Source organism: Glycine max, chromosome 19 (genome assembly GCF_000004515.6).
Source record: "Glycine max cultivar Williams 82 chromosome 19, Glycine_max_v4.0, whole genome shotgun sequence".
In the NCBI taxonomy this organism is placed as follows: domain Eukaryota; kingdom Viridiplantae; phylum Streptophyta; class Magnoliopsida; order Fabales; family Fabaceae; genus Glycine; species Glycine max.
In genome coordinates, this window is record NC_038255.2 from 28,648,328 (window position 1) to 28,720,416 (window position 72,089).

The 72,089-nt window shown below is 32.7% G+C and overlaps 2 protein-coding genes across 6 annotated transcripts; both read right to left on the reverse strand.

Annotated features, from left to right (window-relative positions):
- Positions 1-1,431: 1,431 nt before the first annotated feature.
- Positions 1,432-12,222, reverse strand: LOC100810741 (probable pectinesterase/pectinesterase inhibitor 36). Of its 2 annotated transcripts, XM_006604036.4 has the most exons (4): positions 11,793-12,222; positions 2,305-2,634; positions 2,085-2,213; positions 1,432-1,988 (listed from the first exon to the last, which is right to left on the reverse strand). In XM_006604036.4, the coding sequence occupies exons 1-4, from the start codon at positions 12,214-12,216 to the stop codon at positions 1,522-1,524; spliced, it is 1,350 nt and encodes a 449-aa protein (XP_006604099.2). In that variant the 5' UTR covers positions 12,217-12,222; the 3' UTR covers positions 1,432-1,521. The 2 variants fall into 2 exon arrangements, with proteins under 2 accessions (XP_006604099.2, XP_003553884.2); XM_003553836.5 differs by having other exon boundaries at positions 1,432-2,213.
- A 10,151-nt stretch (positions 12,223-22,373) lies between these two features.
- On the reverse strand, positions 22,374-28,804 carry LOC100787033 (E3 ubiquitin-protein ligase RGLG2). 4 transcript variants are annotated; one of them, XM_006604041.4, is made up of 12 exons: positions 28,440-28,804; positions 27,485-27,735; positions 26,554-26,638; positions 26,320-26,460; positions 26,120-26,233; positions 25,927-26,024; positions 24,936-25,015; positions 24,742-24,847; positions 24,527-24,654; positions 24,037-24,193; positions 22,756-22,812; positions 22,374-22,632 (listed from the first exon to the last, which is right to left on the reverse strand). In XM_006604041.4, the coding sequence occupies exons 2-12, from the start codon at positions 27,722-27,724 to the stop codon at positions 22,552-22,554; spliced, it is 1,287 nt and encodes a 428-aa protein (XP_006604104.1). In that variant the 5' UTR covers positions 27,725-27,735; positions 28,440-28,804; the 3' UTR covers positions 22,374-22,551. The 4 variants fall into 4 exon arrangements, with proteins under 4 accessions (XP_006604104.1, XP_003555130.1, XP_006604101.1 ...); XM_003555082.5 differs by having other exon boundaries at positions 28,122-28,804; XM_006604038.4 differs by having other exon boundaries at positions 27,485-27,871; positions 28,122-28,804.
- Between the last annotated feature and the right edge of the window lie 43,285 nt (positions 28,805-72,089).

A 72,089-nucleotide genomic window follows, 5' to 3' on the forward strand; every position in this document is an offset into this window, starting at 1 on the left:
CCCTTAATTATATTTATTCATGTAAAAAAATACAAAGGTTAAAAGATGTCTTAGGCGATATTAGAACATGCTTCGCAAGTCTGGATCTACTGTTTCAAACGATAGAAAGCTAAAGTCATTATATGATACAACATTAAAGGATGACATTTAAAGACTTTATTTAATTCTCTGTTTTTGAGTTTTTTTGTAAATACATTCTCCTAGGATCTTTTGAATCCTATAAAGATTAAATGAAGATCAAGTTCTAAAAATTGCTAATCATCATCAAAAGGAGCGCTCTACTGTGCAAACCTACTCTAACGCAAAAGGAAGTGGTTCCTGATGGAGTATTCAACACGATAGTTAAAGATAATGGTTTTCCAACATGAAGAAGTATGTGCATTAATGCAAGCATTAAATGCTTCAATGGCCATAATCTTCAAACACGAGATTAAGTTAAGAGAATTGCCTGTTTAGAGACAACCAACACTTATTGAAGAAGGCTTATATATGGCAGAAGCTTTGAAGACATCAATCAAGAACCTATGTGCTCATATTCAAATTCTTTATGTAAAAAGCTCTCTATATATTCCTGTAAAATCTTGTAAATCTCTGAGAACACCTTGAGAGAAAAGACTAAGTATTGAGATTGTATATTCATCTTCAAGATGATGGAGTGCTAGTTAGTGTGCAAGAAAAAAAAATATTTTGATTTGTATTAGAGCTAGTTGTGGGTTGGTAAGACAAAGAACATTGGTTGTAGAGTCAAAGGTGACAGTGATTAATACTTGTAACCTTTTAAAAGTTAGTGAAACTTGGTAGTTTGTCAAAAACTAAACGTAGTCTCAATGGTAGAGAGGAACAATAATAACTTTTTGTGCCTTGTCTGTATTTGTTTTCTCTTATGTTCTTTAAATTGACTCAATGTTCAAATTTGATTTTATCTTTTGAGAAACTCTGTTTGTTTTTACAAAATTTGGGTCTATCGTCTGAGCCCATTTGCGGAAAACTAATATTTGTGTTTATGCGCTTTATCATCATATAATAATGTTGTTCAAAGAAAAAAGATTTAAACTTCTAAAATCACAATTCATCCCTCCTTCGTATGATGTTTTTTTTACAAAAAAAACCTATATATCATTTTAAAGGTCTAAATGTTTATTTTTCAATATATCAACCTTTATCCCAAATAAAAATCTGGAAAAGGAAATATGATAATTACTGTTCAATTTGGTGAAGGATTGAGATCATAAAAGGTTGTAAAATTTTAGAATGAATTTTTATACAAACTAAATTTTAGAACTAATTTTCAATAGTGAGTGGGATTAAGTTGCTACTTATTTATCCCAGTTTATGTTAACTTAACATTTTATATATTTTTTATATTATCATGTATTTATGAAAGATGCACGCGGTGCATTGACCTAGCTAGCTAGTAAAGATACTCAAACATACAATACATAGTAGCACCATCTCAGGCCATTTATAATGTTTAAAACCCATTATTCTGATACTTTCATATGTTGGAAGAAACTTCCCTTCTTAAATTCCAGACCAGAATGGCACACCTGTAGCTGGAATCCATTGTTCTCCTTGCAAGAATTGACTCACACTGAAGGGTGTGGCCTCATCATCATTATTCAGCACACGGAAACCAGGCCATGTCACCCTGTTTTGGGTAGAGGCACCACTCCCGGTGTTCATGTACTCTCCATAGTACAAAGTTGAAAGTGCAAAGTCTCCATTCCATTCACCCCATCCTTTTGGGTCAATCAATCCATCTAAATCTGTCTTTAGAAATAGAGTCCTTGAGTATTGTTTCCAAGGCCTGCCTAAGTAGCTCCTGATTGAGTCCTTATAAGAGTCAAAATCATAAGCAGGCTTAACCTGACAACTTTGGATTGAAATCCCAGTGGGTTTGTTAGGATCATCTCTTCCTTGTGCTGTGATGAAGTTGGTTTGGTGGTCCATTGGTCTTCTTAAAAAGATGTCACAATTTTGGAACACCACTGAAGCATCACCAAATATAAAATCAATGGTGCCATATATGTGGCAATCACGATAAAATTGTCTATTTGAATGCACAAGAAGAGTGTCTTGGTAACCTTTGAAGCTACATTTATAGAAGACTGATAGATCTGAACTGACTCTTAATGCCACTGCTTGGTGCCCACTTGGCCCTGCTGTGTTCTCAAATGTCATATCTCTCGCCCAAAACCCATCCCCTGATACATCTATTTTAAACAAATATGAATTAGAAAATAAAAGATTTCAATGACATTTGGGACTTAGTTTACGAATTGGAAAGAAATAAATGAGTCCTACCAAATGTGGCTGAGCTAATAGTTGAATAACCCTGAATGACATTTTTGTTGCCAGTGACAATAGTTTGATCTATGCCATCTCCTACAAACATCACATTCTTCAAATTGATTCCAATATCCACTTTCTCATTGTAGACCCCTGATTTTACGTATATAACTGGTCTTGAAGGACGACTACTATCCATTGCAGCTAGTGCATCTATTGCTTCAATGATTGTTTTGTGGGTGCCTGAACCATCTTGTGCCACTGTGAAGTCTGCATTAGAAGTTCCACTACTCCATGATGCTAAAAGACCACCATTAGATTCTAACAATGTTTCCTGAAGTGGTTCTACACACGGGAAAAAAAAAATCAAATCTTGTCAAAAATTGTAAACATCTTGTGCTCCTATCTTCAACCGATATATGTATACCAAAAGCTAGTCACCACCATGAGTGAGAAAGACAGAATAGGGAGAAATGATAATGTAATAGGTAATATGATGTAACAAAAAAATGAAGATGGAGAAAAATGAAAAGTGTCAAATGAGTTTTTATAGTTATATTGTTGAGGTGTCCATATATCATTGATGTTAAGATTTTGTTAAGTTACACACAGATAAGCAATCCTGGTGTATCATATTTTAACCCTGGCTTTCTACATATCTAGTTTTCTTCCAAATTTATATACATACATTGAAGATCATTCATTTTATTCTTTGATAAATAAAGTTTCAAATTGGCCTTCTACAAGTTGTGCTTAATCTATGACTTGTAAAATTACAAAACCAAAAGAAAACTTCAGTATAAATTTTTCTAAAGGTACCTTCTTAGACGTGTAAAATCAAAAAACCGAAAGAAAGTTGTTCAACAAGTTTGTTTTGAAATGAGATCTTTGTTATCTTTTATTAGTAAATTCTACCTAGTGTGTGTAAACTTTTTTTTCCTATATATACATATTTGTTTGAGTTTCTCTTAAAAAGTGAATAATTTCCAACTTTCTACCTCTTATCCTCTCAAACATGTAGATCCAAAGGTTTTGAAATATGGATGAGACAATTAACCGTTATTGATCCTATGTGACTTAGGTCCCAATTTAATTATTGTATTTAAGAAATACTGGACAATGATATGAGATGTCTCTATTCTCTATCCATTCGGTTATTATTTTCGATTCAAACATAATTTCTTCAGCCATAAGAAATCTAGCTATATAATATACATTGTATATCTATTTACAAAGAATCATGATTATTTTTTACCAATCAATGGATCATCTATAAGCTTCATGTAAAAAATGAACTGTTTGAACTCATGAAATTCTTAAAATTCTTTAATAAACCTCACAGCCAGAGTTATTAAAATCGGCTCAAACTAGCCAATAAGGCCAGTCAGACCAGAACCCATACATAGGGCCAATTCAAGCAACGTGTTAGATCGGAGATGTATCAAGGAGAGAGTGCGTCACTTGGTTTTCATGATCAAGCTTCTTCCTGTGTGACGGCTGCATAATTTTTTTACCTTTTCAATTGTAACCTTTTCTATTGAGGTTTTCATATGTTAAATGGGTTGATGTATCACCAAGCCCAAGAAATTTATTTTGTATTTTTGTTTAGAGTTATTGTCACAAGTTATTTTATATTGGCCCAAATCTTTATAATTTATTTATCATTTATTTATAATATATTGGACTACTTAAATAAATATTAGGATAAATTATCTTTTTAATACTTAAACTTAGTGTTCTAAAAATCGAACGAGTGATTGATACGACCAAGGCACTGGATCATTAGTCGAACCAGTGGGTCACTAATAGAACTTGCAAAATGAACCTAGCTAGCCATGCCGACCCATTGGCATGCCCAGTCAAGCTGAGTTGGATTGAGAAAATGTTGACTAAAATATAGTAGGTCTACTTGGGCAAGCCCGATGCACCCAACGGGCTAGGATGGACTCAAGAAATATAAGCTCATATTCAACTGGCCTTTTTTGGCCCAATATTTTCTCTCCTTTTGAATTTGTATAAATTTAAACAAAAAAGAGTAAAATGAGCTAATATAGGTCACCCAAATGGACCACGGTTGGAATTCAAAAAAAGAGGTCCATATAGAATATGAGTTACCTGACTAACCTATTTTTCTTTTTTGGCCCAATGGACTGGATTGGTCCGTCCACTTTGCCACCCCTAATCACTAATTGACTTGTATGACTCAGTCTATATATAAATAAAATTATACCCTACCTTAATAAAAGCAAAAAGCACATCACAAATTAATATAATTCCACAAGTCCATTTTTTAAGTTCAAATTCATTAACATTCATCCAAGAAGTTCTAAAAAAAATAGATAAAATTACTCATTAGCATGTAGTGCTAACAAGTATTAAACAATAAAATTATAATAAGAATGTAATAAATTTTTATATTTATATTTATTGATATATATATATATATATATATATATATATATACATATTTTATATTTATATATATAATCTTCTTGTAGTTACTAATAGAACCTTGTAGATTAGTGGTTAGTGCTCAACTACTAGAGTTTGAGGGCATAGGTTTGAATCTTATGGGTTGTGTTGCCAGTTTTTTTTTTTAGATAAGACAACATGCAGCACAACACATCTCTGAAGGGAGATGTTAGGTGCACCCAACACTTTTTGAAAATGTCAGAAATGCCCATTCCTATATCTTCTTCTTTAAAAAGTTGGGTGCACAGTGATTTTCGCTGCAGAGCTTTTTTTTCTTGCATTTCTCTCTTCCGTGAGATATTTTCTTGCGCTAGGTGAGCTTTCGGTGAAGGTGAAGGTGTCGGTGTTCATTGTTGCGGTGGTTTGTTCGACGTCAATGGCAAACGAGGTACGAGGTACGCATTTTTGCATCTCTGCTGGGTGTTTATAAGTGGGCTGATCCGTAGAGCATACGAATCAAGTTGATCCGTAAGGCTGGTATGGATCAAGTTGATCTGTATGTTGATATTAAGCATACGGATCAAGTTGATCCGTATAAGCCTTACGGATCAACTTGATCTGCAAGGCTTATACGGATCAACTTGATTCCTATAAGCATTATGCTAACTCTGAAGGAACACAATATCAATAGTTGTACGACCATCAAACAAATATACAATGCAAGAAGTACATATCGTTCTTCCATAAGAGGAAGTGATACTGAAATGCAACATCTAATGAAGCTTCTTGAACGGGATCAATATATTCATTGGCACAGATTAAAGGATGAATACGTGGTTTGTGATATCTTTTGGTGTCACCCTGATGCAGTGAAGTTAGTCAATGCATGTAATTTGGTGTTTTTGATTTATACAAGAGGCTTCTTATACATGTTGTTGGACATGTCTTCAAAAAAACCTTATACATGTCTTCAAGTTTCTGATGTTTAAGTGTGATTGGTTTGAGGGTGAAGAAGATTAATTTGGGTTGACCATGTGTCGCAAACCACAAACACTGGCCATGTACAACATCATTAAAACGATAAATAAGTCCAAAAACTCGTGGCTAGGGACCAATGAATCAACAAAAAACTTCTACAGACAACCATGTATGTCCTTATAAAAAGCAGAAGAGAACACAATCCACTCATAATTAAGGTATTTGATTGAACGTGTAAAATGCAAGGAGAATGAATGAAAAACATGGTGGGGTTATGATATAGTTCTTAAGTGACTAAAAAATGTGGTCATGATTGCACTCCATCTGCCTTTCAATGATGTCGCAAACATTTACGGTAGCAAAACATTGAGTATGTTACTTAAGCAACTATGAGTATGAAATCACACATACAATTACATCTTATCTAAATAGAGTTTTGAAATTGGTTGTTACTTAAACTCACCTAGATAAGACTTTTGTTGTTATCTACTAACACCAGTAACTAATTTTTTATATCAAACCTCATCCAAATGAGTGTTTGGGAAGTGATCTGGATGGAGATATCTAAGCTTTTGAAAATAAAACAGTTGAATGATTACAGCATAAAGGCAACATGCTCTAACTGCATAACTCATGAGAGTTTATAAGGTTCTAATCTTTTTTAGCATGCTTTTGGGATTCTAATGAGTGACTAAATTTAAGGGCTTCAAACACAGAATAGTTTGTGTTCAAAGTAGTGCTACAAATTAATAGTTTGTGTTTCTATTTTCAATTTGTTATTCACTAGCATACAAGATATAAATAAAGTAATAAACCACAGAAACCTTCAAAATATAAATTCACACCAATCAAAATATATTAAGCAAGCATTATACAATATCATACATTATACAATACAAACCAAAAAGCCTCAAAACCAAATTTCAAACCAATATCTTAAACAAGCATTATATAATATCATACTTCAGCCTAAAAGCCTGAAAAGTAACCCTAAACCCTAATTAAAATCATTTTTCATACATTAAAACCTAATTCCCACTTTTTAAAATTAAAATTGATTCTTGCGGATCAACTATTTCTTACAGTGAATCATCTTAGTCCTAACCTATACCAACTACAGAAGACCTAAATCCCTATGCGGATCAATACTATCCTACGAAGTACACTACAAAACCAGAAATGGAAGCACGAACGCAAAAGGGAGAAGGCGCTTACCTCGACATCGATGGAGCAACATAACCAGAAGAAGAACGCGCAAGATGAAGAGCACCACCACCACGCCACCAACAATGGTGAAGAAGCAACAACCACGCCGTCAGAAGCAAGAACGTGCAAAGCCCAGTCGAGGTCGCAGAAGCAAGAACCACGCGCAGAAGGAAGAAGAAGAAGAACTGAGGTCACGGAAGGAAGAAGAAGACTAACAGGAATGGAAGAAATTTGTACTGCTGGGTGTATAAATTTTTTTAAAAATTGCCAGAGGTATTTAGGTATTTTCTGCTTAAGTGCTGGGTGTACCAGTAATAATGTTGAGTGCCCCTAGTATCACCCATCTCTAAACTTCCAAGCCCACAAAATTTGCCTGAACTTTTTTGAATTTTTGTTTTAAGTTCATGAAATGTTTTTTTTTGTTTTTAACTGCTTAACTTTTTTTTTCCATCCTTACATTTAATCTTTTAATTTTTTTTCCTTCTTTTCTTTTAATCCTTCTAAGAGACTAAAAGGAAGGATGAAAAAAGTTTCAGGGCATAAAAATTAAAATTTTAAAAAGTTCAAGGAATAAAAAAATAATAAACTCTAAATATTATTTACAAAACAAACTTAATTAAATATCAGATAGTTTTTTATTAAAATAAAATATTTTACTAATTTCATACGTGATAATTATTCTAAAATAAAATGTTCTAAGCATACCATTATATATATATATATATATATATATATATATATATATATATATATATATATATTGATTTTTTTATAATTTTTATAGTATAAATTTGTAAGTTATATATTTTTATAATTTTTTTATATATATCAATGATCGTAAGTTAACTAGTAATCTACTGATTTAACTAATGATCCAATATTCCATCTAAATCAATGATTGTTTTGAATTTGATAACATTACTTACATCTTTTGTCTCATCACTAAATATTAATGTATTAAATTCCCTTCTAACACATCATTAGTGTCCACTAAATCCTCTCTAAGACAACATTAGATCCTTCGACAATTTTCAGTTTCCAACAATAAAGAAGATGAATGAATATACATTTACGATAAAACAGGGTAATGGGATATGCTCTCAACTCAAACATGCATCGAGAAATTCATCACTAAAGAATGAGAAATATATCTTACTCTTAACATTCCAAGAAAGAATTAGACATTCAAAAGAACCATCAATAGGCTTAAAGACCGAAGAGCAAGGCTGATGTCCCCATAATAAATCATTTAGTTTCTGATCAAAGTGGGTTGTCTTAGTTTCTTATAACAGTCATGAATCCTCCTTTTCATAGACAATTATAGAACAAATTTTATCTTTCTTTGGCATTCTACCATGACCCCTCGCATTAAAAAAAAAAAAAACAAAACTTGCATTATTTAACTTCTTTGGTTATCTTATAATGTCATGGTAACTTGATCTATTTCTTCCATTTTTTAAAGCTTGTTGACTATTAATTTTTATTATCCCTTCACGATACCAAACTCTTTACGCAACTCCCATATTTTTTAACTCACTTTTTCTCTCATCTTGGTCAATATCTTCTAATTGCATATATATATATATATATATATATATATATATATATATATATATATATATATATATATGAATTTGAAATAGAAATAAAAGGATATAAAATGGCAATAGGATTGTGAGAAGATGGAGATTTATTATCATCACAATAAACCCTTTATTCTCATTTCTTTATTAGTACATGTTATCCTCTTAGCTTTGAGACAACTTTTGTATTTGCAAGAAATTGAATGCTTTTATTTTTATTTTTAATAAAGCACCGTTCCGCAATGCTTCGAGAAAAGCACATTTGGGAAATCTAGAGATTTGTTAACACATTTACAAATTGAGTCCTTAAAACCTAGTATATTATTCTTTTCCATAACGCATTTACTGCTTAGAAGATATATTGATAATGCAACACCTAGCTATCACGGAAAAGATAAAGAAAAATGGTTATAAAGCTTTGAAAATGTGCAAAGAAAGACATTGGAGACACAAGTAAAAAAAAAAAAAAATAGATTGCCTAACTTTTAGTTATTCAAGGAGTAAAGAAAGATATTGGAGAAAACTATTAAAAATATCTCATAGTGAATATAATTTTGAAACTTAATTTTCAACTAAACCTAATAATATCATACGATATATATATATAGCTTACATCACCTAGTAAATTATAAGACTGTCGTTGTTATTAATATGTCATCATATTTTTTGTTTAACAATTTATCATTCTTTGTTTTCAAATAATTTTTCAAAACATAAAGTTTCAATTGGGTGTGCTATTGTTAGAGATTAGTTAAAATGGAAGGGAATATATCAATAATTTTGAAGGACATAACACATTCGCAAAGATACAAATTTTGAACAATACAAAGAGAAATAATCATAATTAGATTGACAATGGATGAGGTATTGTATCCATAATTGTACAGTCATAAAACATATTAGATCTAATCTTAATGGGATAACAAATTGTTCTCACTCACTTGAATGAGTACTTGTATATTTATATCTAAATATATTACTTATATGTTTTAGTTACATAAAATATCATTTTATGGAATGTAATTTTATTTGAACTGTAAATATTTCAAAGATTTTCGGATTATTTTTTCATACACAAAATTTAAATGATATTTTTCCTTTAAAAAAATCAAGCTTGTATGTACTATTTGAAACAGGATTGATAGTTAAATAAACATTTAAATGTTAATATATTTTCTTGTTAAGAAACTATAAAAAAAAGATTGTTTTATATTGTAATTAATTTATTTTGAAAAATTAATAAAATCAAAAGTACGGTTTACATTTTTTTTCTTAGTTTTTTTTTTATTAATTTAGATTTCTCTCATCTTTTCAATGGTATTTTTTGTGTGTACTCTTTTCAATTGTTAACACCTATCTTTTGAAAATCAACTTTTAGTTTTTCATTGTGTAGTTAATAATTAACAATCATATTCATCTTAATATATTATTTGTGCTTCATTAATCATATTTATATGTTCATTATTTGATTCAATAATGTATGCATTATAGTTCTAGATATAGATTATTCTAACAATCTCATTAATCCAACTATCACTAGCAATTGAGGTTGTCAAATGTCTAATTATGTATTCATCAAAAGTAAAAAGGGATTTTTTTTCATTCCATCTCAAAATCTTAGTATCAATGATTCGTTAGTTGACAACAAGAATAATTAAAAAATTTCTCTTTAGGTAAAGTTAAATGCACAAATTAATAAACATTTTTAAAACTGAACTGGTCATTAAACCTGATAAAAAATACTAGTTCAAGATTTAATTATTCAATAATGATTGAATTGGTATAATAATAATAATAATAATAATAATAATAATAATAATAATAATAATAATAATAATAATAATAATAATAAATAAATAAATAAACAAATAAATATAATATTATTCAATAAATATAATATCATAATTTTCCACTGCTAAACACTAAAATAGAACATTATTTTATAGGTTCTTAACATTTAAAATACGTATAAAAAACCGATTTGACTGATTCCAAGAAGGGGTTATTTTTGTGTTACTATGTCATCGGGTTGATTTCTGATTTGACGGGTTGAATTGATCATCATCGGTCTTTAAAACCAATTATTATTATAAATTACATCAGACATAATTATCCTCTAAATCCTTTCTAATTTTTTTATGTAGTTTATTCGACCTTTGTTAAATCATGTCTATAAAAATATCATTATTCTCCAGTAGATCTTTCCTAATAGTTTTGTATGTTTTTGTCCTTTCTAAATCCTTACTTATCTTGAATACATAAAATAATTAATATATATATATATATATATATATATATATATATATATATATATATATATATATTCTAATTAAATTATTATTTTAACAATCATCTTTTGTTAAGTCAAATGTCAAGCAAGATTGTCAAATGTATAACGTATATATTGACTAAATGACAAGTAAATATGACAAAATTACACTTTCTTTCCCCAAAATCAAGATGTCAATCATTGACTCGTTAGTACAACAATAATAATTAAAATAGTTTCTCAACCTCCCTTAACATCTAGTAAAAAGATTGTCCTCCATTGGATTTATTCTCCTTAATGGTACTTCTACCTGGCATCTTCAGACATGTCATCAAAATTCCAAAACTTGAAAATCTTTCATCTTTTTAAATGTAAGGGCTATTTTAAGTTCTTTTACTAATGCATTTCCTTTTAATAATGCCCGTCGAATGTAACTTTCTCATCTCTACTATAAATCCTGAGTTTATTTTCTTGTTGACTTTTTACCTCACATCATTCAGTTTTATACGTGATTATCTTTATAATCTTGAAGTAAATGTCTCCCTAGAAAACTTTAGGGTGCTCTTTCATTAGTTATAGCATTCATAGTATTCCTTTATTTCTTCCACCCTATGGGAATCCATTGTTTATGTATAATTTATTTCTTCCACCCTATATATAGAATTTCTAACTTTTTTATGAGTACATAATTTCTACCTAAAAATACTTCATAGTTTCTTTCATAGTAGTTAATAGAATTCATACACATAACTATCACGTAAGATTTCAAATACAGATTGATAATGTTGAAAGGAGTTAAATTGTCAATTTTCCTTTCTATTTTCATTTAATACACTATCAACCGAGATGCAGCTTATAAATTTGTAATAAATTCCAAATGTTATATTATTTAAAATGTTAAGCTACGTTGCTGATACCATTACCCAATGATTTTCACCACATTCATGAAGATTCAATGCACTGGTCTTGCAGAATGCACACATAATTAATTTCCTATTTATGAAAGTGAAAATCAAAACTAAGAACAATTGAACTATGTTTTTCGCTCAACTTACCTTTGGTTTTGCCTCTGTTCTTTGCATACGAAACAAGTGCTTCCCTAAGCATCATGGTCATGTTTTTATCCAATTCCTGAGGTGGTTCTGGAAACCCTTTTGCCTTCAACTCATCTAAACAAGTTTTGTGGCTTGTCATCACAGAACTAATCCATGTAAGTGCATCATGTGTGGTATAAACGTTCATGTCAGTCAACATGTGAGAAAGCCTAGACTCACTCTCCCCATAGAGCTTGACACAGTCTTCTAGGGCCACATATTTTTTATCCAAAAGGCCATGCAATCTCACGTAGCCATCAACCCAACTCCTAGCTTGTGAGACCTGGATTTGGACCATCTTTAAAGCCTTCATTTCTTTGGAGCTACAGTAGGCGGTAGTGGCCATGGCTAGGAGGAGAAGCAAAGCGGTGGCGCATGAGAACATTTTGGCTATAGGGATATTGTAAATTACACGACTTATTATTGTGGTTTTAATTTATAGATAGTTGGACACTCCACGTGTACACTGTATGATCCCAACACCATGTACATTGTCTCGGTGATGTGATAATATTTTTAACTAGAATCATAATTATATGAAATTAATTAAAATATAGAAGTTTGATTTTTATGAATTTATTTAAGTAGTTTTGTAGAAGGAAATAAACTTATTATAGATAATGATTATTATATATTGTAATTTTTACATTTTTTACATTATTATTTTATTCATGAATTATTATGTATTGTAATTTTTAAATTTCTTTAATAATTGCTTTAAATGTTATATTTAAGGTATTTTTAAATTAGTGAATTTTACACTAACAAAGTATTAAAATAAAACTCTATTTATATTTTTACGCATTATTTTTAGAGTAATAATAAATATACACCTGACATTTTGGGGAGCATTGGTAAAAAGAAAAGAGAGATAGAGAAAAATAAAAGGAGAAAATTATAAATATGACAAAATAATGTTATAGAGAATGAAGAGAGAGATTGGATGAAAAATGGGGGTGAAAGTAGGATAAAAGAAAAAGTGAGTATATATTAAATATTTTCTTATTTCCATCTTGATTTCTTTTACGTTTCATTTTATTCACTAAAAAAATATGGTATTGGATATGATAGATGTAATTGTTTCATGTTTGATTTAGAAAAATACCACTTCAAAACACAAATGAGAAAAGAATGAAAACACAAAAGATCATTTTTCTGTTACTCAACAAATTATGAGACTACTTTTTATCTTACGTAAAATTTATTAAAAGACAAAAATGTATATTTAAATTTGTTACAACTTTTTCTCTCTTCCCATGTTTCCCCATTCTATTGGCTCTTTTTTTTTCGGAAAAAAGTTTTGAGGAGTTGAATCCCAACTCAAGGCTACTAACTACTTATAAAGGTACTTACAGATGGTTCACCAATAAATTTTTTAGATCGATAATGGAATTTGAACCTGCTTCCTTAGATACGAATCGAGTCCTTACCATTAGAGGTGCCTATCGGCTCCTTATATCTCACTCAATTTGTTTGTAACCGCTACTCTCATTTATAATGACAGTGGTTTTCATAATTTTATTTGTGTTGATCGTATAGCCTCCAGTTTAATGTAATAATAATACATAATATTACAATATGATAATAATATTATATATATTATAAAATATGTTATTACATATATAATGTTTATAATATATAATAATATGAATTATATTAAGAAAATTAATAATAAAAAGGTAACTACAATAAATTTAATATTATTTTACTTATAATATCTATTGTGGTTCAAATAATGTACAAGTCAAACACTTGTTTTATAACTTATGTATTTATCCTACATTGTTCTTGTTGTCTTGTATTATATTGTATTATGCATCAAAAACATAATTTTTATTTACGTTTCATTAGAGAATTGATAATTGTATATCTTTTTTATGTAAAAGCGGAAAAAACAGTGATAAGGAGAAAAATAATAAAGAGAGAAAATGATACACATAACAATTAATGTGTTTTAAAAAAATACAGTTAAATATTTTCTCATTTCATCATCTATTATATTCTTTTAGTTTTCTATATTTTGTTTACAAGTACATAAAATTAAGTCACAAACATCTATAAATTCACCTAATCTTAACCTACCGTTTGTCCCTGAACCCTTACGTACACTTTGTGTGTCTACGTCAGTTTTTCTCATCAATACGCGGACGCGGTGCGGTGCTTATATCCTTTATACATACTAAAGATAAAGAAAGCGTAATGATCGTATGCATCAAACAGAGGTTGAGGTCATTCAAATTGGCATTTTCTAATACGGGTTTTACACGTATGCATCAAACAGAGGTTGAGGTCATTCAAATTGGCATTTTCTAATACGGGTTTTACACACACACACACTCTTATATATATAAAAACTTCACGGAACCGTTGAAAGTCTTCTATCCAAACTTAAACTTCACAATCGTTAATCTTTAAGAGTTAGATAGCCATTGATTGAATTTTTAACTTAATAATAACCAATTATTTTATTCTATAAGATTTAACATTAATGGTGGACAAGGCAACGGGCTGAGGCATAGGGACGGATCCAAAAATACATGAAAGTGGGGGTTCAATTTTTTTTATACAATTATTTAATTATCTAACTTTTAATAAATAATTTTTTTCATAAATGAAAAGTTACACAAAAATATTTTTTAATAAACATGTGTAAAACTAAAGGTAAAATATACTAGAAGAAAATTAAACAAATATTAACTGAATATTTTATCAATATTTTTTTTTTCTTCTTCTCATGTATACAAAAATTTCTATGGAATTTACATTCCTTATAACTTATGTTTACCTTTAAAGTTTTAATTTTAGTTTTCAAAATAATAGAAAGTATAAACAAGGAATAGTAATTATAAAAGTCTAATAAAAGTAATCGAGTAATATACATGACATAAATAATCGTATAGGTACGGGGCGGTTGGGTACGTTTCCGTTCTGTTTGCATGTCATGTCTAATTAATGGAGAATTAAATAACTCACATTAATAATCCTTATTATACAATTTATGCACATAATTAAGATATATTTTAAAATGAGATTCATGCATAGATTTAATGAAAAAATAAATTGCTCAAGTTCATATTTATCATACAAATTTTGCACAGATTTAAAATAATTTTTAAAATCAAATTCATTCATAGATTTAATGAAAAAATAACATTTCTCATTATTTTCTCATTATTTTATGTTAGTTAATTATCTTTCTTATTTTAATGTTTATTTGAAATTGATCATTCTAATACTCAATCAATTGCACAGTAGTGATCATTTGCATATAATTGACAGATCTAGGTAGAAAATATTTTGCACCAAAGTGCATGATTAAATTGTTTGGGTAATTTCTGATAGATTAGTTAATATTTAATTAATCATCCCTAGAATTGATTTTATCCTTTGACTTAAATTGATAGATCCATGATCATTAGAATATTGATTTATGGCAAAGAATATCTTTTGACCTTGATCATAAACTTTAGTTGATTTTTGGAATAGGAATTAACTAGGAAAGAAATTCCATTAGGACTAGGGTTGAGGGACAATATATACTAGTGAATCATAACCCCTGGTCACTCTTGTTACAACTCAAAACCTCTCTCTATATTCATTTATTTGATTCCTTATAAAAATCAACATCCTAAAAACATTTAAATCCTTTTCTTAATCATCTCTACTATTATTTTAATAAATTTGACTAATTGGAAATACAACTGGTCCTTTGAGTTTGATCTGAACTTTTGAGTTCACTATTACTATTGTGTAGGGTACACTTGTCCTTGTGCAAGCCTAACATATTTTACGCATCACCCATTCTTCACCTTTGCTATCTGCGTTGACAATATTTTTTTCCCTGATAGCATTTTTCATGCTAGTCAAGTCCACAATTTGAGAAGACATTGCAACTCCTTTCCCCTTGATCTTCTTTTCTGTTGCCTTTTGTCCCATTGGGTGGGCGATTCATGATGGCATGTCAGTTTATGATTCTTCAATCGATGTCTCTGAATTAGATGATGATGTGTATGCCCTAGAACCAAAAAGCTTTGTTCTTTATGAATAATTTTATGTGTATTATTCTAATAATTTAGGTTTGTTGTTTAGCAGGCATCATGCATGCTCTACAGCAAAATTACTTTCTTCGTCTTCCTTGCAAATTGCATATAGATGAAGCATAACAACGAACAACCATTTTTCTTCAATTCAACTACTTGCTTGTAATGACCCTTGAACTTTTGCATGCCAAGATTGATTTTTGGCCATTGAGATTTAAGTTGATTCAAACTTCTTTCTCCTAGATTGCCTCAGAAGGTAATTTTATATGATTCTCAACCAAAATATATCTCTTGATTGACTGAAAATTGGATCAGTTGAGACATTGAGCCATGAAACAATGAGATATGTATCCTCTTCAATTGTACACATCACTCATGTTTTCTTTTTTCTTGTTTATTTTTGTAGAATTCTCTCCTTCCTTGAATGTGATATTTAATATCCCAACTTGGATAGAAAATTGTGGAAATTGCATTTCAACTTCATCATTGGAAGATTGTGCACCACTAAAATTATTGGGAGGCCTACGAAACATGGCAGAGTTGTTTGGTGGAATTGAAGGAAAAGTTTGAGAATTTTGAGAATTTTTTATATAAGTAGATTGATTATTTGACATTAGAGTCATTGGTGGTGGCAAAAAGGAAAAAAAAATAGCAGGAGGATTTTGGGAATTTTCTTTCGAAGGAGGCATTTAGTAATTGTGCAACAAATTCTAATAAGCTTGTCGATTAAATTGATTTGGATCCATTTGGCAAAAAAGAAATAAAACTACAATTAAAATTGACAAGAAGAGATGGAGAAATTAAGATTGAGAATGAGAATGAGGAATTGTGTGGGAATTGTGAAGATCAATGATACAATTTATAGGATTCTTTATGGCCAATATTTAGAATTTTTTAGTATGAAAAATAGTGAACATAACATTTATGAGTTGCAACTAGTAGCAAACAGTCAATTTTTTTATTTGTAAATCGTAAAATTTTGTAGATAACGTTCAATTATTCAACTACTCTGATCACCTATTACAAACAACGACAACATTTCCAATTGTCACAATGGTAATAACTTTGTTTCTTTTGACATGCACTACACGAGGCATCCCAGGTCTCTTAAATCTCCCACACAAGCATTCCTTTAAATATCCCCCCCCCCCTAAATCTCCCACTCAAACCCTTTCTTGCCTTTATCTTCCTCCCATACAAACCTTCCCCTGCCTCTTCCTCCCACACGACCGCCCACACCATCTGGTCCTCTACTGCCCCTTTAATCTGCCACCCCACCCTTCTCCATTTTCAACCTTCTTTCTACTTTATAGATTTGAGATTTGCTTCACCATGCAAGTTTCCCTCTACACCCTTTTTTCTGTCTCGACCCTTCTCTCCACTTGCAATCTTCTATGATATGTTGAAGGGCTTATGTTATCAGTGCCTCTTCGTTGGTGTTGGCTTCTTGCAACGACAGTGCCTTTTTAGATTTTCTTTGTCCCAACAAGCAAAATGCCTTATTCATGGTAGTGTCACACTCTTAGAGAGGAGAGAAAACAACAGTGGAGAAAACAAGGCAACAGTGTGTCTAGTGTTTGAAGATTGTTGACAATGTTCGCCATGACTACCTTGAAGCCACCAGAAACCTAAGGATTGACGTTTTGAGGGAACTATTTGGATTTTTTCATGTATTTTTTTAAAATTTTTCATTTATCATTTTGATTCTTTTATTGGATGAATTGTTGTTGTTTTTGAACTAGATTTGGTTTTCATTTGTTCTTCCTTTGTTTCTTCAGCTCGTTGCCTTCCTTCTCAAAGTCATTACACGATGGCCATTAAAAATTATTTTTTTTGCAAGTAACAAGATTCTTTTGTGAGACCCATTCTTATACCGTGGAGATCCTAGCTACATCTCTAGTGTTGGATCTTGGCAAGAATCAATCTTGAGTGCAAGATCCATCTCCAAGATCCTCCACTAAAGATGCTCTTAGACTCTTATAATACAATCGTTGTTTCAAGGTTAGGTAAACATTTATTACATTTGGTCACTCTTGAAAAATTAGTATTGACTTAAGTATTAGAGTTAGAGGTTTCAATTACATAGCCCTCTACAATGGTCATAAGGCTTTTTAACCTACCTAATGTGAGGGCCTAAAAGCCCTTGACCCATACAACTTCACTTAGTCGGGGCCATGGCCTAAAGAGGGTAAGCCAACAAGTCATGACTATTTCAAAACTATTTTTTTTTCAATTGTCTGCAAAATATTTTAAATTTAACCTTGTCTAGAATAACTTTAACTTGGCCTCGACTAGAGTAAATTTGCCTATGCCTTAGCCAAAGCATCTTCAACTTAGCCTTGGCTAGGGTATCTTTAACTTGACCTTGACCAACATATTTGTACTCTGGCCTTAGCTAAAGTATTTTCACTTTGGCCTTTACTAGGGCATCTTAGCTCAACCTCAACAAATGCATCATCGGCTTAGTCTTGGCCATGACATTTTTAGCTCAACTTTGACCATTTCATCTTTTAGTCGGGGAATCTTTGCCATGTCCTAAATTAGGCAACTTTGGCTTGACCTAAGCTAGAGTACCTTCGGCTTGACTTCGATTAGGGTATCTTTCGACTAACCTCGCTAGGGCATCTTAAACTTGGTTTTAGCCATAGTATCTTTAACTTGACCTTGACTATAGTATCTTCAAATCAATATTTGCCAAAGTATCTTCAACATGATTTTAGTCAAATTATTTTCAACTTTGTCTTAGTCATTGTATTTTGAACTCAATCTCATTTAGAGTATTTTCAACTCAATCTTGGTTAGAGTACTAAAGAAGTAGATCAAATTATTAGAATTTAAGGCTTAGGCATCAACTCTAGCCCACAAGGTCTTATGAAATTTTCAAGCCTTAGGGCTTTTGGGCCTACACTGACTTCGGTAAGTGAATAGTTTTGATGTTTGTGTCAACTAAGTGTGATTAATTGCAGTAATCACACTTAGATTTAAGAGAATATCTGGTACAAGTTTGGTACTTTTGGATAAAATAATAGTGTTTTATTCAATCTTGAATGCACGTTTTACATGAAGTAAGACTTAGATAAAACCTGAATTTATACCAAGACAAAACATAATAGAAAAGACCAAAATACCATTCAATATAAGACATGCAAAAAATGACAATTTTATTCTTTCACATGCTTAAAAGAAAACTTTCACCAATTTAGCAACTATTTGGTGCCTTCTTCAATGCAACTACATTTAGCTAATTATTTTTGAAGAGGATCATAACCCTTCTCCAAGAATATGATGACACACTCAACATGACAAAAAGGATGCCAAAATGCATTTTTTAAATATTACACAATTGCATAATTAATTTTTAAGTGTTATTAAAAATCATTTTAACCCAAGGTATAAAATTGACAATAAGGCCTTTATTCATCATTTTGCCTCACTTTTTTTCTCTCCTCACAAATCATCCTTTTTCTCTTTAACTTGATGGTTGAATGTTCTAAGCTACAATTCATCCATTCCAAGAGATAAAGAGTTATAGGCTAGAGTTCCTTCATTATTTAGGGATTTGGACTTCTCCTACTTGTTCCCATAATTTTCTCTCAAGGCCTAAAGTTGAAGGCAAGATTTTTGCTCTACTTTTGGGTGTGTTTGGTTCCATTTAAAGTCTTGGTGTTAGCAAAAGTGCCTCTTTGTAATACTTCATTTTTTCTTCTCAAAACCAAGCTTATAAAAGGACGAGGAAGAGAAATCCATCATTCTAAATTGTATTTATCTTCTTCTCTTACTCTATTAGTATGAAGCATGGTTAGAATTTGTATTAGGTAATGATTTCGGGTATGAGTGAACTCATGCATCAAAAATGCGATGACGAGAGGGATGTGAAAGCAAAGTCTGCTTGCATGATGGAGCTGGATTGTGATGTATCCATGGGAAATAGAAGGGACTAACAATGTGCATCAATATTAGGGTGTAAGTCTAGGCTTATTAAGCCACTTTTGAGTCGGGAATTACTTCCTGCATCCCCCCCCCCCCCCCCCAAAAAAAAACCCATACATACCTAAATACCCCTCACTAGGCTAAATACCCAAGAAAATCCTAACCATCACTTCCACATAACCACCATCACCATGCCCCCCTCCATTGACCCACTGAAATCAATCCATCATTTCAAGAAAATGTCGTCACCATCGATGACTGGTGAAAAACCCTCAATAGAGTCATCCTTATCATCGTCGTTCTCTGTACCACTGCCACTTGATCCTTGACACCAAGTCTGCCATCACCAACTACGTTATTAGCTTTATCATCAAAAAGTGCCATGTCATCATTCTCACCAAGGTCTACTTCATCGTTGATGATTTCTCTATTTTGAATGAGTAGGTTTGGTGGTTTCAAAAGCCATGTTTTTGAACTGCAAAAGGGTTTTGGTGCATCAGACTTACAAATATTTGGTGAGTTGATGATGCTAGATCTACTGGAACTCCCCTTCGAGGTGTGTGTTTCATGTTGTGCACTTCTTCCAATAACACACACAAAGGAATCAATGTGGTGTTTCGGTTATGTCGATGTTGGGGGGGGGGGGGGGGGGGTCTGATGGGGGTCCAACATTCTCCAACCTTATTCCCGAAAGGTCATTTTTTAAGAGTATCCTATTCTGTAATATGATTTTCATATTCTAAAATAGGTATTTTGGAATAGGTTTTCAAATTACTTATCTTATTATGGAATAAGCATTTTGGAATATGAAAATCATATTCCAAAAATAGTTATTCCGAAATAGGACACTCTTTCGAAATGACCATTCTAGAATATGGGTGCTTGGTGACGGATATTTTTATCCATTGAAGTCTTTTAGGCAGTACAAGAAGCAAAAAGGTGGTACTGGAAGTAAAAGTCTTTTGAGTGTAACGAATTTTGGACTAGGATAACCACCCTGGGCTTGCATTTAGCTAGGACGCCACTATCACCCACCATTGCTACTACCACCCTTTCACTACTATCACCATCACCATTGGCATAGTAACTATCACCACTTTATTGCTAACGCAACCATTATCACTATCGTCGTCATCGCCACCACTATCACCATCTATGATTATCTAGTTTATATCAAATACAAGATTGAATAACATGATAATGTTCTTGTGTGCATTGATCAATTATCCTTTTTTTTAATATCATGTTCTTATCTTTTTTCTTATATTCTATCCTATTATGACTTAACTACCAAACAAACTAGGTCAAGACATTATCTCTCTTGTAAGTACACCATAAGCTTTAGATCAAAACAAAATTCCAAGGTCAAACTCATAAGATACCAATAATTGTTGTTTTGTCAACAATGATTCATGTTATATGGGTTATTTGGCTTTGTAGGAATAAGTTGAGCTTTCGGAGTGCTAATAGACATTTGCATCAAGCTATTTCTATTGTCCTATTTTGCGTTTCTTTTACTGGTTTTTGTTCCAAAGGTACCACATCGAACTATATCACAAAATTCTTCATTTTGCAGGGATTTATGGTTCCAGCTAAGCCTCCAAAGCCATTTGTAGTCAAACAAGAGGATTGGAGTCAGTGGCGGATCTAAAACCCTAAGTCAGTGGGTGTAAATTATAAAAAATAAAATCAGTGGGTTCAATTATATAAATATAAATAAAATAAAATATAAAAATATAAGATTTTATTTATAAATTTAATGAATTTTAAAAAATGAGGGGGTGCAAGTGAATACCCTCGCTGGCTGTAGGTCCGCCACTGATTGGAGTTCGCCAACTTTGGGATATATTAAGTGCAATACAGATGGAGCCTGTAGAAGCTTTCCTGGTCATGCAACTAGTGGGGGGCATTTTCAGGGATAGCTGCGGTGCTTTTCATGGTTGTTTCTCAATTTACATTGGGATGACAACTGCTTTACATTCGGAATTGTATGCAGTCAATAGTCATGGTTGTTGTAGAACAGCACATTCGGTAGGGTGGAATAGGATGTGGTTGGAATGTGGCTCGAAGCTTCTTGTTTTAGCTTTTGAGAATATGAACTTGGTTCCTTAGGTGTATCGAAGCAAGTAGAAACATTGTCTTCAGTTATGCTCTTTTACTGTTCCCACATCTACAGAGTGGGTAACCAATGTGCCGATAAGCTAGCTAATTATGAGATTGACCATCAATTGGATGTTACTTGGTGAGAGCCTATCCCTCAATTTATTTGTAATTGCCTTTCTCGCAATCGTTGTGGATTGCTGTCATTTTTTGTTAATTGTTTATCATGGATCTCTGGTATAGTCTCCCCATGCTTTCTTGTTGGTTTCCTTTTTTCTTTTCTTTAATAATATCATGCTATGTTTGCTAATGATAATTAGGCAGGGGGTGCCAATATAGTAGTGATGTCCCTATCCTAGTTTTGAAGCTTGTCATACTGCAACTTTTACATTAAATAAAAAAGAAAAAAATCAATGATAGGAAGAAAAAAAAAGAAAAAATATAATTCATCAAATGAATATATCTACAATAATTGATGGAGAATTCCCCGTTTCATATCTGGAAACATACATCTGATCAAGTGTTGCACCCAACCACACCTACTTCTAACCTTTGATGAATTTAACGAATCAAGAAAAAACCAAAGAATTGTGACTGGCACAACACAAAAATAAGAAAAAAAATAATACCAATTCCCAAGCCACATACGATTAGTAAAGCTTAATTCTTGTATTTATGGGGCTCCTGCACATGGGGCATGACTGAAGATCTTGTCCACATTCACAGCATGTCTTCAACATAAAATGAAACAAAATATGTTAAATAAACTTACTTTATTTATTTATTTTTTTGATAAGCAAACTTACTTTGTTTAATGTTTTCTGAACAAATATAGGAAGAAAATTAGTATTTACCTGATGCCCGCATCCGAAGGCCATATCTTTCGCATTGCTTAGACAAATGGGACAAAGCTGCATAAGGCCAATTTTAATTTGTCAAATTGTTGTAGATTACAAATTTACAATAACCCTTGAAAACATAAATCCAACAATAACCATTTCATATTCAGTCATTATAGATAAAATGAACGGTACAATAAGGGGAACCAAACAATGAAATTATGCAACTAAACTACATTTTGGATTCTTGATAATCACCATTTTAGATTCTGACGTTACCTTATGACGCACGGAAGAGACACCAAAATTATGCAACAAATGACACTAGATTAACACATTCTGTTTTATCACTCACATCAACAAGCATGCTTACTTCATTTGATAGTAGATTTTTCAGGCAACTGGTGCCATGAATATCTCTCTCCAGTATACTAAACCAAAATTCAAAAAGCTCCGCAAAATGATCCAATACATTTAAACAACTTTATATTTCTTTTCCATAAAGGAAGGAAGAAAAACAGTCATTTTAACTTAGGCCCTGTACATACACTAGCTTTCAAAAGTGCATCGGACCAATGTTTGCAACCATGTGAGTTCACAATTAAAACGAATTCATTTGAAATAAAAGTAACCACAAATCCTATCAAAAAATAGAATTTACAAATCATGAAATAGTATACAAAAATTTATTTACAAATGCCTTTACAGGTGGTGTTGGATTAACTTATCCTTTTTACCATTTTAATAGACAAAAAAGAGAACCAGAATGCAGCATACCAAATATTTTAAATTTTACAGCTACTTTACAATACCTATTAATGATGGTACACCTACTGCTACCATAATCAACATATGATATATATTTTTGGCTAAAAAATATGTTTGTAATTTTTAATAAATATCTAAACTTTTTTTGTATTGAGTAAAAATGAACAAAAAATTTATTACGACAACACAAGATTCAGATATTTAGTAGAAATCACTGACATATTTTAGCCTATATTTTTTGGCAAGATCAACATATGATATTATTAAATGCTAACCTATTGGTTAACCTAGCCTTGGATCTTGTCCTTTCTTTTATTATAAATAAATCAATAAAAGGAACTTAGAGTAAAAAAATGTAGGAATGATACATGAGTAATCTAATTTCTAAAATCTCAATAAATGAAATAAGAAACAAATATATATCCACACAATTTCTTGCAATTCCTAAGTAAATTCCTCAAGAATATTTTGCTCCCAAAAAGATATACTTATGAAAATAACATATCATTCTATTAGAAAAGTTCGTACTTGATTGTCAGAAGTGGAACTTGGGGCAGAAGGAGCTGTGGCAAATGGGTGGCTGTTGCCATGTTGAGGAGGGATACTTGGCTCAAACCTTGCAGCATGAGAACTATATCTGGGAGGTGGAAGAGCATGTCTTTGAGGAGCATTGGCTTGCCGACTACTGCTCAAGAGTAATATAAGCATAAATGATCACAAAGCCTTACCCAGAAAAATGAACACAGAACTTAAAACAGGGTTAAATTAATCTGCAGGTCTATGAATTATTAGACCAATTTTTAATTAGGTTACTAAACTTTTTTTGTTCAATTAGGTTCCTGAACTTGCATTTGCATTTGTTTTTTTTAATTTGATCCCTAATGAATACAAGTTCAGAGACTTAATTAAAAGATAAATACAAGTTCTTTGACCCAATTGAAACAAAAAAAAGTTCAGGGACTCACAAAGTAATTGAATCTTAAAACAAATACAAACAGTAACGAACCAAAATATTTACCCCAGTAGCTTAAGCTCTATTGCTGCCTTGTACTGAGAAGGAATTTCCATCAATGCAGCAAGTGCAAATGCTGCCTCTTTTCGTGAAGGAGGGATGCTTTTTGACATAATCTCTGTGAAATTCACAAACTACGGAAGAAGAAGGAGAAATCCACTGTGATTCACTGGATCAACTTCTACTGGTAAATATAATGAAAGTTTTATGTCATCAGTTACCTGAAAATTATCAAAGGCCCGAGCTGGGATATTGTCATCAAATTCCTTCATCATGTCCCACGGTCCATCTCCAACGCCAACCAATATGATTGAAAGAGGAAATTTACTGCGACAACTCAGGCATATAATTAAGGAACAAGAAGTTTCAAGTAAAGGAAACATTATCAAATAAAGACTACATCAGAATCACCTACCTAGCTGCAACTATGGCATCCACAGTCTTCTGTTCTTGTGGACTTGGTCTCCCATGTTTAGTGTCAACATTTTTTGTTACCTGTGTAAAAAATTAGTGCATGAGTTCATTGTCTGTTCTTCATACCTGAACATAATAGCAACCGCAAGAAGACCAATTCTTTCGCATGGAAATTGTGACCATATATGAAATTACACCTGAGAAGAGTTTTACTTGTTCCCAAACAAGTCATGTAACATATCTATATTCTCAGCCTATGTCAAAACCCATGAACGGAGCACAAATAAGTCACCCATGAATGTAAATAAGACATACACACGCCCCCCAAATTCCAAAATAATCCTATTCTTCAATGTGTTGCACACAATTTTATTGAAAAGATCTCCAGTTAAAGATATATTTATCTGTATGCCTATCCTATGTTGGATAAAATGCTGGATATGAAAAACACACAAGTTGTCAAAGTAGCAAACGACGGATATTAGAACCCTGAGCTCACCAAATAAAAGGTTCTGACATGGTTATAGAAAAAAATATATTTATTTACATAACACTAGTAAGTGAAATGGACCCAACGAAGAAGCCTTGGGTTGAGCCATGCATATGCAACCAAAAATAGAAAATTGCACAAAAACAACCCTATTGTGAGGCAAATTGATACCCTTTAGAGTTCAGTACTCCAGAAGCAGTGCTAGTTTTTTTCAAACCTTATGCAGTTTAATAACAAATCATGCATTAAGGGGAAAATGCAGCAACACAAATTAAGAAGATGGATTCTTGTCCAAAGTTTTATGCCTAAAGAAAGAAGAGAAAAAACTATGAACCAAAAGCACAAACTGAGTTTTGCACACCATGTTATTTCCCGATCTAAATCCAGCAAATAAAAACAATAAAACTGATATTTGATAAGCCCGGTGGAAAATGGAAAATCAATCACATTGATAAAGTAGCCAATTCTTTACTCAAAGAGAGCCTCATATGAAAGCGAATACCTGGCCATCTGCGATTATCACCAACACATGGTACTGGCCTCCACTCTGTTCAACAATGCTCATGGCCATTTCAATTATTGGCGCAAATGAAGTAGGACCTGAAATTAAAATGTGTCATTAACTCAACATTGGAATATTATAACTGGAGTAAATAGAGTATCCCTAGTAGCAAGAAAAATAGTTAAATCATAACCTGCAAGTCGAAGATGAGGAACAATTTCCCTATACCGACTCAACACATCTTCAAATCCATCGCAAAATCTTTCACTCGGATAGAAACTGAAGACATCTTGATCGTGTGTTGATGCTGCCATGATATCATAGAAATCCTTTTAGCCATATCTTAACTTTCAAAATAACGCATTCCTTAAGTTAAATTGTTTAAAGAGATACCATCTCCAAATCCAAAGCAGGGGATCAAGTTATCCTCATCGAATGCTGCCAAGCTTTTCCCAATAATTGATATTGCTTGCTCATAAGGGTTCAGACCTCTCCCAATGTGATGCAAGCTTCGCCTATTGAATGAATTCTTGCCTAAAATATGAACACCAAGTTCAACATATTAATTACGCTAGAGCACTCTTCATAAATTACAGCATTAGTAAAGATATATAAATAAAGCCTTACCTGTCCACTCATTACTCTTGGTGAAATCAACACCAACAATAAGATTAGAAGACTCAAGGCCTGCAAGTGCAAGAGCCTCACTAACCTGTAATCAACCAAAAGTTTAGAAATAAAACAATTCCAAAGTGTTGATTTTTTTCCAGTAACACAAAGATAGGCAAGAGCACCGTCAATGAGAAAGGAATTTGAAAATGCATTCTGATATTGAATCATAATGGCTATATGCATATTGTATAGTTCTAAACTCATTGCAACTAACTAAAGACACGGAGGTCTAATCTTTGTCTTCATTGAATTGAATTTAGCATAGTTCAGCAAGCACATATCAAAGCAAGATGAACACGCTGCCATCTACACTCTGAAACCTAGTTCATAATGCATCTATATCTGAGAAAGAAGTAATCACACATACACATCCTTCTACAAATTCAATATGACAAACATTGCACAAGTATAGTAATTTTTGCTTTTTATTTTGAAAATACAACCTTCCTAAACGTCAAGATAGTCAAATAAGAAAAATCATCTTAGGGTACATTTGACTAAGCATTTATTCAATAATTTTTTATCACACGAAATCTTATTCCATAAATTTGCCCAGAAAACTTAAATAAAAAGAGCTTAAGTTTCAACAAGAAACTTGTTAAAATAAGCTAAATAGAAGAGTTATAAGTTTCTTTTCTCATGTTCCAATAAGCTCTCTATACCCATTGAAAATATTATATCGGTCTAATCATATTTATGGTTTCGATCAATCTCCACATGACATTTAGTAAGTTTCATTAATGCTTTCTCGTAGTTGAAATTGAAAATCTCAGTTACATGAAAATTAGTCAGGACCATGGACACACGTGTTTCGGACCATACAATAATTTCTCAAACCAAACACCACCTAAATGCTATATAAAACACTAAAAAATTAAGCTGTTACCTGATCTATGGAACTGTAATGATCAGAAATTCTTGAGTACCTCCTCTCTAGCTTTGTACTATCATAGCGTACCATTCCATCGCCACCATAAGCTTCATAGCCATAAGAAGAATATGATGGTTGCGGTTCATTGAAACCATAACTCGATAGTGGATCCAAGTAAGCACTCCAAGAAGAAGAAGAAGACCTGACAGATGAACTCTGCCTCCAACTTTCCTCCTTAGAATTTTGACCCCCCATCAACACACGCACTTCTCAGAAAACCCAAAAATACGAAGACGATTAAAAATGAAGCAATGAACACAACCAATAATTCTTCCAAATGCTATATAAAATGATATGAGTGTATCGTCCTTGAGGTTGCAGTTTCCATTTTCCAAGCAACTTCTGAAAACTTGTTCAATGCGACAAGTAATTAATGAACAAAATGGAAGCTTCACGATAACCAAAACGACTCGTTAATTATAACTAAATCCACCAACGCAAGTAACACAAAAGTCGTGAAGTAATAACCCCGAAGCCAAAAATATACCAGTTATTATTGCTTGTGGCTTCAAGCACAAGGAACCAAGTTTCTTTTGACAAATCGCCACGAGAGTGAAAGATTAAAATAAAGAGAAGAGTCTTAGAAAACTACCTAGAAAAAAGAACACACGATCGTGATGAGACTAACGTAGATTCCTCAAGTACTTCATAGTCAACAGAATAACCAACAAAAGGAATTAAAACTGAACGGCGTTTACTGTTTCACGCGCGGAAAGGTGGAAACGGCTCGCGTTTTGCAGAAAATTAAAGTGGAAACGACTGTGGGAGTTCTAACCTTTTTGTTGGTGGACGACATCTAAGTATTTTTGTAAGCTCTCTTATAACCTTGAGGAATGTTCTCCTCTTTCCCTAGACCGAACTCACCTAAACTTTATGTAACAAAAAAAATGTATCTGAATCTTGAAGATACCTTATGATGATTGAGATGAAGAGTAAATAAAACGTGATATGATATGATATGATGTTGGAGTGTTCAGGGATGGTGCGTGGAGTAACACTGGCTGAGAATCTTGAATGGTGTATACGCAAAATGAGAGCAATAATTGAGATTTGAATATGGAATTTTTTTGAAAACTATGAAAAGGTGTGCAGGGTAGGGGAGCAACAGAGAAGGGTCTTTTTTGTTCTTCCTTTTTGAAGGCTTTTGTGGGAGTGTTGGAGAAGCAATAGCATGGAAGTTTCGCGTTTTGTATTGGAACTCAAACTTAAAACGGTCATGTTCGGCGATGACTGTTACTTGCGGTGGCTTGGCACCGAATTTACATGAAAATTTTTCTCTGTCTTCACGAAAATGGATGTTTTGTTATGTTTTTATTTACGTGTACGTTAACACAACTTTTGATGAATTAAGAATACAATAGTACGATTTAATTAATCATTAATGATTTGCTTACACAAGGAGAAGGCATGAGTATTTTGGAATTGGATTGGATCGGGTTTGAATAGAGAAATTATGCATGCACTCATTTTGATTTCATTAATTATCATCTAATATGTTTACTTAAATTTTTAATCAGATCAAATTCAATTTAAAAAGTTAGATTGGATTGATTTTACTTTTAATTTTTTTAGAAAATATTAAATAAATATAAAATATATAATAAAAATAATAAAACGTAATTTTAAATTTTAAATTTTATTTATGTGTCATTATATAACTAATAATATAATATTTACACATCTTAATTCAAATAATTATAAATACTAAAAATATCTTTAATTAAATATATTTTTCGTAAATAGATATAAATTATATGATAATTTCTTAAAGAGTTAATTGCATTGACCCCTTAAGTTTCAAGTAATTATACTTGATATCTCTCTCTTTTACACCTATCCTAATTTTTGACACTGCATTATTACACTTGGCCCCCTTAGACGTTAAAGATGTTAGTAACGTCAATGTTAATAGGTCATGTGATTTGCACATGCTCTTTAATGAATTTTTATTGGACAAAAATACCATCAACTTCTTCTTTTAAACTTTGCATCAAGTAACTTTAAGAAAAGATGGACACACGAACGGACAGAGCAAAGGAAAGCACAAATTCTTACAGAAGACTTCATTTGTGAAGAAAATCAGTTTCGTTTTAGTTTTTAATTCAAATTAATTTACATAATGAAATGTTATAAGCATGGTTTTGTGCATATAATTGTGTTCTCTTTCTCCCCATTCTCTGTTTTTTGCATTTTGAGTTATTGGTGGAGGTGGATGTTGGGTTTGGTGTTCAAATGCAATTATTAGTGTTTGTGTAGCCTTATCTCATTGTGTTTGGTGTTGGATTTGCATTTGTTGCCTCAAATTTTGTATTGAAAAAATTCATTTTATTTTTTTGCGGTTGCTTTTAGGATGTTTGTTGAAATGTCTCAATCAAGGAATGGTTCTTCTTCAAGTGTAAGATGTTGAGGATGATTATGAAAATATGAAGATGTCAAAGCTTCTTGTGTAATTTGTGAACCGATGAATTATTTAATTGCTAATGAATCAGTGAGACATTTTTTATATGAATAAAATTTGGTATTAAATTGTAACACCCCATTTGATGCAAGCTCCATTGGAGCTTGTAGGCCTAGGATCTTCTTCATCAATGGATTCCTTTGCTTCTTGGAAGATAAATGGCAGCGGAATGGAGAAGGAAGAGAGAGAGAGGAGACGCCACTTCAAGGAGAAGATGAGTCTAGAAGAAGCTCACCACCACAGGAGGCCATGGATAAGAGCTTGGAGGAAGAAGGAGATGAATGAAGGGAGAGGGAGAGAAGAGCACGGAATTTTGTGCTAAAAAAGAGCTCTGAAATCTGAAGTTAATATTCAAATGATCAAAGTTGAAAAAAATGCACACACATGACCTCTATTTATAGCCTAAGTGTCACACAAAATTGGAGGGAAATTCAAATTTCACTTGAATTTGAAATTGAATTTGTGGAGCCAAACTTTGGAGCCAAAATTTCACTAATTATGATTAGTGAATTTTAGTTATGGTTCAGCCCACTAATCCAAGATCAATTCCAAGATTCTCCACTAAGTGTGCTTAGGTGTCATGAGGCATGAAAAGCATGAAGGACATGCACAAAGTGTGACTATATGATGTGGCAATGGGGTGTAGTAAGCAAATGCTCACCTCCCCCTCTAAAATTTAATTGGATTGGGCTTCTACCAATTCAATTAAATTTATTTCCAACCACACACATCAAATAACCACTTAGTGCATGTGAAATTACAAAACTACCCCTAATACAAAAACTAGTCTAGGTGCCCTAAAATACAAGGGCTGAAAAATCCTATATTTCTAGGGTACCCTACCTACATTATGGAGCCCTAAATACAAGGCCCAAAAATAATGAAACCTTAATCTAATATTTACAAAGATATGTGGGCTCGTACTTAGCCCATGGGCCTGAAATCTACCCTAAGGCTCATAAGAACCCTAGGACCTTCTCTTGCATCTCTGGCCCAATCTACTTGGAGTTTTCTATCCAATGCCCTTGCGGGGTAGGATTGCATCATTCCCTCCCCCTTGAAAAGGATTTGACCTCAAATCCCGAGGTTCTTGAAACTCTGGGCTTTTTTCCTCAACACCTGTAAAAAGAACAAAAACATATGTATTAGTGGTGTTTAGTATGTTGAAGTAAGGTAAGGTCTGAAAACTCATTTCCTGGGCATCTTCCCATGAAGGAACATGGTTCCTCACCAACTCAATGAGTGGTGCTACAAGTATAGAAAAATATAGGGTAAACCTTTTGTAAAAGTTTGTTAAGTCTTGGAAGCCCCAAATTTTTCTTACACTTGGTGGAGCGGGCCACTCAGGAATGACCTTTATTCTCTTAGGATTCATGGGAACCCCTTGATCACAATTTAAAAAATTAAGAAAAGTAAAGCAATAGAACATACCTTTTTCTGTATTTTCATGTTGATAATTCCTACCAAAAAGTATGACAAACCTAAGGTGTCCCATATGAGTGCCTAAGTTTGTATTGAAACTAAAAATAAGAACAAACCTACCTAATGAGTCCCTATGTACACAAATCATGAAGATGTTGGGTGGACGAGTGATTTTACAAAAGAGTGTTGCACCACCCAAAACATTCATCACACCACCTATTTTAGGGATTTGGTGCCTAATAATACCTATTTTGGGCACCAACAAAGCACAAGGATTTAATCTCTTGCGAACTAAACTCTCATCCAACAACTCCTTTACTTGAGGAATAAACTCAAGCCTAAGAGATGTGGCAATGCTAACAAGTGTATTTTTACAAAGGAGAAAATGTGGAGGTTGTCTAAGAAGGGAAATTTCTTTAATATTTGTCTTTATTTCAAAATGTCTTTCCTTCTTAGCTAACCTCTTGGAGGAGACACTTACCTCCTTACATTCCTCCTTAACCATTAAAGGTTGTCCTTCTTCTTGGATATAGATTTCTTCACTAGATTCTCCCCCCTTTTGCTTCTTCACTTTCACTAGAGGAAGGTGAAGTAGTAGCCTCATCTTGGCTACTATAAATGGCTTGGCCCCTCATAATCATGGTTTTCTTGGTGGGGCATTGAGAAGTAATGTGTCCTCTTCCAAGACATTTAAAGCACTTCATGGAGCTAGTCTTCTCTTGCATACTAGCCTTAAGCGTTGCTTTTCTATTGTCTTCCCCTTATCATCTTTGGGCTTAGAAGGTCTCACCCCTAAGATTCCTTGACCTTGGTCTTTCTTTGGATAAGAGTGAGAGCCATGAGATTTTGAAGTAGACTTCCTTTTAAGTTGTTGCTCTACCCTTACTTCCCAATCTAAATTAGCCTCTACATTGTCCTTCCTATGGAAGTATGGGAGTTTAATGTTAACCTCTTGAGACTTTCTTTCATTTTCTCTCCTATGGGAGTGAGGTCTAAGATGTGACCTATGCCTTCCTTCATAATAGTCACGAAGTTCTTCACTTAGGCTCTTGCAAGAGTTATGACTACTATAGGAGGCATGTTTTTCTCTTTTCATTTCTTTCATTATTTTTCTTCTTTCTTCCTCTCTTATTTTCTCTCTTTCATCTTGACTTATTTCTTCCACTCTTTTTTTACCTTTTTCTTTTCTCTCTTGTTTTTCTTTCCACAACTTAAGGGATCTCAACTCATCTAATATCTTATACAACGGGTCCTTAGGAGTGGAACCCTCACCATTAACACTAGATGAAGAATGAAGACTCATGTTGGTTCCTAAGTTATGGTTCTTTCTTGTTGGGGGTTTGAAAACAAAAGGAAAAAGAAACTATGGTTGAAACTAGCAAAAATAAACACTAAAAGAGGTGTGAAAGATAAGGTAAAAACTAATTGGTAAAAGGCAAGCTATCTAGGCGGTTTGACAATGGAGGGTAAAAGAAATAAGCTATGAAAGTAAGCAAGAAAAGCAAACTAGGCGGATCCTAAGAGTGTTTGGATGACCTCATTTAAGTTTCCCAACAAAGCACTCACTATCCTAAGGGAAAATTGCCTAAAATTATTACACATAAATGGAAGTAGGGTGACCTAGCGAAGGCTCCCAACTTACTTCCAATGAAAGGCCTTTTTGTTACAAAATTTGAAAGCAAAGCAAATTGCCAATTACAAAATTACAAAGAAAAAAGTCCTCAATTGTGGTGGCTATTCTCTCTTTAGTGTTTCACTCAATTTGGAGTGCTTCTTAGTCCAATAGCTCTTAAGGTGGTTGGCCCCTTGCTTCTTGACTCAAATTCTTCAAGATATGGCACCAATCCTCCTTTCCAAATCCCTATATGGCAACTCACAAGCAAGGAAACAAAGAGACAAGCAATAACCAAAGACCAAAAAAAATGAAATGAAAGCTAAACCAATAGAGTTTTAGCAAGACAAATTTCCAAGGATTATTCAACAATTAAAGCAATGAAAAGCACAAAAAGCAAGCTAGGACTCAAAGAGAAACCTAGAATGGCTCTAGAGTATAGTAGAAAAACTCTAAAAAAAAGACTCAAGAAACCTCTAGTTTTGGCACTTGTTTTCACAATAATTTTCAATTGAAATTTCAGAACTAGGATTGGTATAAAATAGGCACCAATTATAGAACAAATTTTGAGCCAAAACAACAAGCACACTTTCCTTTCACTTTTCTTTTTTTTCCTGGACACTGATTTTTCTGCCAACTTGTGAGATTTTTCTTATTTTTTTCCTTTAATCCAAATCGCTTGGTTCTTTTTTTATAATTTTGGTCCAAATGTCTAGAAAATTCAGTAAAAGTTTCAGCTCAAAAAACGTAGTGACCAATTCCCAGTAATTTATACAAGTTCGTATATTCAAGCTGCCAGCACCAGCGATTTCAACCTAGAAATCAAGAGTAGTGTTTATGTTGCTTAAGGCTTGGATAGTTACAATTTGTGTTTGCTTATGCTCAATTATATTGAATAAAACAATTCAAGAGAGCTTAAGACTTATTTTGATTCACAAATCCAGCCACAACTCAGCACCACAACTCAACTTCATCATAGGCATCATGTAGGAAACTTAGAAAACAAAAAAAAAAGTTCAACAACAAGACTACTTCTAGGAATTGATTTAGAACATGTTATGAACTAAATAACATGCATGAATTAGACTCAAAATTCAAAAGATAGGCTAAGAATGACAAGAATACATGAACAAATGTATCTAGAATTCAATCAACAAAATAAAAATTCAACACAAACTTAGAACATAATGTGACAATTACTATGACTAAACATGACTCTAAGACAACATGGATTAAGTGATTTACACTTATATTTTTGTGTTTTTTTTTTCTAATCAATATTTTGGAAGAAAATTTAGATCTAAGGTTCAGCACAAGAATATTATGAATGAAAAATGATAGAACCTAAAATCAACACAAAAACAAGATTCAAGAGTAGATCTACAAAATTTGAACCATAGAAATGCAAGAACAAGTGTAGATCTAAGATTTAATCGGTTTATTTTTTTTAATCTACTCTAAACAGCACCAAACCACAAGACAATGGAGGATATACATGGAGAATAAGATGAAAAATAAGGAATTAAAGAGAATTCACCGAACAAAAAGATAGAGGAAGCAAAAGAACATCACCTAGATGAAGATGCTCTTGATACCACATGATGCAAGCTCCATTGGAGCTTGTAGGCCTAGGATCTTCTTCATCAATGGATTCCTTTGCTTCTTGGAAGATAAATGGCAGCGGAATGGAGAAGGAAGAGAGAGAGAGGAGACGCCACTTCAAGGAGAAGATGAGTCTAGAAGAAGCTCACCACCACAGGAGGCCATGGATAAGAGCTTGGAGGAAGAAGGAGATGAATGAAGGGAGAGGGAGAGAAGAGCACGGAATTTTGTGCTAAAAAAGAGCTCTGAAATCTGAAGTTAATATTCAAATGATCAAAGTTGAAAAAAATGCACACACATGACCTCTATTTATAGCCTAAGTGTCACACAAAATTGGAGGGAAATTCAAATTTCACTTGAATTTGAAATTGAATTTGTGGAGCCAAACTTTGGAGCCAAAATTTCACTAATTATGATTAGTGAATTTTAGTTATGGTTCAGCCCACTAATCCAAGATCAATTCCAAGATTCTCCACTAAGTGTGTTTAGGTGTCATGAGGCATGAAAAGCATGAAGGACATGCACAAAGTGTGACTATATGATGTGGCAATGGGGTGTAGTAAGCAAATGCTCACCTCCCCCTCTAAAATTTAATTGGATTGGGCTTCTACAAATTCAATTAAATTTATTTCCAACCACACACATCAAATAACCACTTAGTGCATGTGAAATTACAAAACTACCCCTAATACAAAAACTAGTCTAGGTGCCCTAAAATACAAGGGCTGAAAAATCCTATATTTCTAGGGTACCCTACCTACATTATGGAGCCCTAAATACAAGGCCCAAAAATAATGAAACCTTAATCTAATATTTACAAAGATAAGTGGGCTCGTACTTAGCCCATGGGCCCGAAATCTACCCTAAGGCTCATAAGAACCCTAGGGCCTTCTCTTGCATCTCTGGCCCAATCTACTTGGAGTTTTCTATCCAATGCCCTTGCGGGGTAGGATTGCATCACCATTTTTGTAAAATAAATTAAAAAGGATTTTATTTAAAAATAAATAGAGTTTTAGAAAAATAATGAGGTTTTTATAATTAAATAAATAAGGAGAAATAATTTTATTAATTAAAATAATAGTTTGAAGGTAAATAAAATAAATATATGTCCTTAAAAAATGTTTTATTTATTCATTTGATAAGGAATAAAATAGAATTTCTTTTTATAAAATGATAAAATAAAGAAAAATAGAGTAAATAATAGGCCCTGACCCTAGTTATAAATAGAGACATATTAGGTCAGTTTTCACATTGACGATATGTCTCTACGCTTTATCTTCCTCTCAGTTTCATTTTTTCTTCTTCCTCTCCCAAAATCCTCTCTTTTTCCCGCATACACCCAAACCTGTCTCAGTAAAACTATGGTCCCGGACTCGTTAACCGTTGGATCATTGTGAAATTGGAACACCAGGTTCAAAACTTATTTTCGAACAATGTTGGGATTTTTGAAATAATGTCTATGGTGAGGGGAATGTTCATCACACATAGCTTTTTGTTTTTCCTAAATACACCCAAATCTATCCTAGTAAAACTACAATTCTGAACTCGTTAACCGTTGGATCATCATGAAATTTTGACACCAGGTTTGAAACACATTTTCTCACATCCTCACCATTGGAATTTGCAAAATAATGTTTGTGGTGAGAGAAATTCCCCTCGCATGGGACAGTCCCCTCGTAAGGGACAATGGAATGGAGTTTCAATCCCTTCTTTCTAACGCTTGAAAATCCTTCCCGAACAACCAGAGGCAAAACTTGGGGAATCTTAGGAAACCGCTAGAGATGTTGCTATCACTGTCAGACTACACACGCTAGCCCACTTAGAGGTAAGGGATGAGTTTATCGCAATTGGGGTTAGAATGAACATGTGTAGGGATCCTTAAATGATCAAATTGGGGTTTATTTTGGGATGTTTATTGTATTGTAATTCTTCCTATATGATTATGTGAAATTTTTTGAGGGGTTTTACTCCCCATGTTGTGAGAAGCATTTTCGTATAATTTGTTTGTATTTTGGACAAGATTTACTAGATTAGCGTTATAAATTATTATATTGGGATCATAAAATTGTGATTGATATAGTGTGTAATGGATAAATTGAACATGTAATTGTGTGTAGAAACCATATTTTCTAATAGTGTGATGATTTATGAGATACGCGTAAACATGTAATGGTGAATTGTAATGTTGTGATATGTTAAAATTATGGACATGGAATTTGGTTGTGAATAAGTGTGTGGTTAATACTTGAAGTGATATTACTTGTGTTGTGAGTTATGAATTATACAATAATCGGACTAGTGTTTACCTTGTGAAAAAATGTTTACGGGCGAGGTGTTAAAAGGAAAGTGTAGGGTTTCAAGTTAGGAACCTGAGGTGTTAAATTGTAGCACAATGTGCAAGGTGTTAAAAGGAAAGTGTAGGGTTCTAAGTTAGGAACCTGAGGTGTTAAATTGTAGCGCATTATGTTAAATGTGTTTGAAAATAAGTTTGAGGTCATGAGTATTGTATAATTCATTAGCAGTGTTTGTGTGCAAAAGTTGTTTTAGGGATTGAACCTGAATCAGGAAGGTGAGGCCTTAATGGATTCTTCGGAGTCTAGGCCTTGGGGGTAAATGCACTCGGTTTGAGTGCTTTTTTAAGCCTATGTTGATCCCATATGGTTGGAGCATTCTCATAAAATAGAGTAACCCTGATTGGTCACCTTATGATTTTACTTAGTGAGAGTGACCTGACATACCTATTGTGTGGTGTGTCTTGTTATGTACTCCTAAGCGCTCTAGTGTTATTTTTCACTGACATGGTACCACATTGTATATAGGCTTGAGTCTTAGTACAATTGTTGCATAACGCTTGTGAATTGTTTATTATGAGATTGATGAGTGTTGTTACGTCTTGACTTGAGTGTGTGATTCATGTGTAACATGATTGGTGACTGAAAAATGAATTTTAAATGATAAAGTGGTGAAGTAATGTTGATTGTATTAAGTTGAGATATGTTATAAATACTTTTGTAATTTATATTGATTATGTCTTTGTTTATCTGTATTTTATTTAGAAATATGATAACTCACTTCCTGTGTGTTGTTTGTGTTTGGATCTTGTGATAATCTCGAACTTTGTGTTCGTGGGAGTAGATGACTAGGTGTATGACTTTAAAGAATCTCGTGCTAGAGAACATTTTAGTTTGTACGGACTTGGTTCGCGGTGCAAAGGACAAGCGGCTCAAGGTTAAGAGACCTGTCAGGATGCCCACTAAGGTTTTTCACATCACTACTAGGAAGTCCCTTTGTGGTGAAGGTATTTTCACTCTTTCCTCACTTTTTATTATTATGGTTGTAGTTTGGTTCACTTGTTCCTTTTATTCTTTGCTTCTTATATTGCTCTTTTGATTGATGTTTGTTTTGCAATTGGGTTTGTCTCAATGTTCTTCTATGTTGCTATGTTATGTGTTGTAGTTTTGAACATGCATGCCCTTTGTATAAGGAGTAGTTTTGCAATATATCTCTTAGTTTGCAAGGTCTGGAATGCACTAAGTGGAAAATTTGGAAGGAGACTTTTGAAGGAAAAAGGAAGATTAAGTTAGTTATATCATGTTTATAAATACGAATAAGGGATGATCGAGAGGTTTCATTGGTAATCTATTTCTTTGGAGGCTTGGGACTCTGACTGTGTGTCAGTTGAATAGTTGAACAATGAGACTGAAAGTCATAGGTAGTGGCTTGGTTAAGGGAAACCACCGAAGTCGTAGTGAAAGCGAGTCTTCATAGGGCAATTGTTTATGGACCCAAACTTGGGTGATCTATCATTCTCAAAAAGTACCAATTCTAGGATAAAAAAGTGTTTTTGATTCAGTTTTCATTCTTTTAGTGGCAGTGCGAGGAGTTTTGTCTATAATTTTCTTAATTCATTTTTATTGAATGATATTTGGTACTAAAGTCCGAATGTTCTTCAACAAATTGTGATGTAAATCACTGTCCTATGCACGTGGTTTTCTGGATTGGCTCCTCTATCATTTGTTATCATGTGATTGATTTTATGTTACTTGTGAGCATTATCATTCTTATAGCCTCAAACATCATAAGACTATTGTTGGGGCTAAAAGCTTGAAAAATGTTGTGCTTTCTTGTCTTACCCGAGTGTCTTAATTGTGTATTTGTGTGTTGTTCATACATTTTCTACTGAACACCAATAGTTGTGTTACTTGGCTTGTTGATTTGATTTTTGAAGTATTTTATTCAATGAATGATATTAAGCCTTTGTGTTCATGAAACTACTTGTTTTCAGGTACCAACACATGGGACAAATTTGAACTTTGTGAGCACAAGAGAGTGATTGACCTCTACAGTTAAGTTTTACCATACCCCCCTACAACTCCTCCTCCCCCCCCCCCCCCAAGCTAAACCACTTTTTCAACTTATTGTGGTTGCAAAGTTTAATGTGTTTATCAACAATATACATAATCATTTATAGATTAACATGTTTGCATATTGTGTATGTGTTTCCCAAGTTCCTAGTACAGTGAATGTCAATGTAATTTCATTATCTTGTGTAGTTGAACCACCATGTCTTAAGATTTATTTCTAAACATGGCAGGACTGATTATGGTCAGTAGGATGCTACCCTTTCTCCATTACATGACAAGGTTGACACCTTTCACAATTCCAATCTAATTCAATTGCTTGGAGTTATGTCATCACTACCCTTGAAGAATGAATACAACTAATCAATTCTACCATTCTTCTTCTGTTAATGGAACATACTAGTATCATTGTTGTGTAGCATTGCAACCACTTAATGTTAAAGAAACTACCGCGTTTTAAAGGCATCAATTAGATCATTTATAGATTTTAACATTTTATTTAATGAGTTTATGCATAATTTACAATATTTAATAAATTTTAATAAATAATAATAAGTTAGATAATGTGGTAATAACACTTTATTATACTTAAATGTTATTGAAATTTGGCCATCTATCTTCTTTCTCTCGTCAACACTGTCAATTCATTGACCATATGTTACTACTGAGTATGAAAAATTTGGATAAGTTTAGTTGTCTAAACATTTATGCATCTAAGTGTTAATATCATATAACTAAGTTTTTTTGGTAGGATACTATCCCTTTCATTTCAAATGTTCTTTTAATAATAAGTTATGTCGATGTTCAATAAGAAAAACACCATTTCTAGTGTTATAAATTTTAGTATCTTCTGTAAAAAAAAAATAAAAATTAGTATCTACCCACTAGGAACTCCATTGTTAAACAAATGCATTAACTCCACTTCAAATTCTAACTACAAAGGCAGAGCTTTGATTAGTCTTCTCATTTATGTGCTCTGCTTCTCCACCCATCAAAATGAATTTCATTGTCATATTATTACTTCTTTATCTCATATATTATTTACTATATATCTCTTCAAGTTATATATATTTTTGAAGAAAATATCAATTAATTAGTTGTATTGATTCTACAAAGGTAGTGATGATATAACTCCGAACAATTGAATTAGATTGAAACTCTGAAACATGCCAACCTTGTGATGTAATGGAGAAAGGGTTGCAATATACAAGATTATATGATTGGTAACAAAACACTGAATTGATCAAATAGATATTTATAGAGACGAGCTAATATTAAAACAGAAATGGCCATCATATGCAATAGTAAATTAATGACAATATTACAACATTTAACACATCAAACATGTCAAGTGAAGAAGGTTAATATAGTAATCATAATATTATCACTTGTTCCACTTACTACATGATGGAAGGATTGCTGATTAGATGAGTCACCATAGGTCTGAAACGTTACTTGTGGATCTACTCCTAGGGCTCCTCCAAGTCGGGCTTTGTGGGCTTCATTGCAACATATGTCGCCATTGTTCATGCCAATATATAAAAATGGAAGAAGAAGCTGCTACTGCGCGTCTGGAAGTAAGGGATGACTTTGGTGTACAATGGAATAAAAAATCTAGATAGAGGACCCTTCTTTCGTCCTCTGTTTTTAATCGTGCTAAATTGGAGAATCCTTTGCTTCAATCGTTTAGTCGCGACCTTTACTAGGACAACATTACACCAAAGGGAAGAACAACCCTATTTTTAAGGGGAGACCTCTTTCGTGTTACATGTTAAACCGGTCGCCATCAACAAATCTGATCCATTTAATTTTTTATTATTAAATCAGACAAATCCAAGTGGTTATCACTTCTTTTTTTTACTTTAGTTGGGTGAAAACCCTAGTCTTCATCCTTTTATTATACATTGGGAATCCGATTTAGCCTATGATATTCTCTTCTCTCTCTTCAAATGCGTGTAACGTTCATTGGGAATCAATTTGATGCTCATTATATTTTTCTTTTCTATTCCTACATCTTCACGAGTGAATTTGACAAGAAGAAAATGGAAGCAACTCTTTCAGAACTGGTATCTAGGTACAACCCAATAATAACACATCTGGCGTAACACCATGGGGATGAAGGAGATTCTAATGCCACTCATCTCCGTTGAAAAGCAACACTGGAGCGAATAGCAGAGGCCATCAGAAGGAACCCACTACCAATCATGGAACAAGGTTGGTTCTTGGATTCTCAGCTAAGAAATTGTAGAAGGTAAATTGGTTGGTATAGGACCTCAGGTACGTCTTTAATCGCGACCCTTCAACTCCTAAATTTCCAGCCTCTTCATCGTCTAACGTTTCAGATTCTTCTACTTTTCTTTTAAAACGTTAATTGTTCTATTTTGAAATATTCTTGACGATCATTCTGTAATATCCCTCATTGTTTCAATGTCCATTATTTAGAGAGAGAGAGAGAGAGCTGCTGTAAGTATATTTCAAGGTTATTTTTAAAAATTTCTTAATTGTTATTCTAAATGTTTAACTGTTTTTAGTTATATATAGCTATCAGTGACGAAATTCCATATCAGCAAGTCTCCAGTGTTGGAAAAATCTATTAACTGATGGCATAATTAGATACATTATTCTGCCTATTAAAATTTGCAGGTTTTGGTTCATTGTCTGCTTATTGAGGTTGGGTAGAACTTGGTTGATTGGTCAATGTCGAAATGTGAATTTTGATAGCGTAAGTCCATCCTTCAATTTCAATTTCTCTTTTAGAATCTCCATCTATAATACATTGATACCCAGAATCAGTTGTTATGCAGTGAATTGGATAATTTTGGGAAACCACAATCAATTTTAAAGATAATCAACGATCCCAGGTGAGCCACTACATCTTTGGACTCTTATTGACAGAATTGCTTAATTCTATTATAAAAGTTTATTTAATGTTCGTGTATTTCTTTTCTTTTGTTTGGTTCCTAACTCCTTATAATTTTGGTCATTAGGGATAATATTTCAAACAAGTATGATCTCTTTGTAGGCATTTTTATGCTTCCTTGTGATTTGTGATCATACAATATAATGCACACTAAACGTCTCTATTGTCTGTTAATATTTGATTTCTATCTTCTAACTGAACTTTTTTTTAAAGCAAATTCTGGTTATTATTAGATCAAAGCAGCAGAGTCAGTTAAATCTTTAGCTATAAGCCTATAAGAAGGTTCAATTTGTATGAGACTTCTTCTAACCAGTATCTATTATATATACAAATTTAAAGACAAGGAAGCCAAGACATGAGCAGCTCTGTTACCCTAAATTTTTGTGAAAAAGAAGACCACGACACTGCACATTTGTAGTCAGCATTATGTAATCTTTCAACCATTTTAACTGAACTTCTCTTATGTTATTCTAGGCAATAAATTCTAAAAAAATTAAAGTTATTCTAGGCAACAAAAGCGAATTATGAAACATATTAAGATAGCACAAATGATATGTTGCTTTTGGTATTATCAGTTTAGTTTCTGTTAACGTATAACTTAAGGAGAATTTATATCACGTTATATTTTTTTTCTCTTAAATAATATATATTATTTTACTGTAGAAAATAAATATTGTATTTAGAAAATTACTATTGACATACATGCGTTAATTTTAATTTTCTTTTTGATATATTGCTTTTGGTTATAGCAGTTTCTGTTAACGTATAACACCATGTATATCTAAAGACATTTTATTATTGGACACAACTTATATACAACTATAAAAGGTAAAATAATTTATAAAATTAGATGGCTCCCTATTATAATTTAAATAATCATTTATTGGATATAACTTCTTAAATCATTTGGGTTTGTATAAAAATAAAACATTTAAAAAATACTTATGTGTTACTCTCTTCAAAGATTTTATCCAAAGAAACTTATTTATTTGTACTTAATTAAAGATTCTCTTCAAAAAAGATTTAGTGACGTATCTTCATGCAAAATGAATGTCTAAAATTAGTTTCTTGGCCATAATTTTATCCAAAGAAATTTATTTACTTATACTTATTCTATTCAAAAAAAGATTTAGTAACGTATCTTGCAAAATGAATGTCTAAAATTAGTTTGTTGACCATAAATAATTATTTTTATTAACTATTTTTTTACCTTACCTGGTAAATTTACATGTTTTTACAGCGATATCAAAATATAAATTTATTAATATAGATTTTATATATAAAATAAAATATATTGGGTAAAAATAATTTAAAGGAGTTTCTTTAAAATTTGGAGTTAATTTATATTGTCCGATTTTGTAGAATGCAACAAAGCAAATGATCCTCCAATTTGAAATATATGTTATACTTGAGTATCCCCAAGTCCATTAGTATGGAAAACAATTTGTAGGGCATTTTTTTTTATTTTTTTACATAAAAAATAAAAAGATATATATTTACCCAAATAATATAATCCAAAAAATATTTATCCCAATGATTCAAAACACTATAGCAAGTAAAAAATTGGTTCCCCTCAAATGATTTCTCTCTTGTTTTTTTATTTTATTTTACAGTACTTAAGAAATTAGTTCCTTTTTGTATATAGACTTAGGGAACTGATACAATCCTACCCCTCAAAGGTATTGGATAGAAGATTTTAAGAGGATTGGGCTAGAGCGGCTAAAGAAGGTCCTAGGGTTCTCATGAATCTCAGGGTAGATTTTTGAGTCCATGAGTTAAGGTTGGATTCACTCTTCTTTATAAATATTAGAATATATTTTTCTTCTTTTTGGCCTTTGTATTTTGGTCATTCTAGTAGTACAAGGTTTTAGCCTTGTATTTCAGGGCATTATGAGTAGTCTTTGTAGTAGGAACTTTTTTGTATTTTCATGTATTTTGTCATGGGGTGAGCTTAGCTATTAGAGGGGTGTGTGTAGTTAAACTCTAGCTTCTCAATGAAGCTTGTCAAGGAGGTGAACTTAGCTATTAGAAGGGAGTGTAGCTAAACTCTAGCTTCTCAACAAAGTTTTCATTTAGTTAGTGATTTAGGCTAAATAGAAGCATGTGTAACACTTGCCATAACTTTGATGAATGAGAAACTTGTGACACACTTCAAAGTTTAACTTCTCTTCCTAATCTCCTTCAATTCCCACGCCCTCCCCCCCCCCCCTCTCTCTCATTCTCTTCCTCCATTGACGTTTTCTCTCTAAGTTTCTTATCCAAGACACTCTCTTGGTGGTGAAACTTGTCCTTCCATGACTTATTCTCTAGTGGATAGCACCTCCTCTCACCTCTTCTCATTTATCTTCCGTTGTAACTCCATGGCTGAAAATCACTATTGAAGGACCTTATTGAAGCTCAAAGATCCAACCTCCATAGAAGCTTCTCAAGCAAGCTTCCATCAAGTGGTATCAGAGCACAAGAGCTTCAAGTAGGTGCTCCTTAAACCTCTATTAATTTTTAGCTTTACCTTATCCTTCATTGTTGCTTCTTCATTTTTCTCCATGTTCTCCTCACATTTCTTGTGCTAAATTTTGTTAACATAATTCTTTAGAATTTTCACCGATTAAACTTGCTATAGAAGCTAGATTTGATTTTCTATGGTTCAAATTTCTTATTCTTGTTTTTGAACCATGAATCATGTTGAGTTTAAGTTCCTTTGAGTTTTGTTTTGCTATTTTTTATAGCTAAAACCTAAACCATAAAATTCTTACAAAAACATTAAAGTAGAAGAAAAACTCAAAAATCTAGAGTGACTTGTTCACCTATTGTAGTTTTGTCATAGAAATCATGTTTAATCATGAAACTTGTCACATAAGATTTCCTATATTGTGCTGAATTTTATTTTTCTTGTTTCTTTGTCTAACTCATTTGTTCATGAGTGTATGAAATTCTTTTAGCCTATTAGTTGATTTGAGTCAAATCTTGCATGTTAATTAGTCCTTAACATTTTTGTGCAAAATTCTTAGAGAGTCTTTGATTGTGAACTTTTAGGTTTCCTTATGATTGTGTCTATTGTGAATTTGAGTTTTGGTGATTGAATTGCTGGCTGAAATTTTGATCCTAAGTGAATATTGAACTCCTAAAACTGTGGTAAATAAGCCTACTGAGTTCAACACACATAGGAAGGTTAAAACTAAGCCTAAGGCAATCAATATATCATGCTTAAAAAATTTGAAGTCTAAAATTGCTGGTAGTGACAGCTTGAACATACGAACTTGTAAAAATTACTGAGAATTGGTCACTGTGAATTTTGAACTGAAATTTTTACTGAATTTTCTAGACATCTGGAAAAAATTAGAAAAAAAGAACCAAGTGATTTAGATAAAAGGAAAAAATAAAAAAATTACACAAGTTGACAAGAAAATCAGTGTCCAAGAAAAAAAAAGGTGAAATGGAAGTGTGCTTGTTGTTCTGGCTCAAAATTTGTTCTATAATTGGTACCTATTTTATACCAATCTTAGTTCTGAAATTTCAATTGATAAATAGTGTGAAAACAAGTGCCAAAACTAGAGGTTTCTTGAGTCATTTTTATTTTTTTTAACTCTACAACCATTCTAGGTTTTTCTTTGAGTCCAAACTTGTTTTTATGTGCTTTTCATTGTTTTAATTGTTGAATAATCCTTGAAAATTTGTCTTGTTAAAACTCTATTGGTTTAACTTTCATTTCATTTTTTGGTCTTTGGTTATTGTTTGCGTGTTTGTTTCCTTGTTTGTGAGTTGCCATATAGGGAATTGGAAAGGAGGATTGATGCCATCCCTTGAAGAATTTGAATTAAGAAGCAAGGGGTCAACCACCTTAAGAGCTATTGGACCAAGAAACACTACAAATTGAGTGAAACACCAAAGAAAGAACAACCACCAAAATTGAGGACTTTTTTGTAACTTTGTAATTGACAATTTACTTACCTTCATTGCTTTCAAATTTTGTAACAAAAAGGTCTTTCATTGGAAGTGTATTAGGAGCCTCCAATACGTTACCAAACTTCCATTTGTGTGTAATAATTTTAGGCAATTTTCCTTTAGGATAGTGAGTGTTTTGTTGACAACCTTAAATGTGGTCATCCAAACACTCTTAGGATCCACCTAGTTTACATTTCTTGCACTTTAATTTCTTGTTTACTTTCATAGCTTATTTTCTTTACTAGTCACACTTAGTTTATCTTGTTATTGCATAATACTTTCCTCTTTCTTATCACACCTATCTTGAGTTCTTTTGGAACCCTAACTTTTACCTTTTGCAAACCCCCAACAAGAAAGAACCACAACTTAGGAACTAACATGAGTCATCATTCATCTAGTGTTAATGGTGAGGGTACTAGTCATAAGGACCCTCTATCTAGAATCTTAGATGAGTTGAGTTCCCTCGAGTTATGGAAAGAAAAACTAGAAATAAAAGAAAAAGGAAAATAGATGGTAGAAATAAATCAATATGAGAGAGAACAAATAAGGGAAGAAGAAAGAAGGAAAATATTAAAAGAGTTAAGAAAAGAAAAACATGTCTCCTATAGTAGTTATGGCTCTTGCAAGAGCCTAAGTGAAGAACTCCGTGACTATTATGAAGGAAGACATAAGTCACATCTTAGACCTTACTCTCATAGGAGAGAAAAGGAAAGAAAACCTCAAGAGGCTAACATTAACCTCCCATACTTTCATGGGAAGGACAATGTAGATGCTTACTTAGATTAGGAAATAAGAGTAGAGCAACAACTTAAAAGGAAGTCTACTTCAAAATCTTATGACTTTCACTTTTATCCAAAGAAAGACCAAGGTCAAGGCATCTTAAGGGTGACACCTTCTAAGCCCAAAGATGATAAGGGGAAGACAATAGAAAAGCAACCCCCTAAAGCTAGTATGCAAGAGAAGAGTAACTCTATAAAGTGTTTTAAATGTCTTGGAAGAGGACACATTACTTCTCAATTTTCCACCATGAAAACCATGATTATGAGGGGTCAAGACATTTATAGTAGCCAAGATGAGGCTACTACTTCAACTTCCTCTAGTGAAAGTGAAGAAGCAAAATGGGAAGAATCTAGTGAAGAAATCTTCCCCCATGAAGAAGAACAACCTTTAATGGTTAAGGAGGTAAGTGTCTCCTCCAAGAGGTTAGCTAAGAAGGAAAGTCATTTTGCAATAAAGACAAACATTAAAGAAACTTCCCCTCTTAGACAACCTCTATATCTTCTCCTTTGTAAAAAAACACTTGTTAGCATTGCCACACCTCTTGGGCTTGAGGTTATTCCTCAAGTAAAGGAGTAGTTGGATGAGGGTTTGATTTGTAAGAGCTTAAATCCTTGTGCTTTGTTGGTGCCCAAAATAAGTATTATTAGACATCAAATCCCTAAAATAGGTGATATGATGAATGTGTTGAGTGGTGCAACCCTCTTTTGTAAAATCACTCATGCACCCAAATCTTCATGATTCATGTACATAGGGACTCATTAGGTAGGTTTATTCTTATTTTTGGTTTCAGTACAAACCTAGGTGCTCATATGTGACACCTTAGGTTTGTCTACTTTTTTGTAGGAATAATCAACATGAAATTATAGAAAAATGTATGTTTTATTGCATTATTTTCCTTAATTTTTTAAATAGTGATTAAGCGGTTCCTACGGACCCTAAGAGAATAAAGGTTATTCCCGAGTGGCCTACTCCACCAAGTATAAAGAAAATTTGGGGCTTCCATGACTTAACAAACTTCTACAAAAGGTTTGTCCCATATTTTTTTATACTTGTAGCACCACTCATTGAGTTAGTGAGGAACCATATTCCCTCATGGGAAGATGCCCAAGAAAGGGGTTTTCAGACCTTATCCTACTCTAACATACCCAACACCACTAATATATATATTTTTATTCTTTTTACAGGTGCCGAGGGAAGAAGCCCAGAGTATCAAGAACCTTTGGATTTGAGGTCAAATCCTTTCCAAGGGGGAGGGGATGATGCAATCCTACTCCCAAAGGATATTGGATAAAAGACTCCAAGAGGATTGGGCTAGAGCGGCTAAAGAAGACCTAGGGTTTTCATGAACCTCAAGGTAGATTTCTGAGCCCATGGGTCAAGGTTGGGTCCACTCTTCTTTGTAAATATTAGAATAGGTTTTTCTTCTTTTTGGCCTTGTATTTTGGCCATTCTAGTAGTATAGGATTTTAGCCTTGTATTTCAGGGCATTATGAGTAGTCTTTGTAGTAGAGACTTTTTTGTATTTTTATGTATTTTGGCATGGGGGTGAGCTTAAATATTAGAGAGGTGTGTGTAGCTAAGTTCTAGCTTCTCATGGAAGCTTCTCAAGGAAGTGAGCTTAGCTATTATAGGGGTGTGTAGCTAAACTCTATCTTTTCAAGAAAGCTTTTCAAGGAAGTTTCTCAAAGAAGCTTCTCAAGGAAGCTTCTCAAGGAAACTTCCATTTAGTTAGTGACCTAGACTATAAATAGAAATATGGGTAACACTTGTCATAACTTTGATAAATGAAAAACTTGTGACACACTTCAAAGTTCAACTTCTCTCCCTAATCTCCTTCAATTCCCACACCCTCCCCCTCCCCTCTCTCTCTCATTCTCTTCCTTCATTGAAGCTTATTCTCTAAGCTTCTTATCCAAGACACTCTCTTGGTGGTGAAACTTGTCCTTCCATGGCTTATTCTCTAATGGATGGTGTCTCCTCTCACCTCTTCTCCTTTATCTTTCGCTGCGGCTCCATGGCTGAAAATCACCATTGAAAGACCTTATTGAAACTCAAAGACCCAGCCTCTATAGAAGCTTCTCAAGCAAGCTTCCATCGGGAACCGATTTCATAAAGTGTGTTGTTGTTTTTTTCAAAACTGTTCTCTGAAACAGGTTTTTCAGTAATCGATTTCATAATTGTTTTTTTTTAATTTTTAATTTTTTAATTGTTTTTTATTTTTCCATTTTAATTATCTATATTCATGTTTAAATTTTTTAAATTGAAAATAATTTTATTTTGCATGTGTTGTTAATTTTTTGCATATTTTTTGTTTTATCATTTTTTGAAGAGTTGGAATCCTTTTTAAAAGTGAGCGATGAAATATCGCTGATTTGAAAAAAAATAAGAATACAAAAATAAGCATGCTTTTATTCCTTATATCTTTATTTTTTTACTAATTTACCAAAAACATAATAGTAACTCACAATAGTGACTGAAAACCCATAGAAATTATTCGCATAAAAACTATAGAATATTTTGATTTTTTTAAAATTTTTGTTAATTTTTTATTTTATTAATTTTTATATATTAATTTATAAAAATATAATTTATCTAGAATAGTATTTTTTTTAAAATAAATTAATCCTTAAATGAAACCAAGTTTATCTATATTGAAGTAGACCTAAAAAAAAGACTAAGATAAATAGAGAAAGTTTATCTAGAATATGTAACTTAGATAAATAAAAAATTATTTGTATTTACGATGTTTTATCGATCAAATGTTAGTGTAGTCCCTAAATATAAATTGTCGATTAAATACAAATTTTATTAACAACAAATAAATTTTAATTTTCTATAGAAAGATTACAATATTTAAAAAAAATGGAAATGAAAAGAAAAATGGAAAAAATTGTATAGTATTAATAGTTTTATTTTTTTCATCTAAAATTTTGTTCGGATGCAATGCTATTTTGCATGACTGAAGAAGAAAAAAAAGCTTGGGTAACAACATAATTCGAATGATCATGATCCTTTGGTAATTTTATATATATTTTGTAATTTAAATATTTTAGTTCAATTCAATTTGTTGGTTACATATTTTTGTTTTTAATTTCAAATATGTATTTTAACAATCAAATAAAATGAAAACACAAAGAAATAAAAAAAACTCTATTTAAACTAAGAAATAGAAATAGAAAATATTTTTTTTAAAAGAAAGAACTGTGTAAGTGTTCCTAATATTTATAAAAAATTGTTATAGTTTACCATCTCATTGTGTCATGTTAAATATTTTATTTTATTTCATTCATGTTTTACTTTACTTTGGAAACACAAGGTTAAAGATCCACCCATATGCAAAATGTTTCTCTTTCATGTTGTTATGGCAAACTTAGCAGGTTCTCAAATTACAAATTGTTCTCCTTTTAAAAAGGATTTCAATAATTAAAAATAAAATTAAAAGAAATAAAAAAATTAATATAAAGTGTTCTCAAACTACAAAACCCATTTCTCACTTGTTACAACACTTTGTATCATTGGGATAAATATTTTTCGGGTTGTATTATTTGAATAAATATTTATTCTTTTTATATTTTTTGGGTAAAAAACTCTATTTTTTTACATGTATATATAAGTGCATTTGGAGATTAGGTTCAAATTATGGTACCATCTTTTAATATGTTGTAAAAAATAGTTCTAACTACTTACATATTGAATTTTTAAAAACTCATTATGATAAATATTTTATATAATTTAGTGTTATATCAAAACAAATATTAACAAGAGCAATCCGTGCATCCCACGGCTAAACAAACTAGTTTAAATTTAATGTATATAACTATTTTATGAATAATGTTTAATTTTTTATATTAAAATATTATATTTTATCTGTGTTGTGCTAATTCATATTTATCTTCATAATCACATAGGTATCCATACTAGGGCAAATTCATTTAGGTGACTTTTTTTAGGATCATTCTTTTTTTGATGTTAAGAGACCATTGGATGTTTATATTTAATTTTAGGGTAACACATTTTATATGAATGATGTTTAAATTTATTTGTATATCAAAATATTCTTCAATTTTTGAATGAGAAAAAAATTATGCATTGATAGTGTAAAATAATTTTATATCATCAACTAACCATAAACTGTCATATATGATAGGTTTGTTAACTTTTATAAAGTAATCTTAAAAGTCATATTAACAGTGATTTACGATTGAATGACAATGTAAAATTATTTTACATTGTTAGTGCATCACCATTAAATTTCTTTTTTAATTTTGAAAGTGTAATTTTTTTTAAACAATTGTATTTTCTATATTTTGTGTCATCAATATTTATATTCATCTATCATGCGGGTCATTATAGTAGGACAATTAATTGAGATTTTTTTTATAATTATTAATTTTTTATATTAAAAGACTCTTAGATATTTATATTTAAATTTACTGTATACAACTTTATTATGAATGATGTTTAATTTTTTTATATATAAATATCCTTCATTTTTTATTTGAAATTATAAAATTATATTTTTAAACTACTACATATTCTATTTATGTTGTGCTAATTCATATTTTTATTCATCTAGCGCACTGATATCCATATTAGGATGAATCCATTTGGGTATTTTTTTAAATAATAATTTATATTCTAATTTCAAGAGACATTTAGATATTTATATTTAAATTTACTATATACAAATTTGAAAGCATAAAAATTTAAATTTTAAAACTATTATATGTTGTATTTATATTATATTAATCCATATTTATATTCATCTATTGCATGGTTAGTCACACTAGGACATTTATATTTGGTGATATTTTTTATAATCATTGGTTTTCCGATGTCAAGGGATTCTTAGATGTTTATATTTATATTTAATGTATATAACTTTTATATGAATGATGTGTAAATTTCTTTTTATGCCAAAATGTTCATCATTTCTTCAATTTGAAAGTATAAAAATTATTTTTTAAAACTATATATATATATATATATATATATATATATATATATATATATTATCTATGTTGTGATAATCGATATTTATATTCATCCGTGAGAGGGTATCCATGCTAAGACAAATCTATTTGGGTGTTTTTTTAATAATCATTGGATTCTTTTTATGTCAACAAACTCTTAAATATTTATATTTAAATTTAATATATAGAAAATTTATATGAATCATGTTTAAATTTCTCTTTAAACATTCTTATTTTTTTAATTGAAAAGTATAAAATTTTATATTTTTTTAACTATTATAAATTTTTTTATATTGTGCTAATCCATATTTATATTTGTTGGTTGCGCGATAACTATACTAGGACTAATCAATTTGGGTAATCATTTTGTTTTATAATCATTAATACCTGGAAGTGTAAGAGAGTATTTCATTATATCCATGTATAAAAAAAAGTACCCTAAAAATTTACAAGCTAAAATCATCCATAGGATTAAAAAGTAATACTTTTTTAAACTATTATAGATTCTATTTATACTGTGTTAATCCATATTTATATCCATGCATTGCATGGTAGTTGTACAAGGGCTAGTCGGTATGGGTAATCATTCCAATTTTTAATCATAAATTTTTGGAAGTCAATAGAGTATTCCATTATATCCATGTGTATAAAAAAAAAGTTCCCTAAAAATTTATTGACTAAAATTCACAAGCCTAAAAAGTTTTTTTTAAAAAGTAAAAGTAATTTTTTTTTATAAAAGTAGTAGTTGTAAGAGTAATTATAAGACAAGTATATTTAAATACATTGGGTGAATAACAGAGTTAAATGTTATGCATGATATATTATTTATGTTATGATTTTGCATATTTCAAATTCATTCTTAGTAAATATTACTCAATAGTTCATTTAATTAAATAAAGACAATTACATTTAAGATAAAATTGTAACATTAATTGGAAAAATAAAATAAAATTCAAGTAAAATTTATCACTTTCTTTGACAACTATTTATGCTTATTTTCGCACTTAGGATAATCACCTTGATTAAATAACACAAGTTAAATAAAAAATTCAGTTTTATTATTTATATTTATACACAGGTTAAATACTACATTTTTTAGTTAAACATCTATGTTCATTTTTAAATAAAATAATAATAAAAATCTAAATAAAAACACTTAAACCCTATGTTTATCCCATGCATTAGGTAAATAATCTAGTATATATAAAGAGAGATGAGTCGGAATATCCAATGCAATCATTCTTTCCGGCCCAAAAGTCGAATATTTTTGTAATTTAAAAATTAACAATATGTAATTTATATTTTCTTTGTTTGATTTGGTGACTAGACAATTTTATATATACTATTGATTATATTTATATATAATTAAATCTTCCTATTTATTTCATTTTTGGTTCCAATGCATTTACATTTCAACTTTTTCGCACCAATAATACAACCCAAAAAATATTTACACCAATGATACAAAATACTATTTATGAGAAATCAGTCCCCCTCTAGGAACCGATTTCATAAGGTGATTTTTTTTATAAAAAAAAAACTCAGTTCAGAATGAGAACTTTTTTTCTTTTAATTTTTCTAATTTGTTTTCTATTTTTTCTTACATTTTTTAAATTAACTATTTTTTGTTTGAATTTTGTTATTTTACTAATTTATATATATTAATTTATAAAATAGGTGATGTAATCCAGTCATATGCTCAGGCTATGTCTTCTCTAGATCCTAGAATTGAACCTTTGTTGGTGCAAGTTGGGTTTTCAGATGTTGTAAAGCTTAGACAAGTTAAAATTGACAATGGTTTAGTGATTGCTTTGGTTGGAAGGTGGAGACCTGAGTCAAACACCTTTCATCTTCTTGTTAATGAATGCACAATCACCTTGGAAGATGTTGCTCTTCAACTGGGTTTACACATTGATGGAAGACCAGTTACTGACCCAACATATTATGGTTGAGAATAAATGTGCATAAAATATATAAGTGTTGTTCCCTCAGAGAATGCACTGATGGGATCAACACTTAAACTAAAATGGTTCAAAGAAAACATGTTGACTCTCCCAGCAGAACCCACACCACAACAATTTGTTGCACATTGTAAGGCATACATTTTAAGGCTGATTGGTGGGGTGTTGATGCCAAACAAGTTAGGGAACAAAGTTCACTTGATATATCTACCATTATTAACTGATCTTGATTGGGCTGGCTGGTACAACTGAGGTTCGACATGTTTAGCACATTTGTACAGAGAAATGTGCAGGGTCATTTATCCTACATCCAGAAAGTAGGAGGATGTACAATGTTGTTACAGTCTTGGGCATGGTATCGCATGTCGTTCATTCAACCAAGGGTCGAGTAGTTATGAGTCATGACAATCAAATACATGTCCAATCTTTCTCTCCCACTCCAAGTACAATGCAAGATTATTCTTTCCTTGGAAAGCAGGGATTGCCGTCTTAATATTAACCAAGTAATTGTCAACTCTTAGCTCATTTGTTCTTCTCCAATCTTAATGCTCTTCTTTGTCCTCCTCCTCATCATTTTGCCAATGAGGGGTCCTAGATCTGTATTTAGATTGTAAATCATTAATTTTTTTCATTTGATCTTGGACAACCTTTATGAATAACTTGAGCTCAACTCTCTTACTCCTTCTCCTCCACTCATGATTAAAGGTGTTGCATAATTGGGTTAGAAAAATAAAATCCCCACACAATCATTCTCACTTGTTTACACTCAAATAATGTTTTAGCCACTCGTGTTTTCACTCAAATAAATTTTTTTGTTAGGAATTTTTTTGGCAACTTTTTTTCAATTTTTTTTCTAATTGGACCAAACTAAAGAATCAAAAAGAGATGACAAAGGAAGATTAAATGACTCAAAGAAAAAGAAACAAAGGAAGATGAACGAACTCAAAGAAATAGATCAAAGGAATATGAACAAACTCAAGGAAATAGAACAAAGATAGATGACCCAATAGAATAAATAAGAAAAGCAACAACAAAATCAATTTTTTTTAAGATTGAACATGAAAAACAAAGGATAGATAACACCTGATTTCAAGAGCCAAAACTTTGATGCCAAATGATACAAATTGACTTATAGGATCGTCTTGAAATGAAACAAACAAAACAAGAGGAACTTAACCTTAGCCATGACCTACCTATAAAACTAGGGACAAATCCAAAAATTTATTAGAGGGGCGGTTGCAATTTGTTTTCTTCCTTTATAATTTTTTAAATATCCAACTTCTAATAAATAATAATTTCTTAAAAATATTTTCTATTTTTACATATAATAATTTTAACCACTATTATAATAATAAACACACAACTAGTTTTACATAATTTTACACTAGTTATCACCTTAACCATTGTCATAATAACAACAAACACAACTAACTTTTCATAATTTTACTATCTAACATTAACCATCATTATTTTACACCATATAAAGTTATCAAGTTATCAAGAAGTGTGACCCTAACTGTGACCTGCGTAACACCTTGAAATTTCATCTTAATTTATTTCATACACTCTGTAAAGTTGCATTGTGAAAGACTACACAATGTAAGTTCACACTGTAAATTTACTCTGCGAATGTAAGGATTTAATTTATTGATTATGTAATTTTAAGCCTTGAATTTCGTGATATACAAAGATGTATAAATATGTGTATGTGTTTTGTTTGACATAGCTTGGTAGAGATAAGAAAACTATCTGAGCTAAAATTCCATCTGTAAAAGAATTATGTTGGGCACAGAGTGACAATATAATTTAGCTCTGTGAGAGTGTGCTCTGTGCAAGGTCCGCTTTGATTACACATAATCCAATGAAGGTCAACACGTTCATCTAGGGGATTAGGATAGGATTTATCAATTTTAGAAAAAATAGAAATTTCCATTTTTTGGTTTAAACCTACTTTAGCCATATCTGGCTAAAATTTCAAAAGTAAAACTTACCCTAAAAGGGTATGGCTGGTTATGTTGGAAATTGTCTGATCTCTAGTCAATTTTATGTCAATTAGTCATTCCAAATTACACTTAACAAAGAGATAAGATCTCCACATTCAATTTTCTTTTGGTCCAAAGCCACAACCTTATCTTAGAATAGTTTTTAAAAGCCAAAACTTGGCCATTTCCTCCCATTTTGCTTGAGACATATTGAGATAAAAGAGGGCTTATTTTGATTCTTCTTCCAAGAGTCTACAAGTGTTCTTTTGTTCTTTCTTTTTCATCTTTTCTTCTTGCTCATGTGTTGTGTTGCCTTTGAAGCATTGAAACTTGAGTCACAAAGAGTGTTCATCTTGGGCTAAGCTTGGACATTTTGAGTTAGCTTATTGAAAGGTAAAGGAGGGGGGTCTTTCCAATTCTTAAACCCTAACCTAGTATTGATTGGAAGCTAGCTTCTATAGGAGTTGTTTTTGAATGCTAGAAATTCGTAGTTTTTGCCATGTTGTGATCTATATGATGCACTATTTTTCTTGCTAAAATAATGTCAAAAATGAATTATGTGCATGCCAAAACCTAGGGATTGATCTAAAATTCGCTTAAAACAAAGTTCTATAGAGAAATTTAGGACATAATGGATTTTGTAGTGATTTTGTAGGAAAACTTAAACTGTTACAGAAATAACAATAATCACACTAGAAAGGGGGAGATTTCAATATTGTGTTAATAAAAGATAATAAATTTATATAACAAAATTTACCTCAGTATTAGAATCATATGTGTGTGTGTGTGTGTGTGTGTAAATTGTTGTCGTTCACTGATAAGAAAGGAGTTTTGGTAAAGTTGAGTTTTATCATCTAGTAAATATATGAAATATAGTTTTATGATAATTTTCAAGTCAACACTTGGCATGAAAAAGATGATAGAAAAAGCTAAGAGAATGCTTAATAAAACCATTAAGGAGAGATGTAGAAACACTTGGTTTATAGAGGTTTACTCAAACAAAGCTATGTACAGTTCTCCTTTACACAATAGTAAAGGGTTCCATTAATCAAAAACTTTGATTACAAAATGAGTATTCTATCCTACCACTCCTAGCTATACAAGTATTCTTACAACCACTTCTGGAACTAACTTAGACTCCCCCTGAATCTAAGAAAACTCAAGTATTTTTTAACACTAAGCTACTCTCTGCTTTCACAAATAATAGTTTGAATGAATTCAAAGATCACTCAAGGAGTGGATAAACAATAAAGCTCAAGTACAAAGTAACTTTTCTTAGCAAAGAATAAACAATGAAACATTAAATGTATCATCCAATGATTTCTGCAAAGTTTTTCTTTAGAGATATTCTCATTTTCTTTTGATATATTTTCCTCCTTCGCTTTTTAGGTAGAGACTGCCTTTTATAGACTTCAATGAATGATCCATTATGGGGTTAGTGTTGAGTCTTTGAGATGATTGTTGTCTTATACTGGGAGGCGAGGCGATGTGACAAGCTTTGATTGAAGAGGAAAAGAATAAAGGTACAAACAACAACATGTGCTCCTTGTCCTCGACGAAAACGACCCTTGAGGAATATACTATATAGACCTTCTTTTCTCTTCTATTTTGTCATTTCCTTAAATTCAAATGTTAGCAATTCAAATAAAGAATGGAAAAATGAATTTTTATGAGCGAGAATACGTGTACCTCCCTTTTCGGCTAGCATAACCTTTTCGTACTACGTTGGACATCATAAGAGTGTGTAATAGACATATACAAATTCGATAGAGTGTTGAACACACTTAGTGTATAACACTGGTTATCATAACGAGCATTATTGGTTTTGTAGTGCATTTGACGTTGGTTATATCTTAACAAAACATTTTCCACTTGAAGTATGAACTAGATATGTAGATAACGATTAGGTACTTTAACAAAGTTGGTCATGTTTACTTAATATCAACTCATTAGATCATAAAAAATTAATACTTTTTGTAAACATCAAAATTTAAGGTGTGAATAATCATCCAAACCTAATAATCATCATTTTTTTATGACAAACAATATAAATTTTGACTAATAAAACTTACTCAAGATGATAAGAAGGTAGAGAAGCATGATTATGAGATATGTAAAGCATTAAAACTCCCCCTGAGTTCAGTAGCTTTATTGCATGATGATGATATTGTAGAAGCAAAGACTTTGCCTTTGATGTTTTGATGATGCCATATGTTCGTGATGTTTTGATGACTTATGAAAATGCGCTTCTCATGTTTAATTCAAGACAAAAATCCAAGAATACAAGATACAATATCAAGAAGATCTCTAGTGTTTTAGGAAGGGAATTCCAAATTGAAACTGCAAAAGGTTTGGCCAAGAAATTTAAGCAAAAATGTCTTTTTCAAGAGATTTACTCTCTGGTAATCGATTACCAAAGGATGTAATCGATTACCAGTGGCCAAAATGAATTATAACAACTATTAGAAATTTGAATTCAAATTTTACACTGTGTAATCGATTACACATGGATGGTAATCGATTACCAGCAGTTACTGAACGTTTTGATTCAAATTTTAAAGCCTGTAATCGATTACACAAGTCTTGTAATCGATTACCAGAGGACATTTTCAGAAAATTATTTCCAAGGGTCACATCTTTTCAAATGGTTTTTACATGGCCATCAAAGGTCTATTTATATGTGACTTGGAACACGAATTTGCTTAGAGTTTTTCAGAACAAAAGGTCTTATCCTCTCAAAAAGCAAAATCATTTTATCCTCTTAAGAATTCCTTGGCCAATACACTTGAAATTCAATAAGGAATTAATTGAGTGCTCAAATTGTTCAATCTATCTCTTTCAAGAGAGATTTCTTCTTCTCTTCTTTCTATTTCTAAAAAGGGATTAAGAGACCGAGGGTCTCTTGTTGTAAAGAAATCTGAACACAAAGGAAGGGTTGCCCTTGTGTGGTTCAGATCTTGTAAAGGGATTTTGCAAGATAGTAGAACTCTCAAGCGGGTTGCTTGGGGACTGGACGTAGGCACAAGGGTGTGGCCGAACCAGTATAAATCTGAGTTTGCATTTTATCTTCCCTTAAACTCCTTTATTGTTTATTGCTTATTATTTTTATTTAGTAATATTAATTTGCATTATTATCTAGGAGTTCTTGTTTAAAAGGAATCTTGGGTTGTTGGGTTAAATTAAAAGTATAATTTTTAATTGGGTAATAGTTTGTGACATCTTAATTCAACCCCCCCTTCTTAAGATATCTGAGGCCACTTGTCCAACAAATATGAAAAAAATACTAAGACATGCTAGCATATATGTATGGCAACAATGGAATCAAACACAAAAAATGCTCTCTAAACCACTTTTTTTATTTATCTAGTATGCTTCTTACAATCAAAATTTCTTGTTCTCCCCCTTTTGTCATGAACAAAAAAAAGATGGGTTCAAAGAGAGAAATAATGATGACAATTATAGTCAGTCTTGAACTTGAGGTGGTGGTGATGGTTGAGTAGGTGGTGTTGCTTCAATGGACAGTGGTGTAGGCTTAAGTGTTGTGGGTTCTTGTGTAGGCACAGGTGTAGGTGCAACAACTCCTAGCATGATCATCTGAGCTTGTTGAAGATTCTGAAGAAGAACAACACCGAGGTTGGAAAATTGAGTGGTGATGGAATTTTGCATGGAGATCCTGAATTGCTCATTTTTTTACCTTTGACATTCAACAAAAGATTCCATGGCTTGACCGATCATTTTCTTGCACTTGATCTCTGGTCATAATAGTGGCTAGTGGATAGTTTAAGGGGGTTAGTCCTAAGCTTGTGGAGTAGACAATAATAGCATCAGGTTCACCTTTCTCTCTTGATGTAGCTTCATGTGACGTTATGAACTGCTTGGACGCAGGTTCTTTGTCTTGAGGGACAACCTCATCAGCTGGAGCTGCATGGGACACCTCTAGGGTCTTGTCCATGACACCAGTGTCTATAAGATAAATAGGGACCTTACGTACAATGATGTCGTCCACAACATTAGCAGGGGCTTCAACTTGTAAGGAAATAGCTTCGGCCTTCTCAGTGGCAGCAACGACAAACTCTTCTTCTCAAGCCTTCTTCTCTTTTTGAGCATCATGAAGCTTAGTCACATAATCTACCATCCCCTTTTCACTTATCTTGAAAGGATTACAAGTTCCTTCATATCAAATAGTAGGAAGACATAGAAGGCATTGGATGAATGAATAGTTGTCAACATCCTTTGTGAAACATTCACAAGGGTCATCAAAGTGATACTTCTTGACTAGTCGTAACACTTGAGTGATGTTGTGGTGAACAACATTATCACTTCCATCATAAATGTAACACCCTTAAATATAATCTTTCAAATAACCCATTAATTGTACTTAAACAAAAGATAAACTCAGTTCTTACTAATGTTAACTCAACTGTTAGAAAAGGTAGCGGAAATTTTTGTCGAAAATAAAAACTTTACAAATCAATTTCAAAAATTATTTGATTTTTAAATCATGCAAATTAAAATGTAATAACCGGTTGGCGCATTAAAACTTGAGTTGACGAGTAAAACAGGAATGAAAATAAATCATACATGCTTAGAGGAGTAATAGATAAAGATAAATAGGTGAACCTCCATGGTCAACAAATATAATAATTAAGTATCATATGCCAGAAGAGTTAACCAAATACGTATGTCTTAAATGAATCAGAGAGCAACAAATACAACCAAAAATAATAATGTAAATAGTAATGACTGATAATTACAAAAAGTCTAAGCCTAGGTCTACCCATCCCCAAAATACATATAAGGGTAAAACCTAAAAACTCACTGTAGTCATCTATACCCAACCCCAATGTCAGTCATATCTACAAAAAGAATCAGTCAAAGTCGGATGCAGGAAGGCCTCCTAGTAGGACTCCTCAGACGAATCCTGTGTGGAATCCTCCTCTATGATCTCTTGCTCCATAGGGAGATCCTCCTCGTCCATAGACATTGATGCAATCCTATTCCCCAAGGGCATTGGATAGAAGACTCCAAGAAGATTAGGCTAGAGATGCAAGAGAAGACCCTAGGGTTCTCATGAGCCTTAGGGTAGATTTCGGACCCATGGGCTAAGTATGAGCCCACTTATCTTTGTACATATTAGATTAAGATTTAATTATTTTTGGGTCTTGTATTTAGGGCTCCATAATGTAGGTAGGGTACCCTAGAAATGTACGATTTTTCAGCCCTTGTATTTTAGGGCACCTAGACTAGTTTTTGTATTAGAGGTAGTTTTGTATTTTCACATGCATTAAGTGAATATTTGATGTGTGTGTTGGGAAATAAATTTAATTGAATTGGGAGAAGCCCAATCCAATTAAATTTTAGAGGGGGGGGGGGGGTGAGCATTTGCTTGCTACACCCCATTGCCACATCATATAGTCACACTTTGTGTATGTCCTTCATGCTTTGCATGCCTCATGACACCTAAGCACACTTAGTGGAGAATCTTGGACTTGATCTTGGATTAGTGGGCTGAACCATAGCTAAAATTCACTAATCATAATTAGTGAAATTTTGGCTCCACAAATTCAATTTCAAATTCAAGTGAAATTTGAATAGAAATTCAAATTTCCCTCCAATTTTGTGTGACACTTAGGCTATAAATAGAGGCCATGTGTGTGCATTTTTTCAACTTTGATCATTTGAGAATTAAACTTCAAAGTTCAGACCTCATTTGAGGCACAAAATTTCGTGTTCCTTCTCTCCCTCTCCCTCTCCCTCCACTCATCTTCTTCTACCTTCAAGCTCTTATCCATGGCTTCCTATGGTGGTGAGCTTCTTCTTGACTCATTTTCTCCTTGAAGTGGCATCTCCAATCATCTTTCTTCCTTCTCCATTCCTCTGCCATTGAACCTCAAGAATAAAAGGACTCCATTTATGAAGAAGATCCAAGGCCTACAAGCTCCACATAGAGCTACATCAGACATCTTCTCCTCATACACATGTCCTCCCCCAGTCCTCCCCCGGTTCTCTCCCTCATCCTCCCACACGAGATCCACCATATCCACCCCGGGTGGTACCCAAGCTTTTGGCAACACCAAATGGGGATACATTAGAGAAGGAGAGGTGGCATTAGTATCCTTGGATGAGGAGTCAGATCCAGCATAAAACATTGTAATGTCAGTAAATGGCGAATGCGACTCGAATGGAATGACAAACTTAGACATGGATGCCGCAAAGTGGTAGTAGGACGGTGTAGGCTAGGTCCATGAAAAGAAAAAATTTAATGATATGAATCCTAGATCTAAGTACATTTGGCATATGTTGGCAACATCAGAACCTAAAGAAGTGATCCACATGGAGCACGTCATAGTGTTTCCACTTGGTCTCGATAACATCAATGTAGAATGAGGGATGCAACATTAGTCTCGTCATCTGGCCTTGATTATGGTAATAAGGGAGTGAGTACTCCATCCCTTTTGGAACCACAAACACGAATGTTAAGTCCCACACATAACCTAACAACCACCACGTGTGGTTGACTAGAAACATTGTTTTTACCTTGGACCTAACATTGCCACTAACCTCTTAGACCTTCAACATTGCCACAAGTCACATGCCGATATAGGACATAGAAGTCTCACCAACCATAGATACAACTCTGTTCTAGTCAAGAATGCCAAGGGAGGCCTGTGAGTTTGCCGATCTAATAAGAAAATGTCGTTAGTTGGGTTATCAACCACACAACATTTCCCCCAAGTTCCTTTGAACCGTTTGGACCGTCCCTTAGTGTACCTATTGTGTGACATCCACCTTCACTTAAAGAATCCTCACTCATTCTTCATTATGATAAGTATAGATGACAGTTGCGCTAGTACTCTTGAATAGACATTAAAGGATGTATTCCCACTGAGTATAGGATTATTCCCCAACTCGCGACACAACAATCATTATAATTCTAAAACAACCATGCTACCTCGTTCTTTCCTCATAATCCATGTCGATCCTCATGAAGTCCTCGACTGGAAGTATCATCCATCGCACACACACATAAACAAAACAATAGAGGAGGGAAAATAATCCTCTTTCCTTTCTAGGGCTGCCATCAAAATGGCCCTTTAAGTGGAGTGGACCACTTGCACATTCATAACTACCAATCCAATATAGTAATTTATCACAAGACATTTGAATATAATTTGCTGAGGGTTAGAGACTCCCTGACCCAAGCCCAAAGCGCAACAATTCATGATCAATATCATAACAGTTCATATCATGCAGCATGCCTTGCCAAGTGGTCACACTCACTTAGTCTTACAACATTTAATCACAACAATTCAAATCATGCAACATGTCTTGCCAAGTGGTCACACTCACTTGGTCTTACAAAATTTAATCATAAAAATTACACATAAAGATTATCAATCAAAGCAAGCAATTCAATCCATATTCATATCATATATTCCTTGCAATTCTACACATAAGACACTTTGTCATTTGGAAATGCACCTAATTACCCACTTTTAAAATCAACGTTCCCATTGATGTAGAAATCTAATTGGGACAAACCATATATGTTTCTCAAGATTTTTGAATGTAAGCAATTCATTTTTAGATTCAAAATCCTCCAAATCCACTCGTATTTGGTCATAATTCGAAAATTCCCTCCACTTGACCTTTAAAGTTCACAAACTTGTTTCCTAAATTCCAAGAGTTGTAGAAATTCATTTCATGCAAATTTTACATCAAACCTATGTTTTCAAACAAGAGAAACTCAATTCCATGGTCAAAATCTATAGAAACCAAGGCTATATGTACATTTCGTTCAAAACAATGCAGGATTTACCAAAAAAGCATAAAACTTGACATTAGGGTTCTACATGCTATACCAACTCAAACGGGTGTATTATATGTTTAGCCCAGGGTTATTGGACCTAATAAGCTCAATTTTTAGGTTCATATCAATAGATTCAAACTCCAGTTTCTTAATCAACAAAAACAAAGCATGAGAAACATATGTTTTGTCATAACTTGAAAAATAAATTCCCAAGGCTACATAACTCCAAATGAGACATATCATATATGCTTTCCTAGGTTTTTGGAGTCAAGAAACTCAATTTTGGAACCATAATTCACAAATTCAATTATCAGAACACGAATCCAAATTATATTATTTGGGTTCAACATGCAAAAATCATCATATAAATCAAAATCAAGTGCCTAGGCAACATAGCATGGATCCTAAGAAATTGAATACTCCTCCCTTGCCCCTTTGTTGACTTAAGGAAGCAACAAACTGAGTGTGGGTTGAGCTAGAATCTTAAGTTCCTCCTAAACATGAACATGGAGATTGAAATGGGAAGAGAATGAAGAAACTAGCTTTAAAAGGAGAAGAAAATGGACATGAGCTCTCAACAATGGAAGAAGAGAAAAGCAACGGGCTCCCATCTCTCTCTCTTAGCAGGTGGAAATAACAAGAGGGGCAGGGGTTGAGTTGCTCACTTTTTTATAGGGGAAAGGTTAGGTTAAGGTGGGGCCACACATGTGGGTCCCCTAGGTTTTTCTAAGTTAATGCTAATGTGATAAGTTCATTTGTTAATCTTTTCTATTAACCTTGGCCAAACAAAAATTAAAGTGAACAAGAAATTAATTCTCTTCCTCCTTAATTATTTAAATTAATAGTTTTTCACATCTAGACACATTCATGTTCTAAACTTTCATTAATGAGTCTAAATCTCTCTAATTGGCTTAAAAGCCTTTAATTACTAAACTATCATTAATGAGGGATCTCCTTACTTTGACTTTCTAAACTATAGTTGACTTTTATTGACTGATTGTTTGACTAAGGGTTCTTTGTATCTAAACTACCGATCCTAAGACTCATGACTTAAATATAGGTCACCTAACTATCCAATGGTTGTTCTACCTCTTATATGCTTGATTTCACTAAGAATAATACTACTACACTGCACATTAATCAAACACAGACAATTCTACATAGAACTTCCTAATGTAAGAAAATTGGGTTGTTACAATAATCAGATGTGGAGGCCTTGAAGGTGTCAGCCCACACAATCTAATTTCAGAAGGTTTTGGCATTGTACGCGTCTAGAGCTTGAACAAACTTCTTCCCACTAAACAAGGAACTCCAATTCCTTGAATGGTTGACAACTTCAACCTTCATCTGCCTTGAAGGCATATCTTCATTGTAGTACAACTTGAAACCCTTTTTCTTAGCAGCATCCTAAATGGGTAAACAAGGACACACCTTATCTGCAATGATCTTGATATTGATGGCCTTTGAGATGTGCAATCTTGGTGGATAGGCAGTGGCTTGATCTCTAACATACATTTGCGCAAGAAGGTTGCCAAGAGAAGAGTAATCTTCTGAAGAAAGGTCAAGATCTATTGGATATATATGTATAAGCTTTATAAAGGGCGTCCAAAGGTTGACTTTCTTCTGAAACCCACTTTTGGGTGGTTCCAATTCCTGTGAGGGATCCCTCCTATGTTTCTCAAACAGATTCCTAGCGATATTGTTTTGAGTGATTTTCTTGTTTTTGCACTTCTGAAGGTTTGTCCATGCAAAAGTTAGTGTAACCTCAGTGGATGGACAAACACGTTGAGTTCCAGGTGCTAGTCAGTGTGGTTGCATCTTGATGACTTGTGACTGCATTGGACGTGTCCACTGAGGAGGCTGTAAATGAACTATGGTATCTAAAGGAAGAGTTGTAAAGGCTTCAGATGAGGTGTGTGAATAGACATATCAAGTCCACCTGTGGAGCTTCCTTTAGGTTTTGTTCTATAGCAACCTGCATAGCCTTCTGGTTAGTTTTGCTGAAATTTTGTTGTTTAGCAATAACAAAACCTTTGGCTATGATGGTGTGGTTGTTGGAGTCATCATCCATCATGTAAAAAACATGATAGACTCCTTAATCCCAAAGCACCTTGTTGATTAGGGCAGCATGGTAGATGTCGTCTAGACCATTTAAGCCCTTCATATTCCTAAAAATGTTGATGTAGATTGTGTGAGGCAAGTCAAATGGAAGATTCTCCATCAAATGGAAGTGCACAAAATTGTGGAGATCTAACATAGATGTGTTTGACCCTACTTTGTGGAGAACACTCTTGTTAAGAATGTTAGTCCAAATCTTTGCTGTTGGACAAGTGGCACGGGTTGTGGCCTCAAAAATTTATACTGGTTCGGCCACAACCCGTGCCTACGTCTAGTCCCCAAGCAACCCGCTTGAGATTTCTACTATCCTTGTAAAATCCTTTACAAGCAATGAACCATAAAGGACTTCCCTCCTTTGTGTTCAGTGATTACAACCAAGAAGTTATTCCCACTTCTTGCAATGAACCCTAAGGAACGTTGGTCCCTTGTGTCCAGTGATCAACCAAGAAGCAAATCCTACTTCTTGCAATGAACCCAAGGAACGTTGGTGCCTTGTGTTCAGTGTTTGTAACCAAGAAGACCTTCTCTTGAAAACAGTCACCAAGAGTAGGTCTCTTGAAAAGCTTTTTGTAAGAATGGAGGAGAGGAAGAAAATAGAATAGCACAAGTTTTTTCCCAATAAAATTTTCTTGACAAAGCAAGTGTTGAACAAAAACTCTTAGAAAGATGTTGAGAAAATCTCATTTTGAAATTCGTGCCATGGTCACATATTTATAGCCATTTGATGGCTCTTGAAGAAACCATGTTAAAAGTTGTGACTTTTGGCAATTTCTTCAAAACTAGTCACTTTAAGAAAGTTGTGACTCTTGGAATTTCTTTAAAAAACCAGTCACTTTAAAAGTTGTGACTCTTGGTAATTTTTCAAAATCAGTCACTAGTAATCGATTATCATAATGGTGTAATCGATTACACAGTTTATTTTATCAAAAGTTGTGACTCTTCATGTTGAGGTTTGAAATCCAACGTTCAAAAACCACTGGTAATCGATTACATATATTGTGTAATCGATTACACTATTTTGAAAATATTTTGCCACAAGTTGTGACTCTTGAGATTTGAAATTCAACATTCAAAAACATTAGTAATCGATTACATGCCCATGGTAATCGATTACTACTTTGTAAAAAAGTTATAAAACTATTTTTGACTTCTGGTAATCGATTACTGCCTTATGGCAATCGATTACCAGAGAGTAAAAACTCTGGTAAAAGATTTTTCTTTGAAAAATTCTTTTGGACAAATTGTGCTATTCAATCTTTTCTTTGAAAAATTCTTTTTATACTTATCTTGATGCTTTTCTTGAGGTTCTTACATATCTTGAGTCTTCTCTTGAATCCTCACTTGAATCTTCTTGATTTTTTTAATCTTGTTTGAATGTATCTTTGATTCTTAAAACTTGCTTGAATCTTGATTCTTGACTTGAGTCTTTGGCATCATCAAAATAAGCTTGGAAGCTTTGCTTCCACATTTTCCCTCTCACACATCAGATTATAGATGATAATCTTTTGATTACCAGCTTTATCATCATTCTCTTTTTACAAAGCCTTTGCCACATGGGAGTCATCATTCTTGTTCCACCCTTCTTGATAAGTGCTTCCCTCAGGAAAGAACCAAGTGGCCTTGGCAATAGAATCGCTGGAAAGCACCACCTTGGTTCCCAGAACTTTGGAATAATCACTTTGCGGTTGGCGAACTCAACATTCCTCTAGAATGTTCTGATGAGTTTTGGATAGATGGTTTGTGGTTCATTAAAAAAGTGCCTCACTCCATAAAAGAGAAAGGTCTTGTTGAGTTTGAGACCAACCTTCTCAAGTTCTTGGATATCGAAGAAGTGTTCAATGTGTATAGAAGGCTCATTCTCAATATGAATTATAGTTATTTCTATGACTGGAATGATCTCGACAACAAATGAGTTTGAAGCGTTCATAAGAGAGGTTAAGTGTAAGGTTAGAAATAGGGTTTGGTCATAGAAAGGAAGACGAAATGTTTTCTTAGATAGAGTGAAAGCGATACCAAGAGTTTCTACTGTTTAAGGGTTTATTATGGGCTTTGAAAAGAAATCATTAAGCTCCCCATCCAAGAGTTGACTCAGCAAAAAAATGTTACAACATTCTTTAATGGAAACAATGTGTTTTACTTGATAAGTGCAAATGCGTGAGTAAGTGTCCATATGTTGAACGATGTAAATGTATGCTAAGATTCATTGGATGATATGCCCTCTGATGAAACAATGGACGACATAAATATATTAATTCATTCATTTATAAACACCATTCCAAGGTGATTTCTTAACAAAATCAGCCTCTCTTCAGTTAAGGGTTTTATGAGAATGTTAGCAAGCTGATCATCAGTGGGTACCAACTATAGATCCATTGTCCCATTCTAAACATAGTCTCTTATAAAATGATGCTTAATATCTATATGTTTAGCTCTAGAATGCAATGTTGGATTTTTAGAAAGACTAATGGAAGCTTTATTATCGCAATAGATGAGAATTTTACTCTCATCGATGCTATAGTTTTCAAGCTGGTTTTTTATCCAAAGAAGTTGAGCATAGCAGCTTGCTACTAACATGTACTCTAATTCAATAGTGGACAATGCAGTTGAGCCTTACTTCTTGCATATCCATGTAACTAGGTTGCCACTAATAAAGTGGAAACTTTTGTTTTTGCTCTTTCTTTCTACTTTGTCCCCGACATAGTCAGCATCATAAAAGCTTGTGAGCCTGAATTTTCTCTTCTTCTAAATAGAAGGCCAAGATTAGAAGTTCCAATTAAATATCTAAAATATGTTTAACTATAGTTAGATGAACTTCCCTTGCTTCTTGTTGAAATCTCGCACATAATCAAACGTTAAACATGATATCAGGTATGGATGTTGTGAGATAAAACAATGATCAAATCATTACTTTGTATTGAGTCCCATCCACCTTTGTTGATTCTATGTCTAATCCAAGATCTGTTGTAGAATGCATGGGTGTCTTTATTTGTTTTGCATCTTTTATGTTGAATTTCTTCAATAGTTCTTTCACATACATGATGAGATTGTAAGAGACTTATACCAATTGGACGTGAGTTTTGAACACACTTAGTGTATAACACTGGTTATCATAACAAGTGGACGCTCTTGGTTTTACAGGACGTTAGACACTGGTTATATATTAACAGAATGTTTTCCACTTTAGGTTTGGATGAAATATGTAGATAACGATTAAGTCCTTTAACAAAGTTGGTCATGTCCACTTAACATCAACTCAATAGATTATCAACAATTTATACTTTTTGTAAACATCAAAATTGAAGGTGTGAGTGTTTGTCCATACCTAATAGTTACGAGTTGAATTTGGCCAAACTAATTTCATAGGTTTCTTTCCTTAAAAAATTAACCTCATAATTGAATTAGTTAGGGTCTAAACCATAGGGTTGTAGATAACTTTCACTAAAAATCGAGTTACATAGCTAACATAAATTTGAAATTATAATTAAAGGCAAAAATTGTCTAAAATTTGGGTAGGCACGTTTTTGTGGACCCAAGTGCTGTAATTTGAAAATTTTAGGCTAACAATTGGATTTAGAATATGTATAAACCTTAGGGAGATGTTAGGGAGCTCTGGAAATAATTTTAGGTAAAACTGCTAATTAAAAAGTTAAGGCAGACAAAGTGTGAAATTTCTAGTAACTGATATATGGTGAACTAAAACTAGAAAAGAAATTGCCAGGTGTTTGTGATTACTAAAATGATATATTAGAACTATTATTTTGTAAATATGAAATGCTCATTTCTAAATTTGATTGGATACCCTAATGATAAATTGCTTCTAGGGGAGTTTAGAGCAACAAAACTTTTTCTTGCTCTTGAGGGTTGGTCTAGAAACCTTGAAGCCTAGAAGTGTTGGTAAGCAAGTTTATCCTTCACTCTAGCCTTCTTCATTCTTCTTCATCACTTGAAATTGCCAGGTGTTTGTGATTACTGAAATGATAAATTAGAACTATTATTTTGTAAATATAAAATGCTCATTTCTAAATTTGATTGGATTCCCTGATGATAAAATCTTTCTAGGAGAGTTTAGAGCAGAAAAACTTCTTCTTGCTCTTGAGGGTTGGTCTAGAAACCTTGAAGCCTAGAAGTGTTGGTAAGCAAGTTCACCCTTCACTCTAGCCTTGTTCATTCTTCTTCATCACTTGAATCTTCTCTCATGTTCTTCAGTTTTGTTCAAGCTTGTTTTTGACTCATGAGAACTTCATTCTTGGTTGTATCCTTCACTTTGATGTGGAGACTACAAGAGGTAAGAGGGGGTCTTTTCACTTCTTGAACCTGAACCTTGTTGTCTTTGGAAGTTTGGCTTCATTCCATGTTGTGTTGATCTTTAAATTTCGTATCTACTGCCATGACTTGAACTGGATGATATGTTTTTTTCTTGGAAGTTTTAAGGTTAAAATTGAGTTATTTGAGTGTTAAAACATAGGGTTGGCCTTAAATTTCACTTAAATCAGAGTTTTCAAGAAAAAGTTATGAACAAAACCAATTTAAGGATATTTTGTGTGATTAAATTTGTTATAAAATTGAACTGATTGTTACAGCTGTATGGACTATTTTTCCTAAATTTTTTACCTCAAAAATGATTTTGTTAGGTGTGAAAATGTAGGGTAGCATATAAGATTTATAATGAAAATGATATTCGGAACACTTAGAAATTTGAAGACAAGTTTAAGACTGAAACTTTGTGAAACAGGGCAGCAGCTTGATATTGGACATTAGATGGCTTAGTTTGGTACTTCTAAGACTAAAAATGGATTTAGAATGAATAAAGCACTAGGGAAAGTGTCAGGGAGCCTTGAGAACCACTCTAGGATCCACTATGAAGTTGTATGCTAAGACAAACAAAATTACTAAACCCATGAGGACCATCTTGTATTAATTCTCTAATTTGTAAGTTGATGTTGTATGTAACATTTCTGGATTGTATGATCAATGCTGAAAATAATTACAATTTTTCTCTTATGGTTATGGTTATGGTTATGGATACCGTTAATGTGAGTGGTGAGATATAAGGTGAATGTCATATTCAGTGCTGAGATTGATTGTATGCATGTCTGATGACAATTGTTATGGTTTAAGTGATATTGCTTGCTTGTGTGATTACTAAGATAGGAATGAACAATGAAATTTCATTATTTCGTATGAATTCCTAAGACCGAGAGAGTGTAAACTCCAGCACTAGTATTTGTGGTGTGTGATTTATATTTTTGCAATATATAATATTCACCTATATGCAATTTGGTCTGAATCTAGGGGTGTTTGACCCTCAGCAAATTTCTTGTTATAAATTTTGGGATGTTGTAAATATAGTTGTTATGCTATCGTCTCTTTTTGTGTGTGTATGAATGTTTGTTTTGTGTGATGTACGCAGTATGAGGGATACGCACGCAATGCGATGAAAAGATGAAAAAAGATTGAAGGAAGAGTAAGGAACTGCTAGTTTAGGCCCATAAGTGAGATGACGTGTTTTGTTATTAGGTTTCATATGTGAGATGGTGTGGTTATGGTTAGATTCCATCTATGAGATGGCAAGGTATGAGATCATGTTCCATTTATGAAATGGTGAGGTATGTGATTATGTTCCACTTGTGAGATGGTGAGGTATGTTATTATGTTCTATCTATGAGATGGTGAGGTTTATGTTGAGAAATGGATGATTTACAGGGAGCACTGGGGTATAATGGGTAGAGAGGTTCGAGGAACCTAGAAGAATTAGCGAGTGGTGACTACCCGACATTTGGTGCATTCATTTAGCATGGGGAACTCACAGGCCTCACTTTGCTAGTCCTGACGGCTCCGACACTATACTTTTTGGAGTTGGGAGCTTGGGGATTGGTATACATTGTACCCGTATGTGGAATCCCAACTGTCATCCATGTGGTTGTGTAAAACCACCATACCTAGGAGGCTTGGTGGCATTGTTGGGCCCTATTATGAGTCGAGTGTGATAGTCAGTTGTGTCTAGTGTGATTATCAATGATGTCAAGGGAAGTATTTGATTGTGTCAAAAGTGACAGTCAACAATGTTATGTACTTTAGTCATTTATGTCAAGCATGATAGTTAAGCGCTCTAGGGTATTGAGAGTGTTGTTTGCTTAGAAAAACCATACACCTTGGTTAAGTAAGGTGTATGTTTTGTGTGTTGTTTGTGGCATTTAAGGAGTAGAGGACTCACCCTACAACCAATAACTTTCAGGTATCGACATTAGAGGAGACCATGATGATTCTCATGTCTGTGGAGATAGAGGAGTACAAATAGTTATTGTGGTAGTTAGAGCCTGCATCTAAGGAGAATGAGGATGACCCTTTTGAGGATTCATCTTAGATATAGTTTGGTACCTTGGGTCAAGTAGATGTCTTCTTTGAGACCTAGATTTTCTTTTGTATGTATCCATTTTAGAGTTGGGTGTACCTAGGTTCAAATAGTCATATTTGTTACAGATTTACATGTTACACTTACTTTCAAACATTTATGGGTTGTAATTACATTTTATTTTCCCGTGACAATATTATGGTACTTTTATTATTATGTATGAAGACTATTTTGTTTCACTCTTGTATTTAATTATTTTGTTGCAAG

What these genes read in the sequence shown, in the direction of transcription:
- LOC100787033 (XM_006604041.4), bottom strand. Translation starts at nt 27,724, where the DNA reads ATGGGGGGTCAAAATTCTAAGGAGGAAAGTTGGAGGCAGAGTTCATCT. An exon ending in TCCTCATCTTCGACTTGCAG is followed by an intron (nt 26,025 to 26,119) that starts GTTATGATTTAA and finishes TTTTAATTTCAG; the next exon opens with GTCCTACTTCATTTGCGCCA. An exon ending in GGGCCTTTGATAATTTTCAG is followed by an intron (nt 24,655 to 24,741) that starts GTAACTGATGAC and finishes CTTCTTCCGTAG; the next exon opens with TTTGTGAATTTCACAGAGAT.
- LOC100810741 (XM_003553836.5), bottom strand. Translation starts at nt 12,216, where the DNA reads ATGTTCTCATGCGCCACCGCTTTGCTTCTCCTCCTAGCCATGGCCACT. An exon ending in GAACAGAGGCAAAACCAAAG is followed by an intron (nt 2,635 to 11,792) that starts GTAAGTTGAGCG and finishes TCCCGTGTGTAG; the next exon opens with AACCACTTCAGGAAACATTG. An exon ending in TATTAGCTCAGCCACATTTG is followed by an intron (nt 2,214 to 2,304) that starts GTAGGACTCATT and finishes TGTTTAAAATAG; the next exon opens with ATGTATCAGGGGATGGGTTT.